The sequence below is a fragment of the Aulonocara sp. 'chitande type north' Nkhata Bay genome, linkage group LG1 (assembly GCF_057382095.1).
Source record: "Aulonocara sp. 'chitande type north' Nkhata Bay isolate Kocher_YH1m ecotype deep benthic linkage group LG1, A_spYH_male_GT1.1, whole genome shotgun sequence".
In the NCBI taxonomy this organism is placed as follows: domain Eukaryota; kingdom Metazoa; phylum Chordata; class Actinopteri; order Cichliformes; family Cichlidae; genus Aulonocara; species Aulonocara sp. 'chitande type north' Nkhata Bay.
The window spans coordinates 1,490,586-1,553,085 of record NC_141344.1 but is presented as its reverse complement, the minus strand read 5'-3'; the positions used below and the strand labels follow the sequence as shown (position 1 = coordinate 1,553,085).

Here is a 62,500-nt window from a genome sequence, read left to right as displayed (position 1 = left end):
GGTTAAACATGACATATGAGTCACTTAGATAACTTAAAATGTTATTGTTTGGCTTTTTTTAGTATTTTATTTGTTCCTGAGTAAATCGGTTTGGCTGAGATTAAAGTTATAGTTTTTACACAGCTGAATAAACGTCAAGCAGACAGCTGATTATCAGAAGTGTGAGATGCTCCAGAATTTACTCCGGTGTCCTGTTATATTTTAGATAGCAAGGAGTTTATTAAACTTCACCGAAACAATCTGCAAATTTCATTAAAAATTAATAAACTACCATCTTGTCTTTATTTTTAGTTAGCACCGTAAACACTTAAAGCTGTAAGCTAATGATAGTTATATGAGAGCAGATGCTGCTGGTGCAGTAAGCTGTACGCTGTATGTCCAGTGGATGACGATCTGATTAGTCGACTATCAGAATAATCGTTTGTAGCAGCCCTAATATATATTATATTGTATATCTCCCAGCATGCCCCTCTGCTCATAGTGAGAGTAAAATGACTGAGTGCAGCTAAAGTTCAGTCCACGATTTAACCACTTAAGAGTCCGCTTTACTGTAACACTGTGATTATGAGCGTGCAGTATGATGTAGAGGAGGGGCCCCTGCAACCATCAGGCCCCCCGGCGGGCTGAAGCCTCTTTGTACACAGGCGACAGGAAGCTAACTGCAGCTCGCTGCTGACTGCAGGCGTCTTTATAAAGTCCAAAGATGTCAGCGTGAAGCGCTCTGCTAGCATCACGTCATGACTGCTATTAAAGACTGTTAGCGCTGTGTGTGCTCCCCCCGCAGGCCGACATGGGGATGACCTACTCTGAGTTGTCTGTGATCGGACGACTGAGGAAGATCTCCAAGTGCGGCCCCTTCAGTATGTTCTGTAAACTCATTCACACGTGGAAGGACGCCCTCTCGCCCTCAGAGGTCAGTCTGAGTGGTCACAGGTATGAAGGTCGTGTCCCCAGCAGCCTAACCTGAAGCAAGCTCGTGGTTTTCCTTTAGGTGGCCCAGAAGGTCAAGCGCTTCTTCAGGATGTACTCTGTGAACCGCCACAAGATGACCACGGTCACGCCGTCCTACCACGCCGAGAGCTACAGTCCTGACGACAACCGCTTCGACCTCAGGCCTTTCCTCTACAACGCAAGCTGGAGCTGGCAGTTCAGGTGCATCGACGACCAGGTGAGCATCATCGCGTTTCTCTCCCAGTCAGAACGAGAAAAGATGATCAGAGGAGCGGCGCGTCGATGAAGATGAGCTGTGAGCAGGTGTTTCTGTTCTTCCAGGTGACCCAGATGGCTGCAAACACGGCGAAGCGCTAAGAAGCAGAGGTCATCGGCCCTTCGTGACTCCGATGACCACGAAGACGTCCCGCTTGATCAAAGCCGAAGACCACGGACGATGCTTTTGTGCTTTCCTGACCTCAGTGACATTAATAACAACTGTGGTCCCTTCAAACAACCATTTACACAGACTGTGAAATCAAACGCCTTAATCCTGCATTCTTTCTGGCCCCCAGCAGGGGGCGCTTCCTCTTTAATGGTCTCAGGTGTGATTGAATCAAACATTCTGGAGATGATGGTCCCCTTAGAGTCAGAAAGGAGCAGGGGGCATCCTGGGTCCATCGTTTATCTACAGTCTATGATCCAGACACACAATTCTTCTGCTTGTTTTTCTCTCTTTGTGTGTTATTGTGCAGCTTTGCATCGCCCCTGATTATTTCTGATTCTGTCCTCCGTCCGGTTTGTTTTGATCTTGTTCTGTGTAAAATTTAAAGATACAGGATCATCTCAAGTGTCCACGTGTGAAATAAAAGATCTCTTGATTGTGTTTTTTTTTGTCCTGTATGTGCCGCAGTCAGAACACTGCGTACAGGTTAGGGTTAGACCTGTCGTCAAAGAGGCCACGCGCCTATTCATGCTAACTTTAAGCCTTAATACAATTTAAACAGGTGAGTTATAGAAACATGCAGTTGTTATGAAGGAGGAAATGATCTCTGCAGACCGAACCAGCCTGGGTGTCGCAGACGTCGTGCCAGCAGGTTGCTGAAGAAGCGCACAAACCACGGCGAGCTTCTCGTCTCAGCTTATTCTTCAGCATAGCTGTTCATATCTGTGGCGTGACGTGGATCAGATACAGGTGGTTGTGGGACATTAGAGGACAGCGTGGCATGTCTGAGGGGACGAGGTATTTCATAGGTCAGAGTAAACCGTCGTGGTTTGTTTTGGTATTTAAAGCTACACAATATTAGTCATTTCAAGATTACACTTACTAAAAAACAGAAGCGGCTTTAACTCGAGTCAGTCTTTCACCGTTTAGCTAAAGTCACGTGACAATAAGGTCAAAGTGTTTATGAAGAGGTCAGGTGGGGATGGTCCTGTGTTAATCCTCACGTGTGTGAGAAATATCTGGCTGCCATGTTTGTTCTGTCAAACTGACCGTAGCCAGGGCGATCCAGGGTTTACGTCATACGTGACTGTGAGCGAGGCAGGGGGCGTTCAACACCACCAACATTAAGATCCCAGGAACTTTCCATACCTGGGTGATCAAGTGTGCATGAAGGCTTCACGTGGCGAGCAGCTCAGACTCTGTTCCTTTTGCTCTCACAGGTTTGTCTGCATGCAGAGAGCTTCTTTAATACATGAGTGACCGTTTCACCGCCGTTAACGTGGTTTTAACGAAGGCGACATTATTAGCACTGCAGGTTCCTTCGTTTCACCCTGATGGAATAATTCCCAATAACTGCTTCAAATGTACTGATGACGTCTATTTGAAAAACAAAAAAATCCCTTTTTTACTAAAACCACACTGATGCTTGGAGGACTGCAGAGAGGCGGCTCGCATCCATTCCCACAGCTCAGAGCTCGAGCTTACATGATACAGTGGGGCAAAAAAGTATTTAGTCAGCCACCGATTGTGCAAGTTCCCCCACCTAAAATGATGACAGAGGTCAGTAATTTGCACCAGAGGTACACTTCAACTGTGAGAGACAGAATGTGAAAAAAAAATCCATGAATCCACATGGTAGGATTTGTAAAGAATTTATTGGTAAATCAGGGTGGAAAATAAGTATTTGGTCAATAACAAAAATACAACTCAATACTTTGTAACATAACCTTTGTTGGCAATAACAGAGGTCAAACGTTTACTATAGGTCTTTACCAGGTTTGCACACACAGTAGCTGGTATTTTGGCCCATTCCTCCATGCAGATCTTCTCGAGAGCAGTGATGTTTTGGGGCTGTCGCCGAGCAACACGGACTTTCAACTCCCGCCACAGATTTTCTATGGGGTTGAGGTCTGGAGACTGGCTAGGCCACTCCAGGACTTTCAAATGCTTCTTACGGAGCCACTCCTTTGTTGCCCGGGCGGTGTGTTTTGGATCATTGTCATGTTGGAAGACCCAGCCTCGTTTCATCTTCAAAGTTCTCACTGATGGAAGGAGGTTTTGGCTCAAAATCTCACGATACATGGCCCCATTCATTCTGTCCTTAACACGGATCAGTCGTCCTGTCCCCTTGGCAGAAAAACAGCCCCATAGCATGATGTTTCCATCCCCATGCTTCACAGTAGGTATGGTGTTCTTGGGATGCAACTCAGTATTCTTCTTCCTCCAAACACGACGAGTTGAGTTTATACCAAAAAGTTCTACTTTGGTTTCATCTGACCACATGACATTCTCCCAATCCTCTGCTGTATCATCCATGTGCTCTCTGGCAAACTTCAGACGGGCCTGGACATGCACTGGCTTCAGCAGCGGAACACGTCTGGCACTGCGGGATTTGATTCCCTGCCGTTGTAGTGTGTTACTGATGGTGACCTTTGTTACTTTGGTCCCAGCTCTCTGCAGGTCATTCACCAGGTCCCCCCGTGTGGTTCTGGGATCTTTGCTCACCGTTCTCATGATCATTTTGACCCCACGGGATGAGATCTTGCGTGGAGCCCCAGATCGAGGGAGATTATCAGTGGTCTTGTATGTCTTCCATTTTCTGATGATTGCTCCCACAGTTGATTTTTTCACACCAAGCTGCTTGCCTATTGTAGATTCACTCTTCCCAGTCTGGTGCAGGTCTACAATACTTTTCCTGGTGTCCTTCGAAAGCTCTTTGGTCTTGGCCATGGCGGAGTTTGGAGTCTGACTGTTTGAGGCTGTGGACAGGTGTCTTTTATACAGATGATGAGTTCAAACAGGTGCCATTCATACAGGTAACGAGTGGGGGACAGAAAAGCTTCTTACAGAAGACGTTACAGGTCTGTGAGAACCAGAGATTTTCCTTGTTTGAGGTGACCAAATACTTATTTTCCACCCTGATTTACCAATAAATTCTTTACAAATCCTACCATGTGGATTCATGGATTTTTTTTTCACATTCTGTCTCTCACAGTTGAAGTGTACCTCTGGTGCAAATTACTGACCTCTGTCATCATTTTAGGTGGCTGACTAAATACTTTTTTGCCCCACTGTATTTGTTACCCATCATAAACTCAGGTGTTGTCATTTTCCTGACTCAGGCTTCTGAAACCCGGCACGTCCTCTTCTGAGCTCTGCCTCAAGAGCTCAGCGTTCGGTTTCTGAGGAGGAACCCGACATCCGGAGGTCGTTTCATCATGACGTGACCTTTCTGTTGTGGTGCTTAAACTCTCACACTCATTAGACTGTGGCGCTTTCATGACATGCTGTTAATCTGTCTTTTGAACTCTGCTATGGTGCAGCAAAGAAGTCTCCATCATGGACTGTACATAAAAGATGGAAGCAAGGCAAAGTCCTCTTTTAACGTCTTAAAACGGGCGTGGCTGAACTGAATGACCACAGATCAGAGACGCACAGTGTTGGGGAGTAACAGAATACATGCACCGCCGTTACGTATTTAAAATACAAAATATGAGTAACTGTATTCTGTTACAGTTACCGTTTAAAAAGGTGGTATTCAGAATACAGTTACTTTGTTGAAATAAATGGATTACACTGCGGTACTTTCCTGTTTCATATTGTCGCAGGTCAGGACTGTTTGGGTTTTGTTTGACAGCTACGTTCTGTTGTTCCAGGCGGCAGCGCTACGGTTGCCATGGTTACAGGGCGACGCTCTCTCTCTCTCTCTGCGACTGTGTGTTTCCTGGGTGAGAGAGCGCCTTTTCGTTGTTGTTGTTGTTGTGCTAACCTAACAGGAAGAATGCTACAAGCATAGCTCTAAAGAATGTAGCATCATGGGTAGTGTAGTCCGTGCTGCAGGGAGAATGGACTGCCCTACACGTTATGTGTCTGTGAGCGAGGAGGGAGAAAAAGGGGAGTGGAAAGGTACGAGTTGTCATCGAGGAAAAACGGGAGCTGGAAGCATGTAAATATAATAATAACCACTGCAGCCAAGAAGAGAGCCTGACGAGCCCAGTTGTAAGTAAGCTATTAAGCCTCGACTGTACACCGTGTTCGTGTTTTCCTCCGAAAACAATAAGTTCCGTTGGAGCAGTCTTTCAACGCCTCTCTCTGTCTCTCACTAGCAAAGTTGACCCAGACAACAAAGTAAAGCTATTTTTCAGCTACGAGCCGACAGGGACCCCGCCGTATTAGTCAGAGGTCCCTTTACTACAGTTCGGAGTCGCGGACCTTCAGTAACAGTAATAAATCACACAGCAATAGTACATTCACGTTGTTGTAAAAAGCATGATAATATATTAAGTAATCCAAAGTATTCAGAATACGTTACTGTCATTGAGTAACGTAACGGAATACGTTACAGAATACATTTTGGGGCATGTATTCTGTATTCTGTAATGGAATACGTTTTAAAAGTAACCTTCCCAACACTGGAGACACAACATGGCCGTGTCCTAAAAATGTATCTCAATGTGTCCATAATTTACTAAATGAATATCACACTGTGTTAAAGAAGCCTTGAAACTACTGAGGGGTGTACTGCAGATGAAGCTGAACAAGGCCAGGCTTCCTCGGTCTGCACTGGAACATCCAAGCCTAAGAGCCCAGCGTAAGAAGTTATCAACTTCCTGTTAAATCTGTTCTTGGCTTCTTTGTGTGGGTCACGTGACTCTTCTACCATCAGAGACGTTATCTGATGATGATGTAATGGTGATTAAAAATCTGTGCGTAAACTTTGCACGGAGATTAAATCTAAAGATTTCTACCCAGAGCAGTGAAAGAGAGCCGAGGCCCACTCCGATGATGAAATCAGTTAATCACCTTTGGGGGAAAATAAATAATGTGACAGGTTTCTTTCATGCACTTAGGTTATCTAAAAATAATCTTGTTTTTCATCTCAGTAGGGCAAAATAAATATGATGAATACAAAGTAAAGATTACTGATATCAGGATTCTGTGTTAGGCCAAAGATGTCAAACTGATTTTACACGTTGGGCCACATACAGCACGCTCTGGTACCGACGTTTAAACACACGTTTAATCCCCGAGATGTCCGAACACGTCTCAGATACACGATGAAGAAATCTGACAGCACGACTCTTTGGGACGAAATAAGAAATCCAACAAATGTGTGGTCAGAGCTGCGATGGTAGAAAACAGAAAATGTCCTTTTGTGTGGAATTAACTGTTTATGTATTACTTCACTAGTAATGCTCATAGTGAGTCTGTGGCAGCAAGAAAAGCTTAATAACCTTTTAAAATACATTTAAAGGTCCAAACTTTTTGGCCCTCCTTCATATTTCCTGAAGCTGTCCGTGGGCCGGGCTGGACTCGAGCTGATTTTGGCCCCTGGGCCTTATTTTTGACACCCCTGGTGTGGCTGATGTAGCTGGATCAGATTAATAATCTCAGAGGTGCAGACTCCAACCAGTTCATCCGTTTGATTTGACCCACATTTAACAGAAACGCCAGTTTTCCCTGATTGTCGCCATCACTATTTACAGTGTTTTCGTGTCTCCGTGTGACGTAACTGTGACGCTCGCGCCCTTTTTCTCCAGGTGAGTTCATCTGTGTGGATTAATGACCTCCACGCGGTAAAGCGAACCTGACTTTCGTTGCTGGCTTCCTGCTCCGGCAGCTCTGAGCACGTGACTCTGTGCTGTGGGTGGAGCTTGACTGGCGCAGGAGGAGGAGGAGGAGGACTTCCTCCCGCACGCTGCGCTGCTTTCTGTTTGAGCGCCTTCTTGTTGTTGTTCTGGAGTTTGGACGGACTCCGACACTCTGATCTGAGCCGGATGGAGACGGACAGCCTGCTGTCCGGCAGCCTGGACGGAGCCTCCGGGGAATATGGCTCCAGGACCGGCTCGGAGCGCGGAGGGGCCCCGGGCGGCAGGAGGATGTCGGACTCGGTGTACGGGGACTCGAGCAGTGTGGACAGGGAGCCAGGTGAGCGGCTTTTACGTTTTCAGGTGTGGCAGTGAGCTGGGAAAAGTTGTCATGTTGTGAGTACCGGGAGTCACCGGATCAGCTGATTTACTCAGGTGAGCGCAGGCAGGTAGTTTTTTAGGCTCAGGTTAAACACGCCCACAGCTGCAGAGTCAGAGCTTCCTCACACAGATGACGTTTCTTTATTATTTTAGTCCAATCTTATTCCCGGCGTTTTGATTCGCAGCGTTACTGACGAGAAAGGAAAGCTCAAAGATTGAAATGCTGTTGTTCCAGATGATGAGCAACACCTGGAACATGTGAAAGTACTTTTTAAAGTACACTGCTGTGCAAAAGTCCTGAGCCACGGCTCTTTTTAAAAGGTGCACAATTGATTGAAACGTGCAGACAAACATATAAGACAGAAACAGAGTTTGAATGTTTCTAAAAAGGGCATATTTGGTGAGAGCAGCTTCATCCTGCAGCTCGTCTCTGTGAGGATCTCCAGGCTGAAGGACGCTCGCAGCTCTCCTTTGGATGTTTCCAGCACCGAGTCAGTAACGCTGAGGTCTGAATGTGGATCAGACCTGGTCCTGTGAGCTTCACTCCAGTCCTTGTGTCATTTTCATTCCTCAGCCTTTCCTCCCGTTTCCCTTCATTAAGAATGGTTTCCTGATAGCCGCCCGTCCACCGAGACAGTCCTGGCGAGGCTTCAGTGAGCAGCAGACGATCAGCTCTCAGCTCCTGTGTTTCTTAAGCACATGCCTCTCGGACACTGTAGATAGATTTTATTAGGCCCCACACTTCTTCTTCTTCTGTCCTCCACGGTGCAGTTTTCTTAAAGTTTTCAGTGTTTAGTGACTTAACAAGTGAATAAAAACATCCCCTTGAAAATGGTCAAGTACAAGGACTGAGGATGAGGATGAGTGAAGAAGCAGCCAGTGTCCAAAGAACGACTTTCAGAAATCTGCAGAGCTGCTTACAGGACCGTCCGGCTCCTTATAAGCAAGAAGTGAGAGGTGGCTCAAGACTTTTGCACAGCACTGCAGGGTTTTATTGGTTCTTGAGGTCAGATTGTGCTGTATGAGTCGGGCACCCCTGGTTGAAAGGCTCAAAGTCTGTCCTGTGTTCCCGTCTGTGGTTAAGTGAATACTGCTGATCGTGTCTGAACGACCAGCCTGTTTCTGAGGTGCAGCTGGACGTGTGCGAGGTCACATGTATCAGATGTACCAGAGAAACTAATGACGTATTTACACAGATCTTTAGTTATTGTAATAATTAGGCAGCATAAGTTTTCACCAGTTATTAACTACTTTGTCTTTTCTCACAATAAGCAATCCTTTGGTTGCTCTGCCTTGCTGGTTAGTCAGTGTTTGGTGACTGTGTGAGTGCTGGAGGGAAACAGGTCGTCAGTGAGTGACTCTGAACTGCGACGTGTTCAAGGAAAACGCAAAAACACCAAAGAAGAAGAGGCTAAATGACTCAGTGGATTCACTGATGGAGGAAGCATCAGACTTTACATTTAAACGCAGATTTGACAGCAAAGCAGTCGGTCTTCCTTTTCCAGAGGGTGGAGTTCTCCGTCAGTGTGACGTGGAGGACGTTTCAGAGGAAACACGCCTGACTCAGTCTCAGCCTCTTTAAACTCAATAAAATCCTCCTCAGGATGGTTTTTCTGAAACCACCACCAAACCTGCAGACACTTCCTGCTTTTATTTTTATTTCACCTCAAATGTTCAAAATATTCTTTTCTTTTCTTTTTCTAGACTCAAATTTATATTTTCATGTTCAAATTACTTCAAATCAAAAACGAAATTTCACAGAAACTTGAAACTGAAATGACTTCAGTGGAGTTTTTTTTTTTTTTTACACCTTGCTGGTGTGTGCGTGTGTGTGTGTGTGTGTGTGTGTGTGTGTGTGTGTGTGTGTGTGTGTGTGTGAGAGAGCGCAACCGTTTAAAGTGTTGTCCTGTCAGTGACACCCACCACAACCACCCCCAGTGACACATTCTGCTGTGATGCATCGATCAGCAGCACTCGGTGTGTGTGTGTGTGTGTGTGTGTGTGTGTGTGTGTGAGTCATCATGTCTGTGTAAGTGCTGGATGGAAAGGTCAGAGTGGTTAAACTTGATCACCTGACAGCTGCTAAACTGTCGTCTCCACATTGCTTCTGAGCTTCTGTCCAAACCTGCACGTTCAGCACACACGTGAGTGAAACGTGTCACAGGTTTGAGTCCAGAGTGACACATTCATCAGATCAGGCCAGAAGCTCCATGCAAACCTGAACCACGTCTGACTGAAGCTCTCACAGGGCTGGACCCTTTGTTTCTGACGATGTTGATTTTTGTCCACAGGAAGTAAAAGTTTCTCTGTGTTGTATTACACATAGACTGTATATAAAAGAAGGACACACAGGCCTTACTGACACCTGTTGGTTTGCGTTGGCACCATGTGTGTTGGTTAAAGGTGCACGTTTTCACTCTGGTATTAAATACGGAGCTCCTGTGCTTCCTGTTGTGGTTCAGCTGCCCCCCCTCAGCCCGGCCGGGCCCCAAACTTTCTCCTTTCTACTCTTCAGGTCGTTGTATTTCACTCTTTTCTCACCATCCACAGGTGACGAGGAACTCTACATCCAACAGGCTGTTGTGTTCATCGAGGACGCCATAAAGGTGAGAGAACAGAACTTTGTCAAATCCTCCACTCTGTCCTCCTCCATGATTCCTGCACTGTGGGAGCTTCTGGAAAGCAACCCTGCAGGAAAACATTGTCCCCACACTTGTAGACAAAATAAAACACCTGTAGATTATTATTTGTACCGAAGTATTCTTCCTGATTACAGTACCGCTCCATCAACCACCGAGTGGATGCAGGCTCCCTCCGCCTGTATCGATGGTACTACTCTGGGATAATCCAGTGGTAAGTAGCTCAAACTCTCCTGGAGTTCAGAGCAACCGCAAAATATTTACATATGGAAATTCTGACCCTTCACCTCTGACCTCTGTCCCTGCTGCATGCAGTCGTGGAGCTCCAGAAATTTACCATTTCAGTTATTTCCACACAGCAAATGCAAACTGAACTTTTCTTATTCAGGTAAGCTGAGACACTCACTGGAAACACCTGTTCAACTACTCGTTAACGCAGTGATCTAATCAGCCAATCACGTGGCACCAACTCAGTGCATTTAGGCGTGTTCGACACGGTGAAGACGACCTGCTGAAGTTCAAACTGAGCATCACAATGATGCAGAGATTAAAGGCGCCACGGACCAGTTTAATGTCAGATAATATTTTCACGGCCTTTAAGATGTGGCGGATAAATGCAACAAAATAAACGACCCGACCGAGACATAAATATATATAATAATAATAAACGCGAATTCACTGTGTAATTGTGTAACTTTATCAGCAGCGTCCTCCTGAAGTGCACCAACAACGTTGAGAGTAACATCCTCCTCTCTGCCCCTTAATGCTCTCTGGTCACTATGGTAACGCATAAATATTTCTTTCAAAATAAGACGCACGACTGCAAAGATCCCGGGAAACCGAGTTAACGATAAAAACCTTGAAAAACATAAATTTCACACCCGAGCCTCAACTCTCGCTGTCCGAGGCCCGGGGGTTGGGGACCGCTGGTTTAAGGCACTTTGAGACGGTGCAGAGTTCACCGAACACACGAGTCCTGCACTGCTTCTGCTGCATCGCCGTGACTGCACGAAACTGAACATGTACACGTGATCTTACGTGTTGGCTACAAGAAGCCCAAATTAAGAGAAGGAGAACAGTCGTAGTGCTCAATTATCCTCTGATATCTATTTATATAGATGATATTTCACAGCAGGTTCACCAGGCCTGGGTCGCTCATTCAAAAACAAGAATTTACACCAAGCAGACGTAACATTATGACCACCTGCCTAATACTGCGTCCGTCCCTCTGACCTGTGAGGCGTGGCCTCCGCTCGACCCCTGCAGGCGTGCTGTGGTATCTGCAGCAGGTCCTGTCAGTCCTGTAAGCTGTGAGGGGGGCCTCGGTGGATCGGACTGTGTGTCCAGCACATCCCGTTCCTTCCCTGGATCACTCTGACAGATCCCGCCCCCCGCAGGCCGGGAACACAGAGCTGCAGGTTTGCAGATGCTCTGACCCAAACTGTCAAACTGGCTCAAAGCGTAACAATCGCACGTTTTTCTTCCTCTAACATCAACTTTGAGGACAAGATGTCCACCTGCTGCCTGATAGACCCCGCCCACCAACAGGTGGGAGGTTGATCTCTTCACCTGTCGGTGCTCAGAATGTGTGATCGGTGTGTTTTTGAACAAAGTCTCTACATGTGTGAAAACTAAAATATCTCTGACACGAAACAGTCGACTTAGATGCTGCATCAGCTTCTCTTCACTTCCTGTTTTTCTGCACTCAGTAACTTTGGCGCCGAGACAAAACAAAGAGAGGCTGAATGAAAAAACATGTTCTGCTCTGTCTGCATTAAAATGACTTTAACAATTATTAACAGAAATAACAGAGTTCCTTTTTGTGCCTTATAACCAGCTGCAGTTCTGCCTACAGTAAAACCTGCTCCTTATTTACAGTGTCCCACGGTGTCCCACAGTGTCACAGACATGTCCCACGCTGTCACAGACATGTCCCATGGTGTCCCACACTGTCACAGACATGTCCCACAGTGTCCCACAGGGTCCCACGGTGTCCCACAGGGTCCCACGGTGTCCCACAGTGTCACAGACGTGTCCCATAGTGTCACAGACGTGTCCCACGCTGTCACAGACATGTCCCACATGTCCCACGCTGTCACAGACGTGTCCCACGCTGTCACAGTTGTGTCCCACGCTGTCACAGTTGTGTCCCACGCTGTCACAGACATGTCCCACGTGTCCCACGTGTCCCACAGTGTCACAGACATGTCCCACACTATCACAGACATGTCCCACAGTGTCCCACAGGGTCCCACGGTGTCCCACGGTGTCACAGACATGTCCCACGCTGTCACAGACATGTCCCACGCTGTCACAGACGTGTCCCACGCTGTCACAGACATGTCCCACGTGTCCCACAGTGTCACAGACATGTCCCACACTATCACAGACATGTCCCACAGTGTCCCACAGGGTCCCACGGTGTCCCACAGTGTCACAGACATGTCCCACGCTGTCACAGACATGTCCCACGCTGTCACAGACGTGTCCCACGCTGTCACAGACATGTCCCACGTGTCCCACAGTGTCACAGACATGTCCCACGCTGTCACAGACATGTCCCACGCTGTCACAGACATGTCCCACGGTGTTCCACAGTGTCCCACGCTGTCACAGACATGTCCGACGGTGTCACAGACATGTCACACAGTGTCCCACGGTGTCCCACAGTGTCACAGACGTGTCCCACGCTGTCACAGACGTGTCCCACGGTGTTCCACAGTGTCCCACGGTGTCCCACAGTGTCACAGACATGTCCCACGCTGTCACAGACATGTCCCACGGTGTCACAGACATGTCACACAGTGTCCCACGGTGTCCCACAGTGTCACAGACATGTCCCGTTGGCTCTGAGTGCCGTGGCTCTTTCCGTGGACGCTGCTTTAAAAATAGCTGGGTCCTATTCTGAGCTGTGAGCGAGAGCGTCGAGACCTCAGATCAATTTTCTGTGAGACGCTTTAAAGAGTCACAGTGACCCCAGCGGGGGGAGGGGGGTTCATGTTTACAGGCGAAGCTGCTACACAACAGAAGTGTTCACCTGTGGTCTCCTTACCAAATGTTAAAATAGAAAGTTAATCCAAAAAAGGGAAAAATGAGTAAATCTCCAAGTGAATGAGGCCGTGTGGGAACCTGAGAACAGCTGCTGCTGATTGGTTAGCAGCCAACAAGCTTTTTATTAAAAGTCATGTTTCTGCTTCTCTCAGCCACAAATGAAGAACTTGTTGCCTGTAGTGCGACAGGCTGAGGATTTTAAAGCATGCTGATCATGCCTGAGGGTGCAGGGTAGGAAGAGCTGAGGATCCGTGTTTGTGCTTTAAAGCTACACTGATGAAAATCTGCAGATGATGTTTAAAGGTCGCCCTGAGAGCGCTCGCGGTGTTTCTGTGGTACGAGTTTAAAGAGCCCTCCTCTCTCTCCGCCTTCAGGGGTTTGGGTCTGACCATTGCGGCGGTGCTGCTGCTGGCCTTCGCGGAGCGCCCGTCCTCCTTCTCCATCTCCTCGGACCCCCGGCATCGCTCTCCAGCCTGGCAGCCTCCCTGCGGCCTCACCGAGAGCATCGAGATGATCTGCCTCATCATCCTCTCTGTAGACGTCGCTGTTAAGGTGAGCGGGGAAAACCCGGGAAAACCCATTAAATCAGAGTAAACGTTCCCATCGATCCGGTTCTGGATGTGTTTTTTTCCCGCAGAGCTATTTGATTGGCTGGGAGGAGTTCGGGAAGAGCAAATGGCTGATTGGCTACACTGTGGTCATTTTGATCTCTGTCATGGACTGGGTGCTGTCCGTCAGCATGGTGTGTGATGAGGTGAGGATCAGTCCAGGTTTGATTTTTCTGCTATACAGAAAGGTCAAAGGTCAGGGGACGTAAACCTGTCAAAATAAAATCCCGGGTTGATGTTCCTTCCTTCTTCAGAAACTGAGGGTGCGGCGGCTCCTGCGGCCGTTCTTCCTCCTGCAGAACTCCTCGCTCATGAAGAAGACGCTGAAGTGCATCAAGAGGACGCTGCCGGAGATCGCCAGGTATCCCAAACCCGTCAGCCTGTTGGGACGTGCTCTGCTGTTCAGGAAGCACAGCTCACCCACATCGTTTGTGTCGTCGCGTTAAATCCAAACGCCAGCGGTGAGATGGAGAGAGTGTGAGCAGATCTCAGTCTCCTCTGACCATCGCAGAATAAATGAAAGATTCAAAGAGGGTTTGTTGCTGAGTGTTAGCTGACTGTCAGGAGTGAACCTCACCTGCTTCACCTGTGCGAGCTCTCGGTCAGACCGCCACAGCTCCTCCTGTGTGGTGAGGTCAGCCGGCACAGAGCGGCACGCTGGTCGGTATTTTCTGTGATCTGTGCTGAAACTAGAATGAAACTCTCACTTGGTTTGTTATTTCTAATTTCACTTCTGACTCGTTGAATAAAAACGCCGCCACAGACATCAGCGCACTCTCACTTCTGTCGCTGCTTCCTCAGCCGGTGGCCGCAGGCTGCCCATCGAGCAAAGCAGCGACTCTAGAACTGATAAATGATTGCTCGCGTTTGGCTTTTTAAACTGTTACAGCTTTATTCTTGAAAACCATAAAACTGCTTCAGGATTTTTGCCTCCATCTTCCTCCTTTGAACAGATTTGGTGCCGTATGATTGGCCCACACAGCTGAGCTGCCCACTGATGATGCTGCTCAGTGGGCACGCAGGGAATCCTCAGTCTCAGACTACGTCTGTTATAATCCTGAAAATAGGATGAATAATCTTCACATGATTAATACTCAGTTTATTATGAGGAAATATTTAAAAGGACGACACTGTGACCACAGGTCAGTGACCGAGACGACGTTTGAATCGAGGCTGATTCACTCTTTAAGAGTCAGAGCATCTCCCAGTATGACGTTTAGTGTCAGCTGGACGATGATGATGATGAGCTTTAATCAGAGTTTAGGAGCAGCTGTGGGTTAAAGGTTAAACATCGTGTGTGTGTGTGTGTGTGTGTGTGTGTGTGTGTGTGTGTGTGTGTGTGTGTGTGTGTGTGTGTGTGTGTGTGTGTGTGTGTGTGTGATGTCTCTGCAGTGTCATCCTGCTGCTGGCTCTCCACCTCTGCCTCTTCACTATGATCGGCATGCTGCTGTTTGCTAAAAATGAGGTGAGTTCAGGTGTTCATGAACACGCCCTGTTAAACTGAACACACTGGCTTTGTACAGACGTGTGTGTGTGTGTGTGTGTGTGTGTGTGTGGACACACAAAGTAGTTTAAATAAAATATGACACTAACCTCACAGCAGCCATAATGCTAACCACATGTGCTCAGGATTTCATATCCGAAAACTGGAGCTCCGCCTTCTTTAATGGTCTGTTAGTACAGTGACCTCACAGCAGCCATGTTATTGGTCACATGATGTCATTAAAATGCTCCAAAAGGCTCCAACAGCACAAACACGATGCAGAGGTCCAGCTCAGGTGAAGCTAGCAGCTTCAGCCGCCTGTGTCACCATCCACCTGCCAGTCAGAGAGGCCACGCCCCTAATAATGCAAAATAAGTTTAAAGAGTTGAGTTACAGAAACGTCCTCCCCCCGTGCAGACACATCCACAGAGACAAACAGTTTGTGTATCAGGCTGTAAACGTGTGTATTTCTGCTGTGAAGTTTTAACATGGGAGTCTATGGGGCCTGACTCCCTGCTGCCTCTGCTGGACGTTAGAGGAACTGCAGGTTTGGTGTCGGCTCATCGCTCCTTGTCTGTGTTTGTGCTCAGGACCCGAAGAAGAACGGCGAGTGGGAGCTACACTTCAGAAACCTGCCGAGCTCCCTGACGTCTCTGCTGGTGCTGCTCACCACAGCCAACAACCCCGATGGTACACGATCGGTCGCGCCACGGTCACGCCACGGTCACGCCACGGCCACAGACAGTTTAATGTTAATGCCATCGTCTTTTTTTGTTGTGTCACAGTGATGATCCCCGCCTACTCCCTAAACAGATGCTACGCCATCTTCTTCGTGGCCTTCAGCGTCATCGGTAAGCAGCCGTTAGTTATGACCCCAGCGTTGAGGTGTTTGACAGTCAGGCTCACAGGAACGTTTGTCGTCCTGCAGGAACCTACTGTCTGATGAACCTACTGACAGCCATCATCTACAACCAGTTCAGGGGATATTTGCTGGTGAGTCACTCACACATGACTGAGCTCTTCCAGTCTTTGCTTCAGGGATTTATTTTGACTCAAGACGCGGCGGCTGCGCCCAGCTGGAAAAGTGGGCGTGTCCACGAGCTGTGATGTAGGTTTTGTGTTGGAAACGGGGAAAAACAAGCCCGGAGTGTGGGAAGTAGTCACGGGGAATGGGCTGAGGGCCACTTCATCCTGTGAGGTAATGCTCTCGTTACGAGAGGCGGCTGGCGTGAGACGCGGACGATCCCACGACCTCAGGCTGCTGACGCCTACGTTTCCCACAATGCACAGCACAGTCTCACTACGGTTTGTCAAGCACTTTTTAATCTGCTGATTCGTGCTCTTGGATTTTGCTTTTTATTCACAGAAAGGTCTCGTTTGTATTGGCGTGTGCCCCGACACCAGACCTCCGCTCGTTTCACACTTCACTCGTGTTTTCTTCCACTGCCTCCTTTCGTGTTCACTCATTCTTTCCTTCTTTGGTTTGTGCAGCGAACGGGACTCGGTAGGTTTGGGTCGGTGGTTCAAACTCAGTTTCAGTGACGACCGCACAGGAAGCGAGAATCGCATCTAGGGCTGCGCAGATCCATCGTTTATTCATTCGTCATGTCGAGTGTGGCTTTAACGGCCTTCACAGGTCTGCATGTGGACCGCTGCACGCCCACAACCACGTCAGGACGTTTGATCTAAACTGTGAAACTTCGTCCAACACCTGGAGATTTGACTTACTCCTCAGCCTGACAGGTTTGCAGTTCTGTTGTCACCCCACCGGGCGGGTGGTGGGCAGGCTGAACACGGGGCCTCAACAATGACGTCTCCTAAAAGCTCTCGGACCAGTTTAGTAATTCTGTGTTGTAGAACTTGTTCTTCTGGATTTGTCCCAGCTGAAGGCTCTGCTGCAGCGGCAGCGCCGACCCACATCAAAACCAGGATTTGTTTTATTGCGAATACGCGGCTCTGTCGTTGCAGGTGCGCCTGTGCAGACCAAAGCTCAAACCTTGATCAGCAAGCCAGACTTAAAAACTCCTGACGCATAACTGTCCTCCTGCTGAAACACATGCATGTCAGCAGCTGACTCTAATGCAGAACAATGCATTGTAACCAGCAGGCCCTGCTGCACGCTGCAGAGCGCCATTCCCCACATCTGTAAGGTGACCTTACAGATGTTTGCAGTTTACATCCTGCAGAATCACGTGTGGGAAACGTGAATGTGCAGCGAGTGAAGAAGCACAGAGTTTTCAAAGTAATCCTGACTCGCTCGCTGCGAGTCACACGTCTGACTCCAGCGTCACACAGAAACCAGCAGGAGGACCATCCCCCTCGCAGCCCGACACGAGGCTCTTGAAACGCCGCTTTTTACAGGTGAGTCAGTACTGCCACCTGCTGGAGGATTAGAGGCGTCTCAGTGGACTTTAAAGCTGCAGCGTTCAGGCCTGTAAGTCACTTCATCGCCCTGCAGAAACAAAGAGTGGCAGAAAAATCCCACAGAAGCTCTCAGACATCCAGGGAAGTCTGCACGTTTGCTTTTTGATACCGAGCGTCCACGTTTGTCTAACACGCTCTGAGCTTTGTGCCGTTAAGCTGCAGCAGAGATCTTCACAAAATCTTTCCGCTGCTGCTTTTGTCCAGATGTCGGTCCAGACGTCATTCCTCAGGAGACGACTCGGGATCCGGGCAGCTTTCCAGGTCCTCACCTGCCAGGGAGCCCGACGGGCTGCTGGGTAAGACTCGCACAAGCCGGCGCAGCTTTTGTCATCGCTTCAGAGGAAACGCTTCAATACGAGGAGTAATCTCACACACACACATGTCTCTGTTTTAGGGAGCGCGCTCGTGTCGACGCTGTGCTGGAGGTGATGTCCAGGGTCAAGATGAAGAGATACTACAGAGCAGCCATCACTACGGTCAGAGCACACACACTCACAGGCAGACACACACTCACAGGCAGACACACACTCACAGGCAGACACACACACACACAGGCAGACACACACACACAGGCAGACACACACACACACACACACACACACACACACACACACACACACACACACACACACACAGGCAGACACACACACTCACAGGCAGACACACACACACACACACACACACACACACACACACACACACACACACACACACACAGGCAGACACACACACTCACAGGCAGACACACACACTCACAGGCAGACACACACACACACAGGCAGACACACACACACTCACAGGAAGTCCGTTCCTTATTTTATGCAGGAGAAGAAGAACCTCCACCTCCTCCTGTCCCAGCTTCCTCCTCTGTCTCACCGACCCTCTGCATGTCTCCTTCACTACATCCACGAACCTCCTCTGAGGTCTTCCTCTCCTCCTCCTGCCAGCAGCTTCATCTTCGTCATCGTTGGGCCGATATATCCCCTCTCCCTCCTCTGCACACGTGCAGACCCTCTCAGCCTGTCTTCAGTTGGACCTCCTGAAAGCCTTTAACATGTCTCCATGTATTCTTCCTCTTCAGGTGGCGCAGCAGTACGAAGACGTCGGCTTCATGGATCGAGAACAATTCACCAAGATTTTTGATGAACTTGATAAAGACTGCATCAAGGAGGTAGAAGCGGGGCCCAGACGTGCTCAGCATTACATCTCAGAGACTGTGTCTGACTGTGTGTGTGTGTGTGTGTTTCAGCACCCTCCTCTGCCTCAGTACAGCTCTCCCACCCTGCAGAAACTCCAGCTGATCTTCAGTCACTACTATCTCATTTTGTTTGGAAACGCTGTGGCTCTGGCCAATGTAGTGTGTATATGTGTAAGTAACACACACACACACACACACACACACACACACACACACACACACACACACACTGAGCGGGTCAGCCTGTTGTAACATCAACTCTGTGTGTGTGTGCGTGTCTGCCTGTGTGTGTGTGTGTGCGTGTTTCAGACTGTCCTGGTGTTGAACTCTGAGAAGTCCACAGCAGAGAGAGACAACTTCGTCTTGGAGGTGAAACAGTCGCACTCACTGTGTGAATGACTTAATGTAAGCGTTGTTAATGACATCATGTGACCAATAATATGGCAGCTGTGAGGTCACTGTACTAACAGACCGCCCATGAAGGCGGAGCTCCAGAAATTCTAGGATTTTATTTTGAAGGTTATTGATTAGCAAGTATCTGCTCAGCTGCAGAGGTCAGACTGTCACAAGGACCTGAAATCTCGTCTCACTGCAGATTGTTTTGGATGCGTGACTGCAGTGAACTCACTGACAGACATTTGCTGCCATCGCTTAAGTCGACTTGTTATTAGCATTAATCTAAAACTGCATTTTTAAGGGACGCTAAGTTAGTATAGTTACAGATACACTGCAGGACTTTCATCACAGGGTCAGAGTTTGGACTTCCTCTCCAAAGGATGAGTTATTCAAACTTCAGCAATGAGCGGATGTGACTCTCCCTGATCTCCCCTCAGATCATCAACCTGTGCTTCATCCTCTACTACCTGTTTGAAATGTGTGTGAAGATCTTTGCGTTCGGCTGGCAGGGCTACCTGTCCTACAGGAACAACATCTTCGACGGCTTCCTCACCGTCCTGTTGTTGGTAAACTCATCTGATTAAAGTTTTCCAGCTTTTTTTAAACACAGTATTTGGCAGTTTGCCGTCTATTCTCCAAATCTATGACATCGCAGTCATTTGATTGGTCAATTTCATTAGTAACGACGCTGTAGGAACCACACTGGGAGGGTAATTTGTGTCCCCTGCTTCCTTTCAGGCCCTGCAGATCACCATTTTTATCACCTACAGGCTTCCGTATTCTCAGTGGTGAGTTCATGTCTGTTTAATTCAGCTTTGTGCCTTTTGTGTGTTTCTGTGGGGGAAGTCCCACTCGAGTCCAGCGAATGAGTGAAAATCATCTCCAGCGGCTCTCTTCATGTGTAACACTCTGATCAAACATATCAAGACACGCGTGTTTTAGAAATGCTGACCTCTGACCGCAGGGAGCCCTCCGCTCACGGCGTGCTGTCGCTGTGGGAGATGATCCGTCTGGTCAACCTGCTGATTGTTTTCCGCTTCCTGCGCATCATCCCGGACATCAAGGTACGATCCCAGATTCAAACACGTCGTCTGTCAGAGTTCGACGAATCATATCCAAACACTGTTTTCACAGTTTCACTTGGAAGGTCGGAGAAAAATATATAAATGCTTTTATGTGTGACAGTCAGGTCATGTTTATGTGTGAGTCAGCGTCAGCAAGAGTCTCGCTGCTTCTTACATCCTTACATCACCTGTTTCACCATCGAGCTTCATCAGCTTTTCAAAAAGTGAGAAAAATCCAGTCCCAGCTGCAAAACGTTGGGACGCTCCCATAAACTCAGGTTTTATTAACAGTGCAACACAGAAAACAGAGAAACTAAGAAAATGATCAGAGCTCATTTTGAATTGGAGGCCGATTTGGAACAAAACCAGTCTGTGCAGCTCCTCAGTCCTCCAGCTCATCGCAGTCCAAGGAGCTCGGAAACAGAAGCGTCCGGACCTCTTTAACTTTCTTAAATACGTTTCTTCACTTCAAAGAGCAGCGATTGGTGGAGAGTCACAGATTTAAGCCCTGTGGGCGTCGCCAAGAGGGCCGTGGACCCCCTGTGGATCCTCTACCTCAGGGGTGGGCAACTCCAGGCCTCGAGTGCCGGTGACCTGCAGGTTTTAGATCTCACCCTGGGTCAACACACCTGGAGAACTTCAAGTTATGTTGAGGAGGTGTTGAGGTCATTTAGCCATCTGAATCAGCTGTGTTGGATCAAGGACGCATCTAAAACCTGCAGGTCACCGGCACTCGAGGCCTGGAGTTGCCCACCCCTGCTCTACCTAATCACACGAGCCAAGGTGTGAAAACGGGTGCAGGTCACAATCAGCCAGGGTTTCAGGTGAAACCTAACCACACCCTATCATGTGACTTAGTGAGGTCACATGGCCCAGGATGCGAGTGGGCGTTGCCACATCTGGGAAGGATCTCAGGCTAGATTTCAGATGGCACACAGTTGGTGTCATTTTGACTCGTGTGAAGAAACGCCAACATATCACTGCCGTGCTTGCTTCCCTTCATTGGCTTCCAGTGCGTTTTACAGTTAAAGTCAAAATCTTTGACGTATAAAGTGCTGGTTGGCCGGACTATTCGTCTGACCTGCTGCAGCTTTACACGCCCTCTAGAGCCCTTCGATCAAGCGATCGCCTGCTCCTTACCTCACATAAGTCTAGGCTGGTTCATAGAGGAGATCGGGCATTTGCGGTTGTGGTTGTACCTCTCCACGTTAGAAAGGCCCGACTGTCACTCTGTTTAAATCGCATCTTAAAACATATTTTTTTACTCTGGCTTTCGAAACTTTTCTCTTAATTTTCTTACCTGTCGTCGTTGTCAATGTCATTGTTTAACTGTTACTCTGTGCAGCACTTTGTCAGCTCCCTGTTATTAAACGTGCTTTATAAATAAATGAAATGAAACCATCTGTCCTCTCTGTCTAACATGTGGACACTGGTGTGAGGACGCCACATGTTGGACAGAGAGGACGGTTCTAAAGAGTGAAAGAAGCGTCCATGTCCGCTGTGAACGCCAGCAGTCTGAGAATCAACAACAGTTTTTAGCGATTTCAAATAATCGTCCTGCGTTCCACACGCGGCAGCTTTAAAACATGAACTTCCTGCACAAAGGAAACAGCAAACGCAGTGACTCCTCCCACTCAGTCTGCACGTTGCTCTGTTCTGCAGCTCATGGCTCTGGTTGCCAGCACGCTGTTGGACCTGGTGAAGAACCTGCGAGCGTTCGCGGGGATCCTGGTGGTGAGTGATGTCAGCGTGGGCGGGTCAGCTGATGTGCTGTGAATCTAAAAGCTGCTGACGTGCTGTTTGCGTGCAGGTGGTGTACTACGTGTTTGCTGTGTTTGGGATCTGGCTCTTCGAGGGCGCCATTAAACCTCCTGACTCCAGGTAAGAAGTCTGTCTGAGCACGCTGACACGTAAACTGGGACGTGTTGATGAATAAATCGTAAAGTTCAGTTTCGTGTCGTTCTGCGTGTCAGTGTGCCGACCAACACCTCCATGGAGAACATCACCTCCAACTTCAGCGTGGCGTGCGGCACCTACGAGCAGCTCGAGTATTGGCCCAACAACTTCGACGACTTTGGCGTGAGTCACACCTGGATGAGTGCAGACGGCCTCTCACCTGAACCTGAGGTTCAGCGTCTCTGTCCTCGGTCAGAGGATTTGCTATCTGACGAGGATGTCTCTGAGGATTCTGGGACTGCATTTCTAGTTTTCTCTGAACTTGTTGTGTTTAAATAAAAACGGTTTTCTTTCAGTGAGCCTGCTCACGGCTCAGTTAGAGGCTCTGGGATTAAAACGTGCTGAAGCATCTGTCCTCCTTCTCTCAGGCTGCCATCATTTTACTCTACGACGTCATGATCGTCAACAACTGGCAGGCCTTCATCGACGCCTACAGCAGATACACCACAGAGTAAGAAACCGGTTTAAGCCCAGCGGCGTAATTATGGTGGTTACTGCCAGGATGATGATGATTTGTTTCCCAGGTGGTCCAAGATCTACTTCGTGTGTTGGTGGCTCATCTCGTCGGTCATGTGGGTCAACTTGTTCGTGGCGCTCATCTTAGAGGTGAGAGACTCGCTCGATGCAGGCGCCCCCTGAACCAGGTGTCAGATACGAAGGTCGGCGGCAGGAAGTGAGAGAGAGCCAGCTGAAAGTGTCAGGGCCACTCGGCGTTCTTCTTAATCAGAAAGAGTCTTTAGGACATCCTGATAATAACAACATTGACGTATATGAGAAGGAATCGGCGGCGTTCCCGACTGTGACACTTCTGTAAGAAAGCTCAGAAATGTTGGACATCCTCGTTTCTTCAGACAGCTCAGGTTACACGGCCGCAGCAGTTTAAATGTTCCTGTTTCGCCTGCAGGAGCTCGTTTTAAACGAGCTTCTCTTCCTGGTGACGATCAGATTGATTCTTTCTAAATGCCTGAGGCCACGTGTCCCGCTGTGATCTGCACAGGCCGCTTGTAAACGTTTGTTCGCGGTTTTCCAGTTTTTTGCTTTGAGGCTCTGACGTGTGTCTTTCTGTCCTAACAGAACTTCATCTACAAGTGGGACCGCAGTCACAGCTGCTCTGTGATGGATGTGGAGAGGATCAGATATGAAACCTCGGTTCAGCTCATATTCAGGTGGGAATTTGTTATTTATTGCATTTCAGTGCTTGACAAACCTGAGTCCACGCTCACTGCCTGCCGTGGGTCCCGTGTCTCTGCAGGGAGCAGATCCAGGAGCCCACAGAGGAGGAGTTGGTGTGCCAGCTGCACCAGCATCCACACTTACAGCTGCAGTGGTGACGGCGGCGCCCTGCGAGGCTCTGCCGCCAGTTCATTTTTAAGTTCCTGTAAAACATTAAATGCAAAACGTCCGCTGAGTCCAGCGGGAATCCCACTTCTGAGTATTTCCAAGTCAAAGCCCTGCAGTCCCGTCCTGTTCTGAGAAACACCTGCGTTCATTTAAATCAAACCGAAATCACAAAAAGCTGCGGCTCGCCTTTAAAAGCTGCCAGAACAAACTGAAGCGTGAGCAGCTGCGGCTTTTAATTGGCCGACCGGAGCGGCGCTGAGCAGAGCTGAAAGCACAGACCCAACGGCAGCGCGAGTCCATCAGATTTGCATGCAGACAAACGGCCAATCAAATCCAAGAACACCGTCTCATCAAACCGGCGCTGTAGCCTCCAGGAGACGCGGGTCTCCGTTCTCTGCAGACTGAAACCACCTGACGGAGTTACGCAGCGCACACATTCAGCTTTACTTCAGACTTTAGTGTGAAATCCTCGCCGACGCGCGCAGGCTCAGGTCAGAGGTCACTTTAGGGAAACACAAACCGCACGTCTGCTCTGCAGCGCTGTTCACTCATCGAGTTCAGGGCGGAGCCAGAGGCTGACACCTTTCACGTGTTAGGATGATGACATCACAGATCACTGCAGGTTGACAAAAGCACGTCTTTCTATTCTTTCTGAGCCAAACATTAGACGGAGACATGTCTCCATCACTGCGAGACGCCGAGCAGATGGTGATGACGTCTGGGCTGATCTCTGCTGTGAGTCCAGCTGTGGAGATGTCAGGACGCCATGTCCCCACGCGTGGACAGAAACATCAGTGCTCGGGTTTTTGTGAAGGTCCAAGTGTCTCAGATCTGTTCTAAGAAAGGAGGGAGACGTCTGCCAAACTGGATACACAGCAGCTACGGGAGCACGTTTATTTACAACCCTCTTAATCTGCACATAGAGACGCGAGCTGCAGGGACCGGCTCGTCCCACAGGTCCGTGTTTCCTGACTGTCTTAGCGATGCGTGTCGTCTGTGGACACTCGCAGCCTGAGCTGCTGAAGCTTTCCTCACTTCCTGCTCTGACCTCGTCATCAGCAGCGACAGACACATCAGAGGAAAATGTTGCAGGTCGGCTGGAGTCACTGGGCGCCTGCAGCTCGGGTTCATCGAGACGTTTAACACAGAAGCGCTGCCGTGTGCACAGGAAGGACATCATGCCCGAGCTGCAGCGTCGTTCTTTAGAGGTTTCCGCTTCGTTCGACTCGTCGGTGCCACGTTTGTGGGGTTTCCCCTCATGTGAAGGACAAATTGTCCAGAAACCAGGAAACACCTGAAAGCAGTGACCTGTCTGAGACTTTGTTTTGTCTGTCAGGAAATAAAAAAGTTGTTTTTCTTGGAACGACACCAGATCTGATCTCTGCTGTGTTTCTGGCCCGAGGCTGAGCGTCGCAGAGTTTTCCCTGAAACCTGACGTCGGACAAACACACGACCGAGCCATGATTTCTGCTGTATGTGGCGTTCAGGGCGTGCCGCGGCTTTAGACGAGCGTGTTCTGAGAGTTTAGTGGTGCAGAGCTGCTACCTCTGAGGGTAAAAAGGGAAAAACTCACTTTTTGTATGAATGTCCCAGAAACAGATTTGAAATAAATATTTTTCTGAAACTCAAAGACGTCTCTCGTGTTTCCGTTCACTCCATCAGCTCGCTGTAGTGTCCAGCTCAATATTTTTATGTCCTCTGAATCTCATGACACTTATTCAGTAATAACAATTATGGTAAAATGGTAAATGGCCTGTATTTATATAGCGCTTTACTAGTCCCTAAGGACCCCAAAGCGCTTTACATATCCAGTCATCCACACATCCACACACACATTCACACACTGGTGATGGCAGCTACATTGTAGCCACAGCCACCCTGGGGCGCACTGACAGAGGCGAGGCTGCCGGACACTGGCGCCACCGGGCCCTCTGACCACCACCAGTAGGCAACGGGTGAAGTGTCTTGCCCAAGGACACAACGACCGAGACTGTCCAAGCCGGGGCTCGAACCGGCAACCTTCCGATTACAAGGCGAACGCCCAACTCTTGAGCCACGATCATTACAATTATTATTGTAATGATCCTGTAAAATGCTCTTTTCTGCATCAGTTTCTGGTGGAAGCGTCTGAACATAGTCAGCATCTACCTGCAGCTTTCCCAACTCTGATGTGTTTCTGTAAACGTCCCCTCCACCCTCTCTGTGAGCTCCACCTGCTCTCACAGAGCTGCATGTAGTAAAACGGGACAAAGAGCCTCTGCTGCAGTTCTGTTGTTATTAAATCTCTTTAATGTTTGCGTATGAACAACGAGGGCTTCAGTCCGCACAGAGACTGAACAACAAATGTGTGGAAGCGATCCGGCCTCGGGTCTCACAGCAGGAGGCAAACCAGAAGTGTTTGCCTCCTGCTGAAGCTCTCAAACATCTGCTCCACACTCAGCAGCTGCCAACTCCACAAAGATCTGCTGCAGGTTTCTGTGGAAGTGTCACAGCAGAAAAACGGAGCAAGATCAGTGAACGAGAAGGACGAACGGAGCTTTAAGAAACAGGAAAAGCCGCTGATGCAGAGGTAAAACGGAGACCGTTATTTTCACAATAACGAGCGAGATGACAAAAAAACAGGAAATATTTAAGTTTAATAGACAAAATAAATAAAACTGCGATAACCGGAAAAAATGTCCGAGAACTTTTACCGTTGAGCAGCAGGGGGCGCTGTGCGCGCGCCAGCGGCCGCTTCATCCTCTAAATACGTGACGAAGAAGAGCGACGCGGAAGTGAGCCGGGCAGTGCTGAAAACACGCGTGTCGTGGAGTTTCTTCGTCGATCCTCAGAGAAGATCGGCTCAGGTCTGCGACCATGGAGGGTGAGTGAGCTGAGCGCGTGAGCACACACCTGGACACGGACTCGGTGGGAGGAGGGGCTCTCCTCCGGTCCGAGCTTCGCTTCTGTCCGGTCGGTTGCGTCTCTGGGGGGGGAGGGGCGTGTTACCTGAGAAGAGGCTCGCGTGTAATTAATGTGACGTCATCACTTTTGAGTAGCACGTGGAGACCTGTAACAACGTGTTTACATCCACCATTTCCTCCTTAATGCAGCTGTGCTGACCACAGAAGCCCCGCCCCCGAGGAAAAAGCTCTCCTCACATTTACGGGATCAAAACCAAACTCATGTTTTTCTCTAATGAAGCTAAAACTGCTCCAGCTGCGACCAGCGGAGGAGGTGGAGGTCAGGAGGGTCTCCACCTGTGTGTGGAGCGGAGGAGGGTCTGCGTGTTCCTCCCTGCTATCATCCACTCGTCAGCCTCCAGGTGTGACAGGTGTGATTACATCACAGGCTAAACGGACTGTCACAGCGAAATTGGACTAAACCTGTTTTATGTAACTGCAGGGAGGTGAGCTCCACCTTTACAGGAACGTTTCCTGAACGTCTCCACCTGTGGATTCAGTCAGGTCACAGGTCACCTTTTATAAAAATAAAATCCCACGGCATCGTGAGAAAGTGGGCGGGTTAGATGCTCGAGTTACCTGATTCATGAAGGAATCAAAGGTTCTGCCAAACTGGCTTCATCTTTTTATTTTAGTCAAACATTTTTATATGCGTCCATTACTCTCCCCCCCCCCCCCCCCCCCCCTTGAGGCGTGTCCTCTGTCGTTCCCGCCCCTCTGTGTGCTTCAGCGCCTCAGTGACGCGTGTCTGTGTCCTCTCCACAGAAGGTCTGGTTCGAGCCCCTATTCCTCGTGAGCTGGTGGACGTTCTTGGTGTTGAGGTAAGCGGACGCTCGGGTGTTTCATCCACACGCTGTCTGAAGAAAGCGAGGAGGTTTTGCAGCTCCGCCCTCAGGATTTAATGGGACAGCCAGTAGCCGTCCTTTAGATAAAAGTCAGCAAACTGTCCTTCATGTTCTGTGCTGAGCGATGACTTCACTCGTGCTGGCTCTGCCAAACACGCCGTTTGCCTCGTGACTCTTTAATAATCACCTGACGTCAAATATCTTTGTCAGCCTCAGAGCAGCTTCAAAGCGAAGGCCTTCACCGAGGCGTTCCTGAAGAACAGCATTCAGCAGCCCAGACGCCACGACCTGCAGAACATGCTGAGGCATAAAGCCGTGATCCTCGGCTACCGCCGGCCCAAGAAGGAGCGGAGGAAGAGCGCCAAGGCCCGAGGGCTGAACGCACGGCAGAAGAGGGAGCTGAAGGTCTTCCAGATCAAGCCTGAACACCAGAGGTTGGTGAGAAACCCTCCACCTGCTCCTCCACCTGCTCCTCCTCCTGCATCACTGTCTTTGTCCTCCTCGCTGCAGATACGAGCTTTTCCTTCCTCTGCATGAACTCTGGAGACGGTACATCATCGACCTGTGCGGGGGATTGAAGCCAACGAGGTAAATCGGCGTCCTCGACAGCTGCTTGTCCAGATGTTTGTCCTGCTCTCGCTGAGTCCTCATCCTGATGTTTTCACAGCAATCCACAGGTCGTGCAGCAGAAGCTCCTGAAGGCGGATTTCCACGGAGCCATCCTCACAGGTACTCTTCTTCTTCGTCTTCTTTCATTTGTAGCAGAAAACTCAGGAATGTAAAGTCAGTGTTCCAGGCGTCCTGTGCCATCCCCAGTCATCGTTTTGGTCTGAAATGAAGTTTGTGGTTAAGTCGACTTTTGGCCTCGTTCACGTCAGTATGTCTGCTCCTCTCCGAGCGCCATGAGTCCCAGAGGTGCTGACCTCTGGAGCCTCGAGAGGACATAAGAGTGCTGGCCTCCTCTGGAAGTGCTCTTTAAACTCACTGCTTTCCTGAGGACACGAGTCTTCTCAGGAACATTGTTGTTCTCAGATGTTCATAACCGCGTGAACAGCTGTGAGCGCGCTCGCTGTGGTACCTGAAGCTCCTGGTTTCCTTCTTTACTCTCCAAACAGGCAGAGTCAGTTTTGATGCTTAGCATGAAATCATCTGGAAGTTTAAATTGATATAGTATTTACTGCAGCAGCATGTTTGAACTGTTTGAGCTGCTCACTGCAAGCCTCTTTGCAGCCCCCCCAGCTCCTGGTTTTCCTGCTGCTGCAGAGACTGAAACCTACTAACACGCGTGCAGGCTCGTGCAACATGACAGTCTGTTCTTGTCCTCGCTGCAGTGGTGCGGTCCAAGTGTCCGTCTTATGTGGGGACATCTGGGATTCTGCTGCAAGAGTTCAAACACGTCTTCAAGATCATCACCAGAGACGACAAACTGAAAGGTTAGGAGTGTGTGAGTCTCTCCGTGTGTTGGTTTGTGTGGATGTGAGTCAGTGACACACAGTGGCGGGCTGACTGTTACAGATGAATACGATGGTGTAATTGTTTGAATGTGGTCTGGAAGAGGATGTGTTACGGCTGAAGACAGGAAGTGAAGGTGCGTGTGCAGTAATGAATCTGCTTCATCAGATTTAAACGTGGTTTCCTGCTTCGGCCCCTCAGTGATCCCAAAGAGGAACAGCGTGTTTGCAGTGGAGATCAACGGCTTCGTCTCGCACATCTACGGCAGCAAGTTTGAGTATCGAGCCGGCGAACGCGCCGCCAAGAAGTTCAAAGTGAAAGGAACCATCGACCTGTGAGAGCTTACAGCTGCCGCTCCCACAGGCCGTCGCAGGAGCTGCAGCCAGCGACGGCCAGAGTAAATGCGCACACCTCGGCTCCGCTCCAGCTTCACAAAGCTCGAGGAAAAACTGAGGTTTGGACTGAGGTGTCTCACACAAAGCTGCAGGTGTGCAGTCAGAGAGACGCCGCCTCCCCCATCTGCTGTTATAGGAACTGTTATGTAAACCCTGCAGCTGATTTGGCGTCACCATACCTGTGAGAAACTGAGTGCAGACGCTCGCCGCCTGTGCAGAGCGCCGGGATTAAAGAAATGGAACGCTTCCTGTAAACTGATCCCGGCGTTCCTGCTGCGAGCCGATCTGAGTTTTATCTGACGTTGACACAAAGTTTTCTTTGTTTCATTTAAACAGAATAAAATCGTTGGCCTGTTATTGGTGTCGACCCTCATTAACCTCAGCAGCCGTTGTCCCGTGGACACACAGCTGCACACATCAGCCGTGTCTGCTCTGCTGATTTTACCAGGGGAGGAGATCCCGTGTGGGTCGTGGGAAAGATTGGAAGCATTTTGAGTCTGATGTCGTGACGGCTGCACAGGTAACTCGCAGGAAAACCTGCTTGACAGCATTCAGGACAGTTTTTATTCAGCCGTCTGTTTTTCTGTGAAGCTGTGGAAAAGTTCATGAGGGGACGTGGACTCAGAGGACATGTACCGCCTCCTCACTTTTCATCCAGTTCATACGACCATCAGTGTGACCTGTGTCTCGTTTTCAGTCACAGTAACATGGCTGAGATGATCATTGCTCCTAAAAACCACGGGCTGGATTCTCTCTTAACCTTTAGACTAAAACACAAAATGTTGCCGCTGTTCTATCAAAATTTGAAACAAATGTCCTCTCATGTCGATCTCATTTTTCTCAGAAACAAAAATCAGGTTCAAAACCAAAAAAATCAGGTAATTCTTTGGGACTCGATGAATGTATGTGTGTATGAAATGCATGCAATGAAAGAGTTCGGGTCTTAGGAGGTTAAAGGTGCAGAAAGTTTCCTTCTGCTCGCTGCAGCCAATGAACGTCCCGATGTCGGAGCCGAGCAGGAGCAGAGCCGTTCACGTTTTCAGGGATTAAATGAACGTAAACATCTGGAATCATTATTTGAAGATTCTGTTTTTAACAGCTGGTGTCTGATTCTTACATCTTGCTTTATATAATAGAGTTTATCAGAGTACATCAGGTGACGTCTCTATCAGACATCTGTACTCATCTGTACAGCCGAGTGTGACAACACAAAGACGACAGGCAGCATTTTCACGTTTGTGTCAGGCGGCTGAGGGAAAAACGACTAAATCGAGATGCTTTTAAAACATAAAGGCTAGAATAATCCAAACAACGTTAGTGGCTCTGTTTTTAGGTCGACTGACCCCTCACCTCCAACCGGTCGCAGCAGATGGCCCCGCCCCTCCCCGAGCCTGGTTCTGCCGGAGGTTTCTTCCTGTTAAAAGGGAGTTTTTCCTTCCCACTGTCGCCAGGTGCTTGCTGATAGGGGGTCAAATGATTGTTGGCTCCCTATCAGCTAACTGAAGCATGTACATGACAAAAGTTTGAAGACGCTGAAAGATGTTTGAAGGTATAAAAAGAACTTTGATGTTTGTGACTGAAGCAGCGTTTGGCCATCACGCGTCCTCGCCAGAGCTGCTCGTGCACGTTTGTGAGCTGCAGCAGTCTCTGCACAGTCAGGCTTGTTTCACTCAGCTCAGATCACTGACCCAGATCAAGACAGTCCCGACCTTCAGGTTTATGGCATCGGCACTTCTGTCCTGTTTACAGTAAAATACATTTACAGTGTTTCTCGCTGGGAGTGACTTTCATTTGAACGCTTGAGTCACAGAACGACTTAGCAAGAAAGCGTGATTAAGACACACATGAGATGAGATACCACTTCTCTTTAAACACCATCACGTCAGGGTTTGAATGACTCAGCTGTTGTGTTGTGTCCCTGATGTGGGGCGGTGTTTGTGTTGTTGAGCGTCGCTCTGCCGAGTCGATGTTATCAGGAACCTCTTATGTTTCTTTCTGCAAGGACGAGTTAAACATAATTTAATATTGCACAACAGCAAGAAAAGTTTCCTTCACACTCTTTGTTGTTGTTCTGTCATATAAAGTCAAAACTTTATCACAGCCATCACCTTTAAAAAATGCAAATACCTCCAACTCCTAATAAAAAATAATAATAATAATAAGATGAATCCACGAAATATTTTAAACGTGTTATATATAAAACCACTAGTTCATAAACGTAATATTACAAATGGAACCTCCAGTCATCCACACATTCACACACTGGTGATGGCAGCTACATTGTAGCCACAGCCACCCTGGGGCGCACTGACAGAGGCGAGGCTGCCGGACACTGGCGCCACCGGGCCCTCTGACCACCACCAGTAGGCAACGGGTGAAGTGTCTTGCCCAAGGACACAACGACCGAGACTGTCCGAGCCGGGGCTCGAACCGGCAACCTTCCGATTACACGACGACCTCCCAACTCTTGAGCTACGATGGCCCCTACTGTTATCTTTAGCCGGCTAATCATCAGCTGTCACACGTCTAATCTGATCAATATTGGAAATAAATGAACATGTCTATGATCATATATGGAGAGAATGCCAAGAGTGTGCAAAGCAAAGGGCAGCTATTCTTAAGAACTCTGAACTCTGAAATGATATTTCACAGGTTTTTGTTTATGAAATTTCATTTTATGAACATAAAGAAAAACCATTGAATGATACGGTGAGTTCAAACCTTTGCCTGGTAGTTTACATAAAACTCATTGCTATTTATTTTTAATGAATTAACTCTAAATTTATGAGGGTGCATCCACTTTGTGAAAGATGTAATTAAACACTACTTGATGTATATCTTTTAATATTAATGTGTCCCTGAGCGTTTGATCACTTGCAGAGTTGACATTTTTAAATACTACTACCGGTACTAATATTTTGATCGCCTACAGTTTCTTTCCTTTAAGTCGTGCTGTGACGTCGTGCGCTCGTGCTTCTGCAGAACCTCCTTCAGCCTGACGCTCACTTTGAGGAAAGGGCCGAGTCCCCTCATAGAGCTGCAGGGCGCTCTATCACTGACTCCCAGAGAACATGATAACATGCACACAAGGTTCACATGGGCTGGCGTCATGTGAACTGTAGGTGCAGCTGTTAGAGATGTAAGAGTCTTCAGTAGGTGATTTGTTTAACGCGCACAGGTCGGCCTCAGCGCACCACGATCCTTTGTGCTTTTGCTTTACGCTCAGTGTTTCATGGATCCTAAAACACACTGCACAGCTTTCCTGTTCTTAGACACCAAAACACAAACTGAGACTTTATTCACCACAAAAGTTGAGAAATTCCTGCGTTAAAGCAGCCGAAACTGGAAAGAAGCCAAGTGACAAAATAAAAGAAGAGCTTCATGAAGTGTGACAGAAAACAAAGCAGGACATGACTCGGCTTCAGATAAACAGCATGAAATAAAAACTAAGTGGAGAATGAGTGAAGGAGGCCTGCAGAGTCGCACGCTGTGCTGCTGCAGCTTCTGCTGACTAATACTAAAGATTATTAATTATCTCAAATCTCAGGGAAGCAGGAAGATTAAAGGTGGTGTTTTTTTAGCTTCTTCCTCTTCTTCATGCTGCCAAAAACCCATGAAGGCGTCTCTGGAAGTTTGGGAAGATTTCCCGCTGCTCTTTGTTTTGCTCTTACCGTAACTCTGCTGACCTGCATACGTCTCGCGTCCTAGAAGGAAGAATAATTAAATAGATGAAAAGATAAACAGTGAAGGGGATGTTTGACAGCATTTCACAGACGCTCGACCGGTCTGACTGTAACCTGCTGCTGTGCGAGGCGGGCGTGCCCGTCAGCTCACTGGATTTATAGCTTTTAGTTGCAGCAGGCCAGCTACAGGCGGGAAAATGCCAACAAATGTGATGCATGAATGTAAAACTATCCGGTCGTTCAGTGATGACACGACGAATCCTACTTCCGGGCCTAAAGTAGTCTGTGTTTAATATGGCTTTTGTGTTGTTAACATGTTTAATGTTTTGTATTTTCTTCTATTTAATCTCAAAAAGCTCCTAAAACAGTCAGTGATCCCTGTTGACCTCCCTCGGCTTTTATTACCGCTAATCATTTATTTAAGCTCAGTTTTTAAAACCTTAGGATGTAACTGCAGCCCAGCCCATGCAGCAGTATATGAATGACTAACCTCGTATTGTGGATGGATTATCTCAGTTGTTCTCCTGGCTGAAGTTTGGTCCTTTTACAGCATCCTGCCATGCGATTACATTTGTTCCTGACCACCGAGAACACTCACGTTAACTTTTATCGAGTGGAAAAAAAGTTAGCTTGTTTATATTATGCTAACATAGCTGTGTCGCTAGCGGTCACGTAGCACATCATTATATACCAGCTAGCCAAACTTCAGTAACCCTACAAACGTCACTGCTGTTTAGTTTTCTGTCTTCATTTATGCTGGAAGTGATAAGAAAGCTGTATGTTTTAATTTGTTTCCAAAACCCCGCAGTCAGGACATGCTATATTGTATTTAGATAGAAGCTAGCGAGCTAACTTCCTGCTAACTTCTAACTCTGTTAAATGTCATAAATTCCATTTTCATGGATGCCTGGATGTTAAACTCAATTGTTACACCTGGTAGAGCAGAACGCTGATCATTTTATTAAAGATGAAAGACTTTAGACAGTTTTTCAACTCTCAGTAATGCCACAGTGATCGTTTGATATATGGACCTGCAGCGGAGTTTAGAAGAAGAAGAAAGTGTGTACTTTATTGTACTTTATTGAGCCCCGTAGGGAAATTCCTTTCTGCATTTAACCCATTCACTCAGTGAAGCAGTGGGCAGCCATTGGGCGCCCGGGGAGCAGTGTGTAGGGACGGTACCTTGCTCAGGGGTACCTCAGGGTAGCTGTTAAGGGGAATCAAACCCCCGACCTTCCGATCATGGGGCAACCACTCTACCTACTGAGCTATCCCTGTTTAGGCCCAGACACGGCTAGTGACGTCAGACTTAACGACCAGATAGTGCAGAAAAAAAAAAGTTCTTTAAAAATGTTCTCTAGCAAAATGCTAATTTGCTAATAGCATAATAGTACGGCACAGTGGAACAGTGGGTAGCACTGTTACCTCACAACAAGAAGGTCCTGAGTTCGATTCCACCACGTAAACTGCGCACAGGTCTTTCATGGAGCACTCTCCATGTGATCTTTATATTAAGTATACTGAAGCAGTCTGTAAGTCAGTTTAAATAATGTTATTTTTTAATTTCATGGAGAATCAATATTTCCCCGTCTTACGTTGTATTTTTGGGGCGTATTATGGGGATTATAACTTTTTAGATATTTTTCATTATTATTTTACATCGTTCGTTATGTTTTATGATGGATGTTCCTTAATTCAAATGTTTTATTTCACCGATCTAAATGCGATAAAGAAAAAAAATTCTACATTTATGTATTTGTAGTTAAATAATTTGCATTGAAATAAAAAAAACACTATAATTCAGTTTCACTGCAGAGGCTGTGTTATAAAGTTTTACAACTTTATTGCACAAATGTTGCAGAAACGCATATTTTCACTGCTTATAGATCAAATTCAGTGCTATTAAAACATTCACACTCAGGCTGTGCTGAGACTCGCCTGCTCCACACTCTTCAGACGGTCGAGTTTCCCACTGAACTAAGAGACGTTTCATTTTCCTGAAAACGGCTGATAAATGTCAGCTGTGCCATGAAGCTGGGAACTGTGGACAACAGCTGCTCAGCTCAGTTATATTCAGTTTAATATTGTGCCAAATGACACCTCAAGGGCATTTATAAGGTCGAGTTCTACACTCGTACAGAGAGGACCGGGCAGCCGTCTGAGGAAGGCAGGGAGGTTAGACTGGATAGACTGGAACCATTAAAGTAGGTTATTGGCACAAACTGGTGCCCAGGCTCAGAAAAGTCCCCAGAGTGGATGTTACGCACCTTTCAGCCCACAGACACCGCCTGGAGCTGTTTTGGTAAACGCCACTGTTCCGCATCGTTATCGCTTTGTTTAACCGTTCTTACAAGTTCAGGCTTTGATTGCTGCGCGAGAGCTGTTTGGATCATGTGGGTGAAAAAGCAAACACAGAAATCTCCGGGAATAACCTGACGGAGCGATAGCACGCAGGTTTCACCCACCTCACATTTCCCCCAAATATTTAACGAGCATATTAGAAACTGTGTGTGTGTGTGTGTGTGTGTGTGTGTGTGTGTGTGTGTGTGTGTGTGTGTGTGTGTGTGTGTGTGAGTGAATGAGGGTTGTAGTAAAATTGAAAGAGTCGTTGCTGAGGAGAAACGGCCCACAGAAGCTTCAGTCTGTTCACCGTGTTAGAGCGCTCTCCATGTGCTCTGTGGGTCTGAGCTGTGAACTGTGCCAACAGCAGCACGGCCTCACTTTGTACAGACAAACCTCAGAGCTGCAACCTTTAAACTGTGTTTACACGTTACTGCAGTGATCGCAGCACTTTTACAAACACATCTGCAATCAGCCACACTCACTTCCTCTTGTACAAATTCTTGTCTTTCTCCAAATTCAAGTGAAGCTCTGCCCCCTTTGCTTCTTACACAAGTCTTGTTTTGGAAAGCCCCATGATGTCACCAGAGCATTCAAAAGCAGCCTCTGGGCTCCTGACCTCATCAGAAAAACGAGAAGCCCTTCGAGCTCACACCTACAGAGGCGTGGAGCTGCCGGTACGAGCGCTCTGACTGCTGGATTTAACGGCGACTGCTGACATGGATCAACTGTCTGATCAGGAGAACTGGGACCGGGTCCAGGCTGTGGCCAACTCCTTTGGGCCAGCGGGGAAGTTGTTGCTTCAGTCAGGTCGGGTTCTGGTCGGAGAGGGCAAGCTGGTAAAGCAGAGCCGCAAAAAGCGGCAGGCCAAAGCCTTCTTCCTCTTCAACGACGTGCTGGTGTACGGCAGCATCGTGCTGAACGGCCGCTGGCACAAAAAGCTCAAGGTTACCCCTCTAGGTGAGCAACCGATCCTCCTCTGCACATCGCTGAATCCAGCTGTGTGAAAAGCAGACAGCGTGGCGGGCAGAGACAGGTAGATGCTGCAGGTGGAGCAGGAGGTGCTGCACCGCCTGCAGTCTGTCTCTGACCGCTGCAGCAGGCTGCAGTAAACACTTTTCTTTTCGTTCAAAGCGTGCACACCTTTGTTTCCCGCACTAACGTGCCCTTCTTCTTCTTCTTCTTCTTCAGAGGACATCCTGCTGGAGGACCTGGAGGACGGCGTCAGGATGAAGAACCAGTGGCTGATCCGCACGCCCAGGAAGTCTTTCTACGTTTCCGCCGCCTCCTACGAGGAGAAGCGAGCCTGGATCGAGCACATCGAGGAGTGCAAGGGCAGAGTGACGCAGGGCGGTGACCGGAGGCTGGACTTTGCCAACACCTGGATCCCAGACCAGGCCTCCGCCGTCTGCATGCGCTGCTCCAGCAAGTTCACCGGGACCCGCCGCCGACACCACTGCAGAAAATGCGGCTTCCTGGTGTGCGGCCCGTGCTCCAGGAAGCGAGCGGTCATCGCACACATCGACTCCACTAAGCAGCTGAGAGTCTGTAAACCGTGTTACTTGAGTCTGGGGGTGGAGCTCCCCGAGCTGACCCGTCAGAGGTGGGACAGCGGCGGGAAGTCGGACGAAGACGAGCTGGAATGCTACAGCGAGGAAGAGGAGGCGGAGCACAGCCTGGAGGAGGAGGACCCCAGCAGGTGGATGGACTCCTGGTCCCCTTACACCTACATCAATCCAGAGCACATCAGGCCCCAAACATAGAGCCACGCTCGGCGCTGGACTCTGGGCCTTTGTGTCACACGTGGACTCAGTGCTGCGCAGCTGCGCGTGACACGCTCTGCACGCACTCTATTTATGACACCATGTTATTTATGTTTCATGAAACACCTGCTGCTCTTCTCTTTGTGCACAAACACTACTGTGAAGCTGTTCTCGTCTCTCAGACGTCGCTCTGACCTGCTGCGTTTCCCTCAGCCGTCCAGTGTGTGTGTGTGTGTGCGTGTGTGTGCGTGTGTGTGTGTGTGTGTGCGTGTGTGTGTGAGAACATGTGAACCACTGAAATAACAACGAACAATAAAGAATTCAATAAGAGAATCTTTGTCTGTGCTTTTCTCTCAGGATGGTTAAACGACTCTGAAATACTTGAAGACGTTTGAACTTTACACTTATTCTCGTCCCAATCAGCACATTTACACAAGACTTCCTGTTAGTCAAACTCTCACTGTGCCACAGATTGATCCTACACAAACATCTGCAGACAGATGGCCCAGTGAAGATGGGATTGATTATCCATCCATCCATCCATTCGCTTCCGCTTGTCCTTTTCAGGGTCGCGGGGGGCGCTGGAGCCTATCCCAGCTGTCATAGGGCGAGAGGCGGGGTACACCCTGGACAGGTCGCCAGTCTGTCGCAGGGCCAACACACAGGGACAGACAACCATTCACACCTAGTGACAATTTGGATTATCCAATTAACCTATCCCCACAAGCTGCATGTCTTTGGACGGTGGGAGGAAGCCGGAGTACCCGGAGGGAACCCACGCAATGGGATTATTCATTAGAATATTATTTTGTATCTCCAGGTTGATCATTTGACCCTAAACCATGAAAACATCCTTTGGCTTCAATTCAGTTTTATTCATTCAGCGCCGAATCACAACAACAGTCGCCTCAGCGTGCTTCATGTGCTAAGGTAACACCCCGACAATCATACAGGGAAACTCCAACAAGCTTCCGGTTAAAAGATGAGCTTCCCAACATTAGGTATTAGTTATGTGTCCCCCGAGTCAGGGTTTAATGGGGCTTTATAATTACAGTGTACTTATATTTACCTACAAGTATTTACAGTACTTTAAAGATCTGAATCATTTCATGGTAACTTTGTGGAAAAACAACAATATTTCCGCGTCTTACATCATAAGCACGCTGTACTTTTTCACGACAATGGCCGTATTATAAGTTCAACCTTGTCGAGCTTCCAGGTAGTTTAGCTGAACGGAGACGCTCTTCCTGAAAGTTTGAACAATGATTATGAAAGAAACAAATGAGACGGTATTTATAGTTTCCTTGTAAGCTGATAAGGGAGAACAGTCCTTATCACATTATGTTGTTCTTTCACATCAACATCAAAAATTAAAGATGCAATAATGAATCAATAAATAAAGATATAAAAATGCAGGATTAATATGGCCCACACCCTGACAGGCACATAGTTACAAAGTAACTTAAGGAGAAATTGTTTCTCTGCAACATCACTTAGAATTACTCAAGCAGTATCTAAAGTTACTTACAACATAATTGTAACTGCAACCGAGCTCCTAATGCTCGTCATGAAAAACCGGTTGAACAACAGTTTTACACAGTGCTGCCCATGCACGCCGCTGGCGTTTGCTTTGTAGAAAACATGTTTGCAGGCACGACCATAATCGAAGGTTTTGTTTATTTCAGTAGATCTCAAAGTCGATGAGATTTCAGGGAAATACCAGGATGTTAAGAGGAACTGCTGGCTCGGTGAAACCACCAAACCAATCGACTGTGAATAACGACAACAACCTTTCACCTACAATACAAACAGCTGACTGCCAAGGGCTCACATTACCTGCAGGACCTTCACTCTTCACTGGTTTTAGAGCTTGTGTTGCTTTTATTTTACCTGCATGGTTTCAAGCAAAGTTAGCATTAAATCTAACAGCTGGCCCCGCCCCTCCCTGAGCCTGGTTCTTCCTGTTAAAAGAGAGTTTTTCCTTCCCACTGTGGCTCATATGATTGTCGGGGTGTTACTCACCGAGCCAGCAGTTCCTCAGGGAGGCTCAGGGAGGGGCGGGGCCAGCTGTTAGATTTAATGCTAACTTTGCTTGAAACCATGCAGGTAAAATAAAAGCAACACAAGCTCTAAAACCAGTGAAGAGTGAAGGTCCTGCAGGTAATGTGAGCCCTTGGCAGTCAGCTGTTTGTATTGTAGGTGAAAGGTTGTTGTCGTTATTCACAGTCGATTGGTTTGGTGGTTTCACCGAGCCAGCAGTTCCTCTTAACATCCTGGTATTTCCCTGAAATCTCATCGACTTTGAGATCTACTGAAATAAACAAAACCTTCGATTATGGTCGTGCCTGCAAACATGTTTTCTACAAAGCAAACGCCAGCGGCGTGCATGGGCAGCACTGTGTAAAACTGTTGTTCAACCGGTTTTTCATGACGAGCATTAGGAGCTCGGTTGCAGTTACAATTATGTTGTAAGTAACTTTAGATACTGCTTGAGTAATTCTAAGTGATGTTGCAGAGAAACAATTTCTCCTTAAGTTACTTTGTAACTATGTGCCTGTCAGGGTGTGGGCCATATTAATCCTGCATTTTTATATCTTTATTTATTGATTCATTATTGCATCTTTAATTTTTGATGTTGATGTGAAAGAACAACATAATGTGATAAGGACTGTTCTCCCTTATCAGCTTACAAGGAAACTATAAATACCGTCTCATTTGTTTCTTTCATAATCATTGTTCAAACTTTCAGGAAGAGCGTCTCCGTTCAGCTAAACTACCTGGAAGCTCGACAAGGTTGAACTTATAATACGGCCATTGTCGTGAAAAAGTACAGCGTGCTTATGATGTAAGACGCGGAAATATTGTTGTTTTTCCACAAAGTTACCATGAAATGATTCAGATCTTTAAAGTACTGTAAATACTTGTAGGTAAATATAAGTACACTGTAATTATAAAGCCCCATTAAACCCTGACTCGGGGGACACATAACTAATACCTAATGTTGGGAAGCTCATCTTTTAACCGGAAGCTTGTTGGAGTTTCCCTGTATGATTGTCGGGGTGTTACCTTAGCACATGAAGCACGCTGAGGCGACTGTTGTTGTGATTCGGCGCTGAATGAATAAAACTGAATTGAAGCCAAAGGATGTTTTCATGGTTTAGGGTCAAATGATCAACCTGGAGATACAAAATAATATTCTAATGAATAATCCCATTGCGTGGGTTCCCTCCGGGTACTCCGGCTTCCTCCCACCGTCCAAAGACATGCAGCTTGTGGGGATAGGTTAATTGGATAATCCAAATTGTCACTAGGTGTGAATGTGCGAGTGAATGTGAGTGCGAATGGTTGTCTGTCCCTGTGTGTTGGCCCTGCGACAGACTGGCGACCTGTCCAGGGTGTACCCCGCCTCTCGCCCTATGACAGCTGGGATAGGCTCCAGCGCCCCCCGCGACCCTGAAAAGGATAAGCGGAAGCGAATGGATGGATGGATAATCAATCCCATCTTCACTGGGCCATCTGTCTGCAGATGTTTGTGTAGGATCAATCTGTGGCACAGTGAGAGTTTGACTAACAGGAAGTCTTGTGTAAATGTGCTGATTGGGACGAGAATAAGTGTAAAGTTCAAACGTCTTCAAGTATTTCAGAGTCGTTTAACCATCCTGAGAGAAAAGCACAGACAAAGATTCTCTTATTGAATTCTTTATTGTTCGTTGTTATTTCAGTGGTTCACATGTTCACACACACACACACACACACACGCACGCGCACACACGCACGCGCACACACACACGCACACACACACACACACACACACACACACACACACACTGGACGGCTGAGGGAAACGCAGCAGGTCAGAGCGACGTCTGAGAGACGAGAACAGCTTCACAGTAGTGTTTGTGCACAAAGAGAAGAGCAGCAGGTGTTTCATGAAACATAAATAACATGGTGTCATAAATAGAGTGCGTGCAGAGCGTGTCACGCGCAGCTGCGCAGCACTGAGTCCACGTGTGACACAAAGGCCCAGAGTCCAGCGCCGAGCGTGGCTCTATGTTTGGGGCCTGATGTGCTCTGGATTGATGTAGGTGTAAGGGGACCAGGAGTCCATCCACCTGCTGGGGTCCTCCTCCTCCAGGCTGTGCTCCGCCTCCTCTTCCTCGCTGTAGCATTCCAGCTCGTCTTCGTCCGACTTCCCGCCGCTGTCCCACCTCTGACGGGTCAGCTCGGGGAGCTCCACCCCCAGACTCAAGTAACACGGTTTACAGACTCTCAGCTGCTTAGTGGAGTCGATGTGTGCGATGACCGCTCGCTTCCTGGAGCACGGGCCGCACACCAGGAAGCCGCATTTTCTGCAGTGGTGTCGGCGGCGGGTCCCGGTGAACTTGCTGGAGCAGCGCATGCAGACGGCGGAGGCCTGGTCTGGGATCCAGGTGTTGGCAAAGTCCAGCCTCCGGTCACCGCCCTGCGTCACTCTGCCCTTGCACTCCTCGATGTGCTCGATCCAGGCTCGCTTCTCCTCGTAGGAGGCGGCGGAAACGTAGAAAGACTTCCTGGGCGTGCGGATCAGCCACTGGTTCTTCATCCTGACGCCGTCCTCCAGGTCCTCCAGCAGGATGTCCTCTGAAGAAGAAGAAGAAGAAGAAGGGCACGTTAGTGCGGGAAACAAAGGTGTGCACGCTTTGAACGAAAAGAAAAGTGTTTACTGCAGCCTGCTGCAGCGGTCAGAGACAGACTGCAGGCGGTGCAGCACCTCCTGCTCCACCTGCAGCATCTACCTGTCTCTGCCCGCCACGCTGTCTGCTTTTCACACAGCTGGATTCAGCGATGTGCAGAGGAGGATCGGTTGCTCACCTAGAGGGGTAACCTTGAGCTTTTTGTGCCAGCGGCCGTTCAGCACGATGCTGCCGTACACCAGCACGTCGTTGAAGAGGAAGAAGGCTTTGGCCTGCCGCTTTTTGCGGCTCTGCTTTACCAGCTTGCCCTCTCCGACCAGAACCCGACCTGACTGAAGCAACAACTTCCCCGCTGGCCCAAAGGAGTTGGCCACAGCCTGGACCCGGTCCCAGTTCTCCTGATCAGACAGTTGATCCATGTCAGCAGTCGCCGTTAAATCCAGCAGTCAGAGCGCTCGTACCGGCAGCTCCACGCCTCTGTAGGTGTGAGCTCGAAGGGCTTCTCGTTTTTCTGATGAGGTCAGGAGCCCAGAGGCTGCTTTTGAATGCTCTGGTGACATCATGGGGCTTTCCAAAACAAGACTTGTGTAAGAAGCAAAGGGGGCAGAGCTTCACTTGAATTTGGAGAAAGACAAGAATTTGTACAAGAGGAAGTGAGTGTGGCTGATTGCAGATGTGTTTGTAAAAGTGCTGCGATCACTGCAGTAACGTGTAAACACAGTTTAAAGGTTGCAGCTCTGAGGTTTGTCTGTACAAAGTGAGGCCGTGCTGCTGTTGGCACAGTTCACAGCTCAGACCCACAGAGCACATGGAGAGCGCTCTAACACGGTGAACAGACTGAAGCTTCTGTGGGCCGTTTCTCCTCAGCAACGACTCTTTCAATTTTACTACAACCCTCATTCACACACACACACACACACACACACACACAGTTTCTAATATGCTCGTTAAATATTTGGGGGAAATGTGAGGTGGGTGAAACCTGCGTGCTATCGCTCCGTCAGGTTATTCCCGGAGATTTCTGTGTTTGCTTTTTCACCCACATGATCCAAACAGCTCTCGCGCAGCAATCAAAGCCTGAACTTGTAAGAACGGTTAAACAAAGCGATAACGATGCGGAACAGTGGCGTTTACCAAAACAGCTCCAGGCGGTGTCTGTGGGCTGAAAGGTGCGTAACATCCACTCTGGGGACTTTTCTGAGCCTGGGCACCAGTTTGTGCCAATAACCTATGTTAGATTATAATATTATTTTATGCCATGTTATACCCCTAATTAAAGATTGTGAATTATTATGTAGTTTTAGTTTGCATTATTCTCCTGAATTAGAAGAAGCTGATAACTATTACATTAGTTAAACTGATTTGCATTACATTAAACTGCTGACTTGTTGTGAATGAATGATATTGTTTTATGATGCATTATACTGCTGAGTTATAAGAAATCTAATTTGTCTGAGTAGAAGAGAATAGAGTGTGCTGGAGTTTTCTGCCCCATTTCAGCAGGAGCAGATAAACAGGGAGCCAAGGTCGTAGCTCAGGCGCTGTGTGAGAGAGAGCATGTGAATGTTTAGGCTTTTTATGATAAGGTGGAGGCACCAGAGGCTATAAAAGTTTGAGCAATGCTCCACCATTTTGAGATTTTGAGGCTGTCTGCATCAGTGTCCATCTCCCACGCGTTCATTAAAATCATCGTTTGACTCAACCCGGCCGGACCAGTGTTGTTATTGTGGTCTTTTCTCTTGTCTCCATCCCCAATATTTTGAACCTTAACACCTACTTTAATGGTTCCAGTCTATCCAGTCTAACCTCCCTGCCTTCCTCAGACGGCTGCCCGGTCCTCTCTGTACGAGTGTAGAACTCGACCTTATAAATGCCCTTGAGGTGTCGTTTGGCACAATATTAAACTGAATATAACTGAGCTGAGCAGCTGTTGTCCACAGTTCCCAGCTTCATGGCACAGCTGACATTTATCAGCCGTTTTCAGGAAAATGAAACGTCTCTTAGTTCAGTGGGAAACTCGACCGTCTGAAGAGTGTGGAGCAGGCGAGCCTCAGCACAGCCTGAGTGTGAATGTTTTAATAGCACTGAATTTGATCTATAAGCAGTGAAAATATGCGTTTCTGCAACATTTGTGCAATAAAGTTGTAAAACTTTATAACACAGCCTCTGCAGTGAAACTGAATTATAGTGTTTTTTTTATTTCAATGCAAATTATTTAACTACAAATACATAAATGTAGAATTTTTTTTCTTTATCGCATTTAGATCGGTGAAATAAAACATTTGAATTAAGGAACATCCATCATAAAACATAACGAACGATGTAAAATAATAATGAAAAATATCTAAAAAGTTATAATCCCCATAATACGCCCCAAAAATACAACGTAAGACGGGGAAATATTGATTCTCCATGAAATTAAAAAATAACATTATTTAAACTGACTTACAGACTGCTTCAGTATACTTAATATAAAGATCAGTTTCTATAGTAATCTGATACAGTTCTGTTTAATAAGGAGGCTTTACTGAAACCAAGAGGATCCAGCCTCTGACATGTGGTTAATACTACAGTTTGTAAAAATCCAGAAACACTAAAACAGCCGTACACGTAACATGAACTCTGACCTCCTGCAGAGCCACACTTCCACTGATCCTCCCCATGTGAATAGATCAGAATAGATCTCTGTTACAAACTGGTATTCCCCTGAGACTTTGTAGTGAGAAATAAAAATAGTTTGTGGGCTGAGGCTGCGATCGAACCGTCAAACCGGTTTGTCTGTTTCTGGAACAGCTGGATGACTAAACAGTGCAAAGCTGGAAGGAACCAGGAGGAAGAATTAGCTGCAGATTTACTCCGACAGTCTAACTGTGCTTTATTGAAACCAATTAAACCTTTCACACCGTTAAACTGGGCCAAACTGGGAGCCAGGGGTGTCAAACATAAGGGGCCTTATGTTTGACACCCCTGCACGTGCTGCACGTGGCCCTCCCTGCTCTGCACAGCTGTACAGATGCAGATGATGATGTTACAAAAAAATAAAAATAATTCCTGCATGTGGGAAACGGACGACATGGCAACACGCCATCAAAGGTAACGGGAGTGGGTTTACTGCCGTGGACTACTTTCAAACAGGAAATGACGGATATTCAACCTCAGCTTTAAAGTTTACATGAATATAGATTTTACAGCAGTTACGCGCGTGCGTGCGTGTGTGTGTGTGTGTGTGTGTGTGTGATGGATGCACGTTCACCAGCGAGGCTCCTGCGCAGCACGCTGCTGAGATTTCTGATAAACAAGAAGGAAACGATGACAGCGACAGTTTTACAAACACGTGGTCAGCAGCTCTCACACTCCTTCACTTCTTCTTTCCCAAAGAAGATTTCAACAGAAAGGAAATCAAACGTGTAACTTTGTTCCAGAGAAAATCGAGCTTCTCCTTCAGAGACGCGTGGAAGGGCGTAAAGCGTCGAGGGTCACATGCAGCCCACTGTGATCTGAAGTGAAAGCGGCCTGCTGTCAGTGTGACAGTTTCACCACACGTTTGATTCCTGAGGTGTCAGAATAAGAAAAACAAGTTTCCAACATTTCTACACAGTAAAGAAATCTGTCAGCACAACTGCAGGAAACGTTTACAATGACAGGAAGCTGGCAGCTGATTGGCCGGGCTGTCCTCTAAACATAAAGTTTATTGTTTCATTTACATATGGATGTTTTTCTTTATGTGGATAATTGTGAAAAACAGACATTTCTCATGTGACCTATGTGTGACCTGACGTGCATCTCCTGATAAATCTGTAACTACATGATGGCTCGACGGAGCCGCAACGCTTGACGGGGCGGTTCCTCCTCTGGGTGTAAATAAAACTATATGATCCACAGTCCTGTAATAATAACGGGGCGACCGTGGCTCAAGAGTTGGGCGTTCGTCGTGTAATCGGAAGGTTGACGGTTCGAGTCTCGGTCGTTGTGTCCTTGGGCGAGACACTTCACCCGTTCCCTGCTGGTGGTGGTCAGGGGGCCCGGTGGCGCCAGTGTCCGGCAGCCTCGCCTCTGTCAGGTGGCTGTAGCTACAACGTAGCTGCCATCACCAGTGGATGATTGTGTAAAGCGCTACGCCATTTACCAATCCTGCCCTCAAAGTTCTCGTACTAATGAGGGGGTCATGTATACAGTTGACTCACTGCCGTGTTACTTCAAATTGGATGTGAGCCACTGTTTATTCACCCCCGAATGTCAGTCTGTGTTTTTATTTCTGGGAGAACTTTCTGATTGAAACCGAGGACGTCCTGATGTCTGAGGCCGAGAAGCTGCAGAGAGGCTGACAGTAGGAACAGAGGCTCGGTGAAGTTTTGCAGCTGCACCGAGCGACGTGCAGATCACTCCTGGATGCAGTCGCGCCTTTGAAGCAATCCTGCAGGGATGTTGCGCCAACAGGCTGATGAAGTTTCTGCCTGATTCTTTGGAAAGTGGAGCAATGCCGTGTACGATTTCAACAGGTGGCATTTACAATAACGGCTCTCCAGCTGGTGATTTATTTCAGTGACGTCCTGGTCTCTGACTGAGGCCACAACGTCTCAGAACAAACACTCGGGCTCCGTGAGTCTCTACCGCAGTAAAGTGAGCCGTCATTTGTGAGCCGCGGTCAAGCCAGCCGCCTCTTATCCGCCGCATAAATTTCCTTGCGCTTTTACACCAGTCTGTACGGTAGCGCCTTTTCGCTTTATGTGCCGATTGGAAGCCTATACCCGCGCGCGCACACAAATTACAATGAAACAGCCCAATACAGTCAATACAATTATGGAAATTTCAGAAATTCATTAAAAATCATCCTGAGTAGTTGAGGTCCAACTTTCAACACATCCTTCCTCCGGGACACCTACTGTACCTGTGTGCCAAGTTTCATCTCAATCTGCTGCATCAATAATTGTTTAATATTGATGGATCAAAAGTGCTGCTGAGAGAGTCATGACAGGGACTATAAAGAGACAGCATATTTGCTTGTCTTCACTGACTCGCTTTGAAATCCAGATTTTAATTTTGGAATATTAGGTGTACTTGTGGTTCCTATAGAATTTTAATGTTGAACAGGAATCAGAGTCTTCATCTCTCAGACCTCTCTTCTGTGGATGCAGCTCACATCATTCTGTACAATACGATCATTTTTAATTCTACAACTGTTTATAACCTGCATAGTTCACATTTCTGTATAGCTGTATATCTCATATTCTGTATAGTTTTTCATATTTATATCCTGTTCATAGCTTGTACTCACTACAGCCTGTACATACTTATAGTTATAGAATATTCACAACTTACTTCATACCGTGTACATTATAACATACCATAATAGACCCATTTCTGTAATATACTTACATACCTATATTATTGCTAATATATATTGTAATACATCTATTACAATATATACTTCTGGATGGATGCAAACTGCATTTCGTTGCCTTGTACCTGTGACATGTGCAATGACAATAAAGTCGAATTCTATTCTATATTAATTCAGAAGACAAACACCCGTCTCTGCTTTTGAGCTTAGCATTAAAACCCTCAGTTTTGACAAATAATACAGTTATAGTGGATCAGGTGCCCCTGAATCTTCCCTTATTTGTGCTGCAATAAGCCTAGGCTCTTGCTGGCTTCCCATCATGTATGAATTTTTTCCTTCTTTGCTCGTTCTGTGTTTATACACCTCTCTGCATTTCATCATTAGTTAGTATGTATCTCTTGCACAGTGTATATGTTGTCCTATGGCTGTCTCTCCTTGAGCCTGTTTCTGTCAGATGTTTCTACCTCTTCAAATGGAGTTTTTCCTTCCCACTCACACTAAATGTTAGCTCATATGGGTACTTAAATTGTTGGGGTTTTCTTTGTATTATTGTTGTGTTTTTACCCAGCAACATAAAGTGTCTTTATGTGACTGTTGTTGTGATTTGGTGCTGTATAAATAGAATAGAATAGAATAATGTACTTCAGACCGGGAGATTGGCAAAATGTATAAATAGGATGGCGATTAGGGGAATTGGAGACAGCTGTGTAACACAGCAGGGATACATTGGGAATAAGAAGACAGTGGAAGTAAGACTCAACACAAGAGACAAGAGGCCACCAAACTAAAACACAGACTAAGACACACGAGCTTGACACAGACAAAAGCATCAACAGACATGAAGACAAGACTGGCTTTAACACTAGAGTGTTTTCACAAGTCTTCCATCCACTTGTGGAACGCTGAAGAAGAACTACACTTAAAAGCAACATGGAACTGAAAACAAAAGAATACATAATGTAAACATATCATCAAATAATCCAGGACTCACAAGCAATGATATGATGAACAGAACTATAAAGAACAAAGCTGAGAAATGCTTGGTAAACTGACCTAGGACTATGTCATCATGTCATTTTTTAATATCATAGTTAATGTGTCCTGATTTGTAGATAGTGCCATCTTACAAATACCAGGAAATCCAACTGGGTGACAAGCCAGAGTTGTCTGCCCACACACCCACTGACTAGAAAAAGGGTCCAGGACTCTTCAAGCTGGGATACAGGCATCAAAGAAAAAGATGTAAACGGATAGAAAGTCATCAGGAAGGCATAGTCTGTTGTTGCTGCTGCTGTCAGACTTTTTCATTCATCCACTTGTGTCAGACACATACTGAACAGGAATAAACATGACTCACTGCACTCTCACTTTGTATGCCACAATGTTTGCTTAGACACCTGTATGCTTATATTACATTAATGTTAAAACTTGTGTTCCTATGTCTATATATAAGTTTATTTTCATATCTCTATATTAATCTATTTATAGCTCCATTCCCTCACTTCATTTTATACAATTGCTTTGTTCCTGCATGAGAGCTATTTAAAGTGGTTTCACACACAGTGCCTCCAGATGAATACAGAGTTTTGGACAGCAGAGGCTGGAGAGTGGTATTGCTCTCTGTGTGAAAAATAACTACTTATTTGAAATGAAGATGAATGTATGTTGTCAAGGCAAAAAAAAAGGTTTTTCTTTTAAACAGTACATTGCATAATGAGAGTTGGCAGTTCGTCTTGTAATTGGAAGGTTGCCGGTTTGAGCCCCGGCTCCCACAGTCTCGGTCGTTGTGTCCTTGGGCAAGACACTTCATCTAAAACCTACTGGTGATGGCCAGAGGGGCTTTTTTTGTTCTTTTCAGTACATTTTACTTCATGTTCATTTTCATTTTTATGATGTTTCTACTTTTACATAATTCCTCCCACATAGCAAAATTGGTATGGCCTGGATCTGTCCCACACAATGTGCTGACACATGGCCTGCGTACCGCAAAGAATGACGGCCCTATGGTGGCCCAGATCTGGTTTACCAGAGGTGGCCCACACATGCGCCAGCACAAGGCCAGTTGCAGACACACTGCTGGCCCTGTGCTGGCCCAGAACAGTTTCAGCTCTGGCCCCAGATGTCAGCCTAATGTGTACCTTAGCCATGTAAGCCATGTAATAACAACATGTGCTGGAACATAATAGTGCAAAAGTAACATGACGAAACTCTGTTCAGACAGTGAATGGACTGATTCTTATACAGCGCTTTTTTACTCACCCATATTACTCAAAGTGCTCTATACAACATGTCACATTCACCCAATCAGGCCAAATGTGGCATGCCATCACATAAACAGTGCCATCTTACCATGCCAGAAGTCAGCCAGCAGTGCCGGCTTGACACCAGATCCAGGCAAGACCCGTCTGCTATGTGGGATGACTTGTTCTTTTGGCATTTTAGTTGTGGATTATGTTTGGACTGTGTCTCTTGCCCTTTCAGTATTGTTTTCTTGTGCTTCTAAGTGTCCCTTTGTTTCTTTTTAGGTTATGTAGTATGGGTTAGAGATATTTTGTATGTTGTTTTTGTTTAATAAATCCGCCTTTTGGATTATTCCCTGATGTGCCTGAGTTCTGTTATTTAGTGTCACTTTGAAAGGACACACATCCAGCATTGACATATAATTGTTCTTTCAATTTTTGATAAAGATTACAGTGAATTGAGATGTAACTTGGCACACAGGTACGGTAGGTGTCCCGGAGGAGGGATGTGTTGAAAGTTGGACCTCAACTACTCAGGATGATTTTTAATGAATTTCTGAAATTTCCATAATTGTATTGACTGTATTGGGCTGTTTCATTTAAATTTGTGTGCGCGCGTGCGACTGTTCGCGCGCGGGTATAGGCTTTCAATCGGCATATAAAGCGAAAAGGCGCTACCGTACAGACTGGTGTAAAAGCGCAAGGAAATTTATGCGGCGGATAAGACGCGGCTGGCTTGACCGCGGCTCACAAATGACGGCTCACTTTACCGCTGTGAGTCTCTGCAGGTGGACGGACGTCTAAACGCTCCTACTGGTGGAACCGTTCTGCTCTGTCAGTGTCTGATATCCTCCCGTTAACTGTAACAGGCTGTGACTCATTCACGGGTGAAGGACGTCCTGCCCTAAACGGAACTATGACAACAAGCCCTTCTATCAAAAACACGTTGAACGTTTTCAGGAGAAAAGTGTTCACATCCTGAAATTTACAGTTTTGTTCTTTGTTCATTCGTTGCGGGTGAGCTCGAGGGCGCCCCCTATGGTGCAACACTCGCCCTGTGTTCCTCCTGTGCGCGGTTTTAACAGCAGGGGTAAAACCCACGTCGCGTCATGTGTGAAAATGCTTCTGTAGGTGAGACTGGTTATGTTTGCTAATGCTAATAATCACTGGGATTTATATCAGCTGCACGCAGAGTGAAGCAGCAGGGCTGAGATGCAGTAAACAGCACCACCTGTGGGTGGTGTCAGGAAACGACACACTCCATAAACATGCCCTCTATAGTGTGACTGTGATGTGGAGCACACTGACATGAATCACTGTGACTTTAGCAGCATAATGTTTCCATCTCAGGGAACTCTTGTTCCACTGTGGGTGGTCTCAGAGTGGACAGCTCCCACGCCGGCTGCTGTGCTGGATGTTCATACATGACCTGCTGGGGAAACACGATCGCAGATGTTTCTCACGGCGGGAATGAGCCGGGCGAGGCTGCGTTCTCTGGCCACGCCTCCTCAAAAACAATGTTTGCACTGTGCTCGTTTCAGCAGCAGCTTCTAACACGGCCGGCCGAATAAGAACCATCCAGAGAACTTCTGTTAATGCACAGTATTTATTGACACAGTTTAGAAACATCCACGCATTTGTTCGTTCATGGTTTACAAACCAACCAACCAGCAATCGTTGTTAATCTTCATTTCAGATACAGGAGTTAAAGTATTCACTTCAGTTTTATTACCTTTTATTAACAGTTAGAAAATGTTCCTACACACGAAATCATCACGTCTACATTTCGACCCTCTGTGCTTCCCTTTAACTCAACTCACACCTCTGCTGTGAGAAGCAGAAGTTGCAGAAATCGGTGAGCAAACCTCGCGTGATCTGCTCGCGGCTTTCCGACAAAATCATCCCAACAGCCGTCGCCCACGGAAACAAGTCAGGCTAAACTAAACCGAATCATCCTTTAACCTTTAAGCACGCCCCAGGACGCCGCTCACCTGCCAGAACGCACCTGTGAGACGTCGTTAGAGTCTGAAGATCTGACCTCTGACCTTTGGATTAAAAAAAGTAATGAGTGAGTGGTGACCTGCAGGTCTTCAACGGTGTGTTCACAACAAACGTGGAGCGTGATTACATACAAAGTTCATGCAATGAGGCAAGTTCATGCTGGGCGATACAAACGGGGGCGAATCTGCCTTCACACGGGAGAGCCGGGATTCTCCTCCAGCGCCACGTGGACGCCGACTGAACCATCGGCATCACAGGGGTGAATGCTCCGGTTTCCACGGTGACTGCAGTCACATGAGGTGAAACCTTCATGTTTGATGTGAACACACCCTAAAAGACACACATGTGCATCAATATTTACAACGGTAAGTGAAGGCATCGGCAACCAAAGCTAAACTCTACGAGCACCGCACGTAACGCGAACACGTCCAAGGCGTGGAGTCGGACTCTGACGTGTGTCCGTGTCGAGCTTCCCGTCAGACTCTCTGCGGCTGAGCGAACGCACAGCTGCCAAAGGCCATGTGCGTTTGCGTGGCTCCGGGTCACTATCGCCTTCCTGGAAGTCGGTCGCAGTCACATAACGGGTTCGGTCAACTTCGTCTTGGTCCCGAGGTCAAACGCTGAGCCTAGAAGGATCCGTCTGCGAAGTCTCGTTTGCCGAATCCTTTCTGGAAAAAGACACAAACAGAAACTCACCCAGTGTCCCCACAGAGCGACTCGACCGTCATCATCATCGTTCGTAATACAAAAAACGTCCCAGTTTTACTTTGGATGTTTGCATGATTTCACCCGCTGCCCCCTGCTGGACACCAGCCTGCAGATGTTTGTCTCACACTCAGCTCACTTTTATTTACACAGCAACAGTCGCCTCAAGGCGCTGTAAGGTCGACCCTACAATAATACATACAGAGAAAAACCCAACAATCACATGACCCCCTATGAGCAGCACTTTGGCGACCAGCCTCAGGGAGGGGCGGGGCCATCTGCTGCGACCGGCTGGAGTGAGCGGGCTGGCACCGCTCGTCTTCACATCCACAGATTATCAGCGGGATTCAACTCTCTGCAGGCCGCTCGGTGAAGCTCACTTTGGTGTTTGGGGCGCAGCCTCGCCCTCCTTTCTTTGAACCCAAGCAGCGTCTCTGACCAAAGGGCGCTCCCGGTCTGCAGGATGTTCCTCAGGCTGTCCTCAGCATACTTCAGTCTGTGTTTTAGTCTTGTGCTTCCTGGTGTGCAGGTGATGTCACTACATCGGCTCAGTGAAGTTAGTGTTTAGACTCTCACTGGTTTTCTCTCCAAGCCTCTGAAATCTTTGCTTCCTGTCTCTGCAGGCTTCTTCTGTGAGCACCGACTGTTTCTCTCAAGTCTGGACTTTTGTTTTTAGCCTGATGTTTTCTCAGTGACAGCTCGAACCCCGCTGAAGTCTTTTATTCTGAAGAGAACCCTCAGCTTCCACTGGAGCATTACAGAGTGAAAGCACATCACTGCACAGCAGTGGTTTGAGCCGTGCTCCAATAAAAGCTCAGTGTCTCAGAGGGTAACAGTAATAATAACACGGACTCTGGTCATGTTTAGAAATCATTCTGTAATTTGTGCTAAAACAAAATGATTTATGTTTGATGAAGAAAACGCTGTGATTAAAAGAATCTTTGGAGGAGGGTACAACTCAGTCCTGCTCTGCCCTCTAGTGGGCGACTACGTGCCCACACCTACCCACCCAACACAGCTGATGTCGCAACAGAGACACACCCACAGTTTACAGCATGAATTCCTCTTTTTTTACCGCGTACGAGTACAAATACTTAAAGTACTTCAGTGTAGGGTGAGCAGAACACGCGAGTACTACAGGAGCTTTTAGAGGAAATGAAGAATAAGCAGCAGGTCCAGAGTAGAGTACGACTAACACTGAGCCCATCAGGCGGTAAGATCCTGCAGTGCAGCTTAAAAATCATCAAAGGAGTGATGAAAGATGCTGCAACCGTGAATCGTTAAAAGATGAAGTGTCTGAAGACGCAGCTCAGTGGAATTACAGCCTGTAGCTCACTCCACAGGCCGTCGCTCCACTGCTGCAGCGCCGTGCAGGGCGGGTTCCTGCGTCGCCCACAGACAGACGCCCACACGAAGCCTCGCTGTGTGATGGTGAAATGTCCCTCGGACCTCAGAACTCACAGACCTACAAACATCAGCCCACAGCAGCTTCAGCCCACAGCAGCTTCGGCCCACAGCAGCTTCAGCCCACAGCAGCTTCGGCCCACAGCAGCTTCAGCCCACAGCAGCTTCCCCACAGCAGCTTCCCCACAGCAGCTTCAGCCCACAGCAGCTTCAGTCCACAGCAGCTTCCCCACAGCAGCTTCCCCACAGCAGCTTCAGCCCACAGCAGCTTCAGCCCACAGCAGCTTCCCCACAGCAGCTTCAGCCCACAGCAGCTTCCCCACAGCAGCTTCAGCCCACAGCAGCTTCAGCCCACAGCAGCTTCCCCACAGCAGCTTCAGCCCACAGCAGCTTCCCCACAGCAGCTTCCCCACAGCAGCTTCAGCCCACAGCAGCTTCCCCACAGCAGCTTCCCCACAGCAGCTTCAGTCCACAGCAGCTTCCCCACAGCAGCTTCAGTCCACAGCAGCTTCAGTCCACAGCAGCTTCAGTCCACAGCAGCTTCAGTCCACAGCAGCTTCAGTCCACAGCAGCTTCAGTCCACAGCAGCACTATTATAAGCGATGTGGAGAGGAGCAGCTTCTGAGGGCTCTGTGATCTATCAGGAATTTTGAGCGTTATCCTGACGTGGACATCGGCACAATGCCATGCAGCCGTGCACGGTGTACTTTTGAAGGACTGGAAGTTTAGATTTTCTGTCATAAACTAAAGTGTCTGTGTGTGTCCCTGTGTGTGTCCCTGTGTGTGTCACTGAACTTTAGCTGTGCTCCAGGTTCCTCTGCAGCCGTCTCCTGGTCGCCTGCTGCAGGCTCAGAAGAATGAAGGAGCCCATGTATCTGTCAGCCTTCATCAGGCGCTCGGAGCCGTTTCCACAGCGCAGCACCATAAACTCAGAGAAGTTGCACAATAAACGGAGCCTGGGCTATAAAAGCTGGGCCGCCACACTCAGCGTTACCTAACAAAGCTGTTTGTCGACAGTTTGACTGCAGAGAAAAAGTTTCACCATCTGTAAACCAGAAATATTCATCCTGTCATTTTGTTTCTGCACAGTTGTGTTCCAGATGTGTTATCTGCACAACTGGGTTTGTGTGAAAGTGCAGGGAGATAAAGGCCTGGGTTTGTTTGTGCTGCGCGGATTTACGGGAGGAGGACCGCCAAGTTCACCTCAGCAGAGACACAGAGGCGAACCCAAAATGTCTGAGCCAGATTCTCCACATTCCTGCTGCAGCTCAGCAGACACGAGGAAAGGATTCTCACAGCAGGAGCGGGTGGGGGGGTCTGCTAATGCCTCCACAGAAGGAGGGGAGGCTACAGACAGACTCGCATTTAGCTTTTCATCATCATCATCATCATGTGGTGTTCTGGGGCAGAGTGAGCCCCTGCCAGCCCAATCATTAACAAGTTTAATTTCATTTTTAGTTCAGAGACGGAGTTTAGCAAGTCTCCAGTCTGACTGCTGCTTACTTCAGAGAAAATATTTGCTTTTGCAGAACTTCCAGATAAGCACGTCCACAGACTAATGAGGGCCAGGCTCGGGTGCAGAGCAGAGGAGGGAGGCAGCGAGGAAGAGGAGTTACGAGAAGTGGAGGTCAAGTGAGATAAAAAACAGATGCAGCCAGATGCAGACGAGAAAACCATCTGGTGGAAACAAACGGAGCACAATGACAGCCCACGCCCACAGCTTCTCCCCAGCTCAGGCTGCAGGAAATAAAACAGCAGGACGGGTTCAGGCTCTTTGACTTAAACATAGCTGCAACCAGAAATGTGACAAAGGCTCCCAAAGTCACCACAAGCACGCCGCCTCCGTCTTCACCTCGACGACACGTTTGAGACCCGTCCTGTTCGCCCTCACTCTGCTGCTTCAGCCTTTGAGGATGAAGAAACCTGGTGAATGTGGTGCTGGTTTGTTTTTGGCACAGCGGCTCGCTGCTTGTGCCAAAGCGAGTCCCGCTGCCGCGTCCTCACACACACGTGATCCTGATGCGTTATTGTCACACTCGTAAGCGGTGCGCGCTTGATGTCTCTGCATTATCGCTCAATCATCCAGGTAAGGAAATCCAAACAGGCTGATTCTGTTCATCTGGATGTTTGCAGCTGACTGCAGGTTTCCAACCTTATAAACAGGACATTTACACAATGACTGAAACAATGGCCTACGAGGTCATGACCATTAACATGTAAATTGACCAATTGGCCATGAGTCCCGTTCACAGAGAGTTGGGGAACGGCTGCAATCACAGCATTATAAGATGGTGACAGATGTACCCTTAGGCCCCCTCCTCGATTCAGAGATGGTCTCCTTGACTCCGCCCTCAAACCAGCGTTCCTCCCTGTCCAGGATGTGTACTTCCTCATCACTGAGTCCTGATGCTCCTGATGCTCCTGACACATAAGGGCTCACTAAAGGTTTTCAGGCAGCAGCTGTCCTTCTTCTCGTCTTTAGGAGCCTTCAGGCTGATCAACAGTCTCTGGTTGCTGATCAATGGTGTGTTTGTCAGCCTGGCTACAGAGCTGAAGAGAAACCTGGGGTTGTTCTTATTTTCTTCAATCAGTGATGAATAGTAAGATGTTCTGGCTTTGTGGAGGGCTTTCTTATAAAGCAGCAAACTATTTCTCCAGGCTAAATGATGATCCTCTAAATCTGTGACACGCCATTTCCTCTCCAGCTTACGAGTCATCTGCTTTAGGGTGCGTGTTTGAGAATTATACCACGGAGTCAGGTACTTCTGATTTGTCACAGGAGCTACAGTCGTACGCAGTGAGGAGGTCAAATGATTGACAAGATAAGATAACAGCAGGTGACTTATATCCTCAAACTCAGTTGCAGCACTTTCAGAAAAACATCTACTGTGACGAAATCTACTCCCCGCTGCTGGAAATAATTAGCGGGTGAATCAACAGAGAGTGTGTTCTGGATGAAGCATGTGAAGATTACACATGAAACTCACCAGTCTGTAGTCTCTGTGCAGCTTCTTGTACTGGAACATGTTGCAGAGGACGGTCGAGGCTGCTCGGGCAGCTTTTTGACTCCCGGAGCTAAAAGTGAAGGACAGCAGAGAGTGAGAGAGGACAGGAGGACTAATGAGGCGGAAATACCAGAGCAGCAGGGACGAGCTTCATCACAAACATGTCCCGCAGTGTGAAGGAAAGGTTATAACAGACATGTGAAGTCCTAAACAGGAAACAAAGGTCGCAGAGGGGTCACAGCTTTGTTTCAGCGGAAACATGAAGAGTCTGAAGAGAAACGGCGGCAGAGCCGGCGACCATCAGCGCGACTACACGTACCTGCTGTCGTGGGACGTCTTGATGCCCACCAGTTTGGGGATGCCGTTGAAGTGACAGACGTCGCGGGCTGCCGAGGAGCTGCAGGTGACCAGGTGGTTGAGGGCTCCGCAGAGGTTGACCACCACGTCGCTGGATGGCATTTTCTGCAGGCCGTCTGCAGGAAGCTTGGACACCAGAAGCCCCACCATGTTCTTAGCTGCCACGACACAGAAGAAGGACTTGAATAAGAAAGACTCTGGAGCGGACCTGGACCTTGGGGTCCAGAGAACGGGAAAAAGGCGGATGCACTGAAGCCCCTTAAAAGCAGAGCTGCACCTGTCCCAGCAAGGCTCTTACCCATGTGCTGTTTGTCGGTGGCGTGCCGGGCCAGATTTCTCAGCAGGCCGCTCAGAGGCCTGAGCTCCGTGTCGCTGATGGTGTCCAGCCGGTCCAGGAGGATGGGAAGCATCCGCTCCTTCTCTATAATCACCATGCTCAGCACGGACGCCCACTAACAGAGAGGAGCAAAGGTCACGTGAGCCTGCAGAGACCGCACCTCGCATTAAAGCTGACGATCGGGATGAGGCGTTACCCTGGCATCTCCCGCGGTGATGTTCTGCAGGGCTCCGATGGCGGCCTCGCGGCTGCAGGAACTGTAGTCGCTGTTCTGCAGGATGAGCTTGTAGAGCCCCACCACCTTCGGGTGCCACAGCCACTCGGACCCTTTAGGCTGAGACAGGGTGGGCAGGTTCTGGTGATTCTGCTGCTGGCGAAGAGAGAAATCAAGTACAAATACAGAATTTGGGGTCAAAAGTAGCAAAAATATATAAAACAAAAAGTTGATTTATTCAAATAATTCATAATTGAAGAAAATCTGCTGAGTGTAAACTCAACGTAAAACTAAACCAAACCAAACTAAACCAAACCATGCTAAACCAAACCATGCTAAAGTAAACCAAGCCAAGCTAAGCTAAGCTAAACTAAACTAAACCATGCTAAACCAAACCAAACTAAACCAAGCTAAGCTAAGCTAAGCTAAACTAAACCAAAAGAAACTAAACCAAACTAAGCTAAACCAAGCTACGCTAAACCAAACTAAGCTAAGCTAAGCTAAGCTAAACCAAACTAAACCAAGCTAAGCTAAGCTAAGCTAAGCTAAACAAAACTAAATTAAACCAAAAGAAACTAAACCAAACTAAGCTAAACCAAGCTACGCTAAACCAAACTAAGCTAAGCTAAGCTAAGCTAAACCAAACTAAACCAAGCTAAGCTAAACTAAGCTAAACCAAGCTAAGCTAAACCAGGCTAAGCTAAACCAAGCTAAGCTAAACTAAACTAAACCAGACTAAGCTAAACCAAGCTAAACTAAACCAAACTAAACCAAGCTAAGCTAAACTAAACTAAACCAAACCAAAAGAAACTAAACCAGACTAAGCTAAACCAAGCTAATTAAACCAAGCTAAACTAAACTAAACCAGACTAAGCTAAACCAAGCTAAACTAAACCAAACTAAACCAAGCTAAGCTAAACTAAACTAAACCAAAAGAAACTAAACCAGACTAAGCTAAACCAAGCTAATTAAACCAAGCTAAACTAAACTAAACCAGACTAAGCTAAACCAGACTAAACAAACCTAACATTAAACGAAACTACTTTCATGAGTTACAGTAGCACTTGTTTGCAGACTTTGTACTAAATTGATAAACTGTGAGAATCAAGTTGAGTCCATCCATCCATCCATCCATCTTCATCCGCTTATCCGAGGTCGGGTCGCGGGGGTAGCAGCCTAAGCAAAGAGGTCCAGACCTCCCTCTCCCCAGCCACCTCCTCCAGCTTGTCCGGGGGAATACCAAGGCGTTCCCAGGCCAGCCGAGAGATATAATCTCTCCAGCGTGTCCTGGGTCTGCCTCCTCCCGGTGGGACATGCCTGGAACACCTCGCCCAGGAGGCGCCCAGGGGGCATCCTTGCCAGATGCCCGAACCACCTCAGCTGGCTCCTTTCGATGTGGAGCAGCAGCTGCTCTACTCTAAGCCCCTCCCGGATGGCCGAACTTCTCACCCTATCTCTAAGGGAGAGGCCAGCCACCCTTCGGAGGAAGCTCATTTCCGCCGCTTGTATCCGCGATCTCGTTCTTTCGGTCACTACCCACAGCTCGTGGCCATAGGTGAGGGTAGGGACGTAGATCGACCGGTAAATTGAGAGCTTCGCTTTTACACTCAGCTCCCTCTTCACCACGACTGACCGGTGCAGCGTCCGCATTACTGCAGCCGCAGCCCCAATCCGTCTGTCGATCTCCAGCTCCCTTCTCCCATCACTCGCGAACAAGACCCCGAGATACTTGAACTCCTCCACTTGGGGCAGGAACTCATCCCCGACCCGGAGTGGGCACTCCACCCTTTTCCGGCTGAGAACCATGGCCTCAGATTTGGAGGTGCTGATCCTCATTCCCGCTGCGTTACACTCGCTCCAGTGCGAGCTGGAGGCCCTCACCCGATGAAGCCAACAGAACCACATCATCCGCAAAAATCAGAGATGAGATTCTGAGGCCACCAAAGCGAAAGCCCTCCGCCACTTGGCTGCGCCTAGAAATCCTGTCCATAAAAATTATGAACAGAACCGGAGACAAAGGGCAGCCCTGGCGGAGCCCATCACCCACCGGGAACGAGTCCGACTTATTGCCGGCAATGCGAACCAAGCTCTTGCAACGGTTGTATAGGGATTGAATGGCCCGTAGCAATGGGCCAGACACCCCATACTCGCGCAACACCTCCCACAGGACGCCCCGAGGGACACGGTCGAATGCCTTCTCCAGGTCCACAAAACACATGTAGACTGGTTGGGCAAACTCCCATGCACCCTCAAGTATCCTCGAGAGGACAAAGAGCTGGTCCAGTGTTCCGCGACCAGGACGAAAACCGCATTGTTCCTCCTGTATCCGAGGTTCGACTAGCGGACGAACCCTCCTCTCCAGCACCCTGGCATAGACTTTCCCGGGGAGGCTGAGGAGTGTGATCCCCCTGTAGTTGGAACACACCCTCCGGTCCCCCTTCTTGAAGATGGGGACCACCACCCCGGTCTGCCAGTCCACAGGTACTGCCCCTGATCTCCACGCAACATTGCAGAGACGTGTCAACCAAGACAGCCCTACAACGTCCAGAGCCTTCAGGAACTCGGGGCGGACCTCATCGACACCAGGGGCTCTGCCACCAAGGAGTTGTTTAACTGCCTCAGTGACCTCGCCCCCGGAAATTGGTGGGTCGCACCCCTCATCCCCAGACTCTGCTTCCTCCCCGGAAGACGTGTCAGTGGGATTAAGGAGGTCCTCGAAGTATTCCTTCCACCGCCCGACAATTTTCTCAGTCGACGTCAACAGCGCTCCGCCAGCACTATACACAGTGCAGGTAGAGCACCGCTTTCCCCTCCTGAGACGCCTGACGGTTTGCCAGAATCTCTTCGAGGCAGTCCGAAAGTCTTTTTCCATGGCCTCTCCGAACTCCTCCCACACCCGAGTTTTTGCTTCAGCCACTGCCCGAGCCGCATTCCGCTTGGCCTGTCGATACCTGTCGGCTGCCTCCGGAGTCCCACAGGCTAACCAAGCCCGATAGGCCTCCTTCTTCAGCCTGGTGGCTCCCTTCACCTCTGGTGTCCACCATTTGGTTCGGGGATTACCACCACGGCAGGCACCAACCACCTTGCGGCCGCAGCTCAATGCAGCAGCTTCGGCAATGGAGACGCTGAACATGGTCCATTCGGACTCAATGTCCCCAGTCTCCCTCGGAATGCTGTTGAAGCTCTGCCGGAGGTGTGCGTTGAAGATCTCGCGGACTGGGGCCTCTGCTAGACGTTCCCAGCACACCCTCACTACGCGTTTAGGTGCACCAGGTCTGTCCAGCGTCCTCCCCCGCCACCTGATCCAACTCACCACCAGGTGGTGATCAGTTGACAGCTCAGCCCCTCTCTTTACCCGAGTGTCCAGAACATATGGTCGCAGGTCTGGTGATACGATTACAAAATCGATCATCGACCTACGGCCTAGAGCATCCTGGTGCCACGTGCACTTATGGACACTCTTATGTTCGAACAGGGTGTTCGTTATGGCCAAACTGTGATTAGCACAGAAGTCCAATAGCAAAGCACCGCTCGGGTTCAGATCAGGGAGGCCGTTCCTCCCAATCACGCCCCTCCAGGTCTCGCTGTCGTTACCCACGTGAGCATTGAAGTCTCCCAGCAGGACAACAGAGTCTCCAGGTGGAGCACCTTCCAGCACCCCCCCCAGGGACTCTAAGAAGGCTGGGTACTCCGAACTGCCACTCGGCGCATAAGCGCAGATGACAGTCAGGACCCGTTCCCCGACCCTAAGGCGCAGGGAACAAACCCTCTCGTCCACCGGGAAAAACCCCAACGTACCGGCAGCAAGCCGAGGGGATATAAGAATACCCACCCCAGCCCGCCGCCTCTCACCAGGGGCAACTCCAGACTGAGACAGAGTCCAGCCCCTCTCCAGGAGACTGGTTCCAGAGCCCAGACAATGCGTAGAGGTGAGCCCAACTATATCTAGCCGGTACCTCTCAACCTCACGCACCAACTCAGGCTCCTTCCCCACCAGAGAGGTGACATTCCATGTCCCTATTGCCAGTCTTGGCAGCCGGGGGTCGGTCCGCCAGGGCCTCCGCTCCTGGCCGCCACCCGGCTCACAATGCACCCGACCCCTATGGCGCCTCCTGCGGGTGGTGGGCCTGCGGGAGGATGGGCCCATGTCTCCTCTTCGGGCTGTGCCCGGCCGGGCCCCATGGACTAAGGCCCGGCCACCAGACGCTCGCCCTCGGGCACCCTCCCCGGGCCTGGCTCCAGGGCGGGGCCCCGGTAACCCTATCCCGGGCAGGGTAAACTGTTCCCTCGATATTCTTTTCATGGGGGTCTTCTGAATCGCTCTTTGTCTGGTCCCTCACCCAGGACCAGTTTGCCATGGGAGACCCTACCAGGGGGCAAAAGCCCCCAGACAACATAGCCCCTGGGATCCCTGGGACACACAAACCCCTCCACCACGATAAGGTAGCGATTCTAGGAGGAGTCAAGTTGAGTCGTTCAATAAAAACAAAGATTGTTATGAATTTATCTTTCAGGCGCTCGTGTGATTAAACTGCTTACGTCTGTCTGCTGCTGTTTTCCAGTTTCACATTTAAGTTAGATTTTAAACGAACACATTACTATGAAATCTAGCAGACCGTAGCTACTCTAATGTGCAGAAGGTTTTGGAGGTGATGGGGATCCAGACACAGAGCACCACACGGGTGGATAACACCAGCACCCTCTCCTCCTGCTCGTACCTCCACGTTCTTCTTGCTGTACAGAGTGAAGCAGCCGATGGTCTCGATCTCTCTGTTGGCAGAAGCTCTCGACGGGCCCTCGAGGCGGAGCTGGACTGAGGGGGGAAGCTCCGAGTACAGCTGATAGGACAGATTTCTCATCACGCACAGGGAGTTCTCCAAACCCTGAACACGCAGACAGGAAATAAAAAATGGATATCAGTTAAAAGAGCGACCGAAACAAACGGGCTCAAAGCAGCGAGTCTTAGTCACCGTGCCGACTCTGATGAGCTTCAGACACTAAAAGCACAGAAAGAAGTCTGAACCCTTTTCACACCGCACCATTAATAACGTGGAGAGTCGCCACCATCGAAAACTGGGAATGACTGAGGATTCTGTCGCCCTCGTCCTTGAAGCTCGCACATCGCGATATCCCGTTTCAGTCGCTCCCACCCCCGCTCTGACCCGAGGACAGACAAAATCTATTTTTATTAACCAGCTGTTTTCTTTCTCCCAGCCTTCTTTATGATGCACTGCTGCAGTTTTACATCTTTGCACTTTTTAACAACAGCACAGAGACGATTTCAGAGGAATAACTGGAA

The 62,500-nt window shown here is 48.3% G+C and overlaps 6 protein-coding genes across 14 annotated transcripts in view; 4 read left to right on the top strand and 2 right to left on the bottom strand.

Annotated features, from left to right (window-relative positions):
• Nucleotides 1-1,816, top strand: part of nadsyn1 (NAD synthetase 1) — a 9,748-nt gene extending 7,932 nt beyond the window's left edge. For 4 of the 5 annotated variants that reach the window (XM_086287815.1, XM_086287798.1, XM_086287806.1 and 1 more), the window contains 3 exons: nucleotides 785-913; nucleotides 992-1,168; nucleotides 1,273-1,816. In XM_086287815.1, the coding sequence (XP_086143941.1) occupies nucleotides 785-913; nucleotides 992-1,168; nucleotides 1,273-1,308 (342 nt within the window). In that variant the 3' untranslated portion in view covers nucleotides 1,309-1,816. Of the gene's footprint in view, nucleotides 1-784; nucleotides 914-991; nucleotides 1,169-1,272 lie in introns of those variants that run through there. The other variant, XR_015128708.1, reaches the window with a different exon arrangement.
• A 5,005-nt stretch (nucleotides 1,817-6,821) lies between these two features.
• Nucleotides 6,822-25,134, top strand: tpcn2 (two pore segment channel 2). Its single transcript, XM_086286520.1, has 25 exons — nucleotides 6,822-7,303; nucleotides 9,895-9,950; nucleotides 10,121-10,197; nucleotides 13,409-13,586; nucleotides 13,672-13,788; nucleotides 13,897-14,003; nucleotides 15,035-15,107; nucleotides 15,716-15,815; nucleotides 15,911-15,976; nucleotides 16,054-16,118; nucleotides 17,754-17,845; nucleotides 17,944-18,025; nucleotides 18,631-18,720; nucleotides 18,799-18,918; nucleotides 19,057-19,116; nucleotides 19,581-19,709; nucleotides 19,882-19,931; nucleotides 20,108-20,207; nucleotides 21,870-21,941; nucleotides 22,018-22,088; nucleotides 22,181-22,286; nucleotides 22,532-22,614; nucleotides 22,688-22,769; nucleotides 23,238-23,329; nucleotides 23,416-25,134. Exons 1-25 carry the CDS (start codon nucleotides 7,153-7,155, stop codon nucleotides 23,492-23,494), a joined length of 2,298 nt encoding a protein of 765 aa, XP_086142646.1. The 5' UTR covers nucleotides 6,822-7,152; the 3' UTR covers nucleotides 23,495-25,134.
• A 1,107-nt stretch (nucleotides 25,135-26,241) lies between these two features.
• Nucleotides 26,242-29,495, top strand: pop4 (POP4 homolog, ribonuclease P/MRP subunit). 3 transcript variants are annotated; one of them, XM_086298031.1, is made up of 7 exons: nucleotides 26,242-26,367; nucleotides 27,212-27,267; nucleotides 27,502-27,725; nucleotides 27,802-27,879; nucleotides 27,959-28,020; nucleotides 28,623-28,724; nucleotides 28,945-29,495. In XM_086298031.1, the coding sequence occupies exons 1-7, from the start codon at nucleotides 26,361-26,363 to the stop codon at nucleotides 29,079-29,081; spliced, it is 666 nt and encodes a 221-aa protein (XP_086154157.1). In that variant the 5' UTR covers nucleotides 26,242-26,360; the 3' UTR covers nucleotides 29,082-29,495. The 3 variants fall into 3 exon arrangements, with proteins under 3 accessions (XP_086154157.1, XP_086154168.1, XP_086154177.1); XM_086298051.1 differs by lacking the exon at nucleotides 26,242-26,367 and adding an exon at nucleotides 26,381-26,817; XM_086298042.1 differs by lacking the exons at nucleotides 26,242-26,367; nucleotides 28,623-28,724; nucleotides 28,945-29,495 and adding exons at nucleotides 26,380-26,817; nucleotides 28,522-28,604.
• Nucleotides 29,496-35,500: 6,005 nt separating this feature from the next.
• Nucleotides 35,501-37,229, top strand: LOC147338439 (pleckstrin homology domain-containing family F member 2-like). Its single transcript, XM_086286420.1, has 2 exons — nucleotides 35,501-36,121; nucleotides 36,353-37,229. The coding sequence occupies exons 1-2, from the start codon at nucleotides 35,881-35,883 to the stop codon at nucleotides 36,922-36,924; spliced, it is 813 nt and encodes a 270-aa protein (XP_086142546.1). The 5' UTR covers nucleotides 35,501-35,880; the 3' UTR covers nucleotides 36,925-37,229.
• Nucleotides 37,230-40,635: 3,406 nt separating this feature from the next.
• On the bottom strand, nucleotides 40,636-42,422 carry LOC147338438 (pleckstrin homology domain-containing family F member 2-like). The gene is made up of 2 exons (XM_086286296.1): nucleotides 41,776-42,422; nucleotides 40,636-41,544 (listed from the first exon to the last, which is right to left on the bottom strand). The coding sequence occupies exons 1-2, from the start codon at nucleotides 42,014-42,016 to the stop codon at nucleotides 40,973-40,975; spliced, it is 813 nt and encodes a 270-aa protein (XP_086142422.1). The 5' UTR covers nucleotides 42,017-42,422; the 3' UTR covers nucleotides 40,636-40,972.
• Nucleotides 42,423-50,765: 8,343 nt separating this feature from the next.
• Nucleotides 50,766-62,500, bottom strand: part of LOC147338437 (plakophilin-3-like) — a 31,520-nt gene continuing 19,785 nt past the window's right edge. For 2 of the 3 annotated variants that reach the window (XM_086285962.1, XM_086286066.1), the window contains 6 exons: nucleotides 61,920-62,084; nucleotides 57,184-57,357; nucleotides 56,949-57,102; nucleotides 56,613-56,808; nucleotides 56,276-56,363; nucleotides 50,766-51,847 (listed from right to left, as the gene is read on the bottom strand). In XM_086285962.1, the coding sequence (XP_086142088.1) occupies nucleotides 51,806-51,847; nucleotides 56,276-56,363; nucleotides 56,613-56,808; nucleotides 56,949-57,102; nucleotides 57,184-57,357; nucleotides 61,920-62,084 (819 nt within the window). In that variant the 3' untranslated portion in view covers nucleotides 50,766-51,805. The remainder of the gene's footprint in view (nucleotides 51,848-56,275; nucleotides 56,364-56,612; nucleotides 56,809-56,948; nucleotides 57,103-57,183; nucleotides 57,358-61,919; nucleotides 62,085-62,500) is intronic. The other variant, XM_086286020.1, reaches the window with a different exon arrangement.

What these genes read in the sequence shown, in the direction of transcription:
- pop4 (XM_086298051.1), top strand. Translation starts at nt 26,682, where the DNA reads ATGAAGCTAAAACTGCTCCAGCTGCGACCAGCGGAGGAGGTGGAGGTC. An exon ending in ATCAAGCCTGAACACCAGAG is followed by an intron (nt 27,726 to 27,801) that starts GTTGGTGAGAAA and finishes TCCTCGCTGCAG; the next exon opens with ATACGAGCTTTTCCTTCCTC. An exon ending in GGGGGATTGAAGCCAACGAG is followed by an intron (nt 27,880 to 27,958) that starts GTAAATCGGCGT and finishes ATGTTTTCACAG; the next exon opens with CAATCCACAGGTCGTGCAGC.
- LOC147338439 (XM_086286420.1), top strand. Translation starts at nt 35,881, where the DNA reads ATGGATCAACTGTCTGATCAGGAGAACTGGGACCGGGTCCAGGCTGTG. An exon ending in GCTCAAGGTTACCCCTCTAG is followed by an intron (nt 36,122 to 36,352) that starts GTGAGCAACCGA and finishes CTTCTTCTTCAG; the next exon opens with AGGACATCCTGCTGGAGGAC.
- LOC147338438 (XM_086286296.1), bottom strand. Translation starts at nt 42,016, where the DNA reads ATGGATCAACTGTCTGATCAGGAGAACTGGGACCGGGTCCAGGCTGTG. An exon ending in GCTCAAGGTTACCCCTCTAG is followed by an intron (nt 41,545 to 41,775) that starts GTGAGCAACCGA and finishes CTTCTTCTTCAG; the next exon opens with AGGACATCCTGCTGGAGGAC.
- tpcn2 (XM_086286520.1), top strand. Translation starts at nt 7,153, where the DNA reads ATGGAGACGGACAGCCTGCTGTCCGGCAGCCTGGACGGAGCCTCCGGG. An exon ending in TACTCTGGGATAATCCAGTG is followed by an intron (nt 10,198 to 13,408) that starts GTAAGTAGCTCA and finishes CTCCGCCTTCAG; the next exon opens with GGGTTTGGGTCTGACCATTG. An exon ending in CACAGCCAACAACCCCGATG is followed by an intron (nt 15,816 to 15,910) that starts GTACACGATCGG and finishes GTTGTGTCACAG; the next exon opens with TGATGATCCCCGCCTACTCC.